At 35.8% G+C, this 57,420-nt stretch overlaps 2 protein-coding genes across 3 annotated transcripts; both read left to right on the top strand.

Annotated features, from left to right (window-relative positions):
• The first annotated feature begins 3,135 nt into the window (after positions 1-3,135).
• On the top strand, positions 3,136-31,839 carry LOC127843686 (uncharacterized). 2 transcript variants are annotated; one of them, XM_052373402.1, is made up of 9 exons: positions 3,136-3,579; positions 4,611-4,674; positions 9,596-9,899; positions 11,306-11,367; positions 17,685-17,737; positions 18,968-19,800; positions 21,568-21,689; positions 25,729-26,141; positions 26,473-31,839. In XM_052373402.1, the coding sequence occupies exons 2-9, from the start codon at positions 4,612-4,614 to the stop codon at positions 26,960-26,962; spliced, it is 2,340 nt and encodes a 779-aa protein (XP_052229362.1). In that variant the 5' UTR covers positions 3,136-3,579; position 4,611; the 3' UTR covers positions 26,963-31,839. The 2 variants fall into 2 exon arrangements, with proteins under 2 accessions (XP_052229362.1, XP_052229364.1); XM_052373404.1 differs by having other exon boundaries at positions 3,144-3,579; positions 9,596-9,884.
• Positions 31,840-36,771: 4,932 nt separating this feature from the next.
• LOC127843687 (uncharacterized) lies at positions 36,772-50,003 on the top strand. Its single transcript, XM_052373405.1, has 3 exons — positions 36,772-36,836; positions 46,076-48,059; positions 48,813-50,003. The coding sequence occupies exon 2, from the start codon at positions 46,099-46,101 to the stop codon at positions 47,347-47,349; it is 1,251 nt and encodes a 416-aa protein (XP_052229365.1). The 5' UTR covers positions 36,772-36,836; positions 46,076-46,098; the 3' UTR covers positions 47,350-48,059; positions 48,813-50,003.
• Positions 50,004-57,420: the final 7,417 nt, after the last annotated feature.

Raw genomic sequence — 57,420 nt, 5'->3', positions numbered from 1 at the left:
ATGCATTAACACATTATAAGATCACAAAATTGGTGTATTTAAGGTTTTCAAAACACCGTCCGTTGATCTTTAAACAAATATAAGTTAGGAAATGTCATAACAAAAAATAAGCACATAATATAATCCCACCATTACTCAATATCCTAACAAATATTGCTCAAAACTCTATTTTACTATACAACATCTGGCATTTTTACCTCTGGATTGTTTACTGCTGCCATTTATTTCCTCTGATATTTTTAATTCTGGCATTTTACCTACATGCGGTTTTGATTAACGTCGTTATATTTTGTTTCATAATACAGGCATATCAAATTTGAACCGCATTTGTTTAAATTGAATAATATCAACTGGGTGAGATGAAAGAATCATACAATTGCAACGGATTTTCAATAAAATGCTACCGAAATTAACGCATTTATGCCTAGCGTCTAGAAAAAGGTCTTGGCAAACAGCGTAGACGCAGATGAGACGCCGCATGATGCGGCGTCTCATCAGTGTCTGCGCTGTTTGCTTAAAGGAATTTCTGTCAGAAGTATTCTAAATATAGAAATTAATACATTCAAGACATCTCTAATTTTGGAAATTAATCGATCCAATTTGGAAGGATGGGAGATTCAACTAGGAGTGTAGGACATTAGCCCTCTGGGACATTAGCCCCTAGGACAAAAGCCCCTAGGACATTAGCCCCTTAGGACATTAGCCCCCTAGGACATTTGCCCCTTAGGACATTAGCCCCTATCTATGTTTACATTCATTTTTTAGGTATTTAATTTCACCTTTTTTTAAATAAATGGAATTAATGGTTGTTTTTTTTTAACAGCAACAACAACACAATATGTTACTTATGTATCTAATTGTAAGGTAATTTTAGACTTCTGGATAATGTCAGATAGCAAAATGTTTGCAAAATAAGTCCAAAGATAAAAATAGTAAAGAAATTGTAAAAATAAAACACTAAAATTTACGTGTGTGGTACAGGCTATACATATTGTTTCTATATACATATGAAATTTAAAAAATGGAATAAAAATGCTTACCTGTAGAAAAGTTTGAACGTTTTAAAACACCTGGGGGCTAATGTCCTACCATGCACTTTTTTAAAGGGGCTTTTGTCCTAGGGGCTTTTGTCCTAGGGGCTCATGTCCTAGGGGCTAATGTCCTAGAGGGCTTATGTCCGTACCCCGTCAACTAGGCATGAATATGTTAAAATATCAAGGGATGCAATGATAGTACAATTATGCCATGCAATTCCCTTATTTATTGAGTCTCTCGGAAGTCTTATTCCCTGTGCGTCTTTCAGAACAACGTATGTGTCGCGAGATGAGAGTAACCCCCATGATAGTGTTAGGTTTATTTGCTATTAATAAGTTCAAGCTAGGGGTTATGTTTACAGTAAGGCTCTCTCTTTAGTTTAATCAGACAACCTCTCACTGCTTTATCTCTTCGAAATAATACAGACACCATATTCTTCAGAAATTCTCAGTTTTTAGGGATTTTAGGGCCAGTTGCTTTTCGACCAGCAATAAGGAAATAACTAAATATTAAGAGTGAAAGTATAAACTGCATATTTTGGAATATTATGAAACTTGTGGTGAAATACAAAATAAAATAGGATCTTAATATTAATAAAGTGTTGTGTTATTAATGAACTCAATGTAGTGATTAAATTGTATACAGTCGTTACAGTTAATCTAATAGAACAAAAGGAAAACCTCGCTACAGTACGTGACCGGAATCTATTTTAACGCTTATTCACAGCATCCAAGTCGGTTAGGATGAACGATACGAGCTTTTAACAGTTAAACACTTTATTTCTATTACTCATTCGACGTTGCATATAAAACAAGAAATATCTTTAAAAAAAGATATACGGCGTTGATTGTGGTCGATGTTTATGAACGATCAAAAGTTATCTCTATGAGATAAAAAGCAGCGGAGGCCTTTTTCTGCGCAGTCCTTAGCTACATCACAAGCAAATCAATTACGGGGTGTTGCGCCAGATTTCGTGGCTTATTTTGCTTTATGTGATATTATTACTCAGATATCTATATTTACAGAATAGAAAAACACAAGAAACATGAAAATAAACGAGTGCATATAGGTCAGCCGGCAATACTCGAATCTTATTTAATTGCATAATTATAGTATAGTGAATTATTGTGCTCATGCTTAATAAACTGGTCTAAATGGATAAATATTTCTAATTAATTTTATCAAAATTTCTCCTTATCATGCAAATGTTGAAAACATATTAAAAATCGATGAATGACATACCACAATAATATCGCCGAATATCTTTATTTAGTATCTTTTTGATCAAAACAGACTTCAAGTGCACAAAGTTTACGAGACGGCGTTTATATAAAGATTTCTGCAACTGACCGCAAACTGACCTTGATACCTTGCGGATTGGAATGCAATGCATTAAAGTTAGGTAACAATTCTGCTGCTGAAACGACGGCTTGTTTACGCCAACTGTACACGACCAAGGCAACAGCTGTGCCTAAAATATTGATATATCGACAAAGCGACTAAACGAACTACTTACTCCATCAGACAAAAATAGCATAGATTCCAATTTTTTCCTTCAATGAAAAGATCGCAACCCCTTCTGCGAACTCCGGTGATGAACTGTATATAAACTCTGACTATCACACAATGACCGCGAATTGACCCGAAACCTCGCGGGTTGAAATGCAATGCAAGTAAGTACTAAATATGAGAATATAGCCTTTAGTATAAACGCTTTTGCGCTGGTAATTCTCTGAAAATAAAAGGTGAACGCACAAACTGTATTTATGTCGAAAATTGATTGTAAAACTGTTCTATCTATTGAGCCTTTTCATAAGAGATAAAATTGTTTCATGCAGTAAAACAGTGTTACAAAGACGCGGATATGTTTCCAATGTTCTGGTGTTATACTCAAATCAGCCAATGGAATAAATGAAGTGTATTCATTCGTACCTAGGCGCGGGAAATTTTATTTGAATATTATTGGACACTTACAAAGGTCAAGTCAGGGTGAAAAGCTGGCTTAATACAGCTTACGCCGAATAATTAAAAAAAATATACAAACAGTAATTTACATCTGGATTGAAAACTAAAGATGGTTATATTTTGTTTATTTGCAATAAACCTATTGTATTTGCATTTAGCGATAAGAGAATGAACGTGCACCTGGACAGCAAGTTGTCTCAATACTTATCGGGAAGGTCGTAAACTTGTTCCGCTTCTTTCATATCTTTCGTATCAGCACATGCTCTGCGGGGACGCGCTTTGATATATGCATCAAATTGTCATTGATGCGTTCTTATCTGATGTAACTATGACCACACATGGAGGAAATGGTTTGCATGCAAGTCAAATGGCGATCAAAGACTTGTTGATTAACACGTGACGTTTAAGTCATCGCAGTACGATGCTGATTTATTTGTTTGATCTTGAATCTTATCTTGAACAATCCTTCGTCGGGTCGAGTAGTTTAGGCTACCTTTACCGTAAACAAGTAAATACAAAAAATATTTAATAAATCAATCAGCCAACTTACAAGGATTTACCGGATTATTTTTTCTCGGGGTAAGATATTTGTTGTTCCTTTCTTAACCCATTCATGCCTAGCGTCTAGAAAAAAAGGCCTTTGCAAACGCGGCGTCTCATCTGGGTCTGCGCTGTTGGCTTAAAGGAATTTCAATAAGAATCTATCTATTCTAAATATAGAAATAAATTGGCTTAAAGGAATTTCTATAAGAATCTATCTATTCTAAATAAAGAAATAAATACACTAGACATCCCTTATTTTGGAAATAAATTGATCCCATTTAGAAGGATGAGAGTCCACTAGGCATATATGGGTTAATCACATACTTTCACAAACACTAATGATAGTTCTTCTTGAATGATCTGAGCTTTTATAAGTACATTATTGCAACTAACACTAACGAATAAACGCGGTTGCTGGAAATAAAGGAATATACAGAAATCTAATATAAATATACAAAAATCTTCAATCAAGTTATAATTGGTACATTAAATTATAATTAATCTTCAAATTGAACACAAATTATGTAATTTTATAAAATATTATAAACCCTCGAAAAGCATCGCGCGCTCTCGTTAGAATAAATACAATTTAAAAAGTTCAATATAACGGTGAATTGATAAACTTTATAAAATTATAAATATGATTGAAAAATAATATGTGTTAGTCATTATTATTTAAAATTCAACAAGCAGTATCCGAAATATTGCCGTTACAGATTATTCATTCCTCAAACCTTGCAATAAATTGAAGTTTCAAGAAGATATAACTGTAACAAAATGCAGTAGAATAAGCGGGACAGACAGTGTTTGAAAATGGTTATTAGTATTTCCGCTAATGAAATAATATATTAATTTGGCAATTAGCAAACGTCTTATCTCGCCGACAAATTAACGCGCATTGTTTTATTGAGTAACACGTGTCTATTAAAGCGGTACTATGATGTAAGCACCGAAAGGGCCGTTTATTATGACTGTTTTTAACAAAAGAGCAAACTGCTGAATTATAGTATGTATATATAAAGATGGTAAATTTCATTTCTGATATTGATTCAATATCGCTCTTTTAGAATGCACGATTTCCCGTGTTCTGTGCGTTCGGATAGTTGCAAGGATTGTTACATATACGGTCGGGTAAGTGGATTTGTGTGTTAAAAAATCAATATTAGTTCTAGTAAACATTTTCTAAAAACATGCGTAACGGATCTTTATTCTATATATTTCGATTACACGATATTTACTAAGTAGCGTTTGTATATATGTGTGTTTGTAGATGTAATGATGAGTTTTGTTCGACTAGATTAGAGACTTTTTAACAAACACTTTGAATATTGGTAATCAACTTAACAAAATTCATAAACTGTTTTAAATATTAAACAAATTTATCAACATGACATTGGATATGTTACAATGTTACAGTATGAATAACTTCTGGTAAGGGTAATTCAGAGCTTTTAATTATCAATTAACTTTATACCGTCCGCATTTTGGCCGTATAAATTTTACAGACTTCACCAAGGATTTGATATTGTAAACAGTACCCTTATTAGGAAAAAGTGAAGAGAATTGATTATGCGATATCGCGTCAAATACTAAAGAAAGTATTTGTATAGACATATGCAATAATTTATATATGTATGTACGGACATGTATACCTGTTGTTGTTTTTTTAAATAAATAACTATACTAATTTTTGAGATAGTACAACTGTAACTTCTATATCGATGCACAATTATTCGCATGTTTTTATATGATTATTGATTACACTGTGTGTGATATATTTTGCTATATATTATCTGTATATAATTGCAATCATGGATAGTGGTCTTATTTGGAAAGATATTGGTAGATTCTGTTGATGTTCTTAATTTCCAGAGACTCGATGAAACTTGGTCATAAAATATATTGACCAGGACCCACTCTGCCGTTCGCCAAATGAGCCACCAAACAATTCCATTTGACTACAAGGTTTTCTACATTATCCATAGAATAATATCCTCAGTAATATGAATTAAGACAGAAATAGGTAAATTTAGCTACAGAAAATTTTAAGCCAGAGGGAGCCCTGATTGACAATATATATGCCAAGGTTAAATATGGAACACGTGGGTCAAACAACTAGATAACCAGATCAAATCTTAGAAAAACTCTATCTGGAGGCCACATTTATGACTCCGTATCGATGAAAATTGGTCGAATTGTATCTTGCAGGGGCTGTTTTTGAAACATGAACAAAATAAAAATGCTTCAACATCGAAAAGCGCATTAAAATGTTGACCCTATTGGGGGTGGGGGGGGGGGGGGTGAGGTGTTAAAAAATTCACTATCAAATATATATTTAACAAAGTATCCAACTCGAAATCACCCGAAAACGGGGTGCATCGTTTTAAACAGCCATTACTTCATCAATTTTGCAGCAATTTTCACGATCTTGGTCTTATTCAACGCAGAAATGAATTTCCTTTCTGGAAATGTATATGTCTTGCAATATTTTTACAAATACTGTGTCAACTTTTAAGAAATATTACGATACACAACTAGTGTGACCCAGTTAACATCGATCAGACCGTATTCATGATTGAAATCTTCACGGAGTAAAGGGCATTTTCCCTGCAAAGTTCACGGACCTCGATACCAAAATTCAATAAATCGTGTGAAAAAACATTCTTACCGTGCTTGCTTTTGCATTATGCATAAAAACTAACTGTCTAGCGCCGTTTGATACCTTTGTTTACATACATTTCAACTAACTGACAGTTTAAACATACGAGTGGTTTCATAGGTCCAATGCGAAGGTGTGTCTTTAATATTTACTACGGTCTGATCATTGTCAAGTAGGTCAATCGCAGGGTTGGCACCAATCGACCGCCCCTGGTTTTAACAGGTGGTTTTTACCGGTTAAAACCGCCCCGGTCAATACTCCTGAATTGGTCATTACTGGTCAATTACTGGTCGATTGAACTTTACCCCCCCAATTTTGATTAATATTCCATGCTTAATTAAACAATATTCATAATATAAATTAAACAGACATGTTGCCAATAATGTCTTAAGCTATTAATACCCATACCTGTCAGGCCTTTTCCGTCCTATGCCATGGGTCCGAATCTCGGCCCCATTCCCAATGCAAATCTGGTTGGGTTTTTTTCCCAATTGAGAAAAAAAATCCCATTTCCAAAAAAAATTAAACCTTTAAATATATAAGTTAACCTGATCCATGTAGAAAATAGAACAATATTGCATAATTAAATTGTCTGTTGCATTGAATGTGTTTTAAAAACAGTAAAATATGTTAAATTGATTATTTAATGCTTTTCTTATTTTGCCCAAAAATCCGGCGTTTCGCGCGATTTTTTTTACCTCAAAAAGGCCAGGCCCTTTCCCCAGAATCAGATAAAAAAACCTGCACTTATCATACATGTTCATAATATTTTGTAAAATTGTAATAATATGATATCAAAATAGACGTTGTTTACCAGTTTACGGCTTCTTTGAAATATAAGAAACACTATTTACATGCGATTGTTTTTCCCAATTGAGCCAGTTTTGCGATTATTTTTTTCCCAAAATGGGTTTTTTCACGACGCGAAATTCCCAAATTTCCAGTGTGGCGTTTTCCCAAAATGGAGCGGAAAAGGCCTGCCTGTTCATGCAATTTGGAGGCCAATCTCTCAAAATTTTGCAAATTAGTCAATGTTGGTCAATTGGTGGTTTCTGGTCGATTGAACTTTTTTTTCAATACTAATGAATGTTCAGATAATTCTGTGCTTGATTTAACAAGATTTACAATATGACACACCAATGAAGTGCATTATCAAAAGTATATTCAATGTTTTTGAGATAAAAAAAGTTTATACACATAATGATATAAACATGTCATCATCATCACATCATACTGGCACTATCAAAATGTGTGTTGTTGAACTGTCACAAATTCACTAGGTAATGTCTGTCAATTATTTATGATTTCTTTAAGTTCTTTTTAAACAAAATAGTGAAATAATATTTTATTTTCCATTGATATAAAAATAAAAATAAAACATAATAAGAAATAAATATTAAAAGAAAAATAATTAAAAGTCTAGAGTAAACCCACAATTTGAAAACATTATTTGTTGGCAAAATCAAGAACTTTGACTGCTTATTCATTTGAAGACCAATTGAACTTTTAAATATGAAAGGAAAAAAAACACTCTTAATACTCTTAAAGGAGACAAGTTAGAAGTAACTATTAAATGTATAGCAAGTTATCTCCTTTTGTTTTAGTGATATGAAATAGCCTAAGGGCAGATTTGCTTCATCAATATCAGAGACATAACACTACATGCATTTTATTACCAATTATTGAATTAAGGCTTAGGGGCCAGATCTATAACCCTAGAAAATACAATAGTTCTGTTTGTTCATCTGCTTATCAAATAGATATATCAATAGATAAGTGAAGTACTATGGTACCTACAATAGTAATAATACTTAACTAACAGATTTGATACATTGAGATAAAGATGTTGCCTTAGTCCTTATGTATTTGAGGCCGTTTCCATAAATCATAAAGAATAAAAAAATTACAGCTTTTAGGATTTTTTTACAATACATTTTTCAAAAAAAAATTACCAATTACAAGATAACGATTGGTTTAATATAGAATAGCTTAAAGTCATTCTTTGTGATGTTTAAATGCTATAATTTTCAATCGACCAGCAATGACCAGTATTGACCGGTTTTAACCAGGTATTGACCGCCGGCCTGGTCAATACTCAATTGACCGTTCAATATGCCAACGTCAAGCGAATTGTGTATCGTGTTATTTCTTAAAATTTGAACCAGCATGTGTAGAAATATAACAACATATATACATTTCCAGAAAGAAAATTCATTTCTGCGTTGAATGAGACCGGGTTTATGAAAATTGCTGCAAAATTGATGAAGTACCTTGTTATATATATATATATATATATATATATATATATATATATATATATATATATATATATATATATATATATATATATATATATATATATATATATATATATATATATATATATATATATATATTTGATAGTGATTTTTTTTCCAGAAAAGTTAATTTTTCGTTAAGATATGATACTTTATCATTCAAAATGATGTTTTCACTAATTAATATCATAGCCACACGCTAACCACCTGTGGTCTTGACAATTTGAAGGCCATGTTTTGATACTGAGTCATGTATGATCAAGAAATAGATCGCCAGGTCAACTCTAAAAAATGGTGCCAGTGAACGCATGGCAGTTCTTAAGGGTCATCATGCATAAACCTATTGCCATGTAGCAGATCTGTGGTCTAGTGGTAACACACTGGCTTCACAATCCAGAGAACGCTGGTTTGATCCCCCGCTGCACCTAACCTACTAACTCGTCTTTCGCATGAGACGTTAAACCGATGTGCAGTGTACTAGGTGCTTTACACCGGGCACTAAAAGACCCAGGGTCACCTCTGGAACGGGGTGTCTCCTGTATCTTGCACTATCCCCCGTAACCAACTAACACGTCTCTCTGGGGGCGATGGCCATATGGGAAACAATCCCGGTGCACTCGATAAAAACAAAACAACAACCTATTGCCAGTTATTTTATTAGCAGAGATAGACACCTCGTGCTTTTATTGGGTTGTTTGTGACCTCTCTGACCAGTGCTGTGTACTCATCCGTGAACTTTTTGCGATTTTTATCAAACAATTGACCAACGGGTGGCATGCAGTGGTAAGTTCTTGGAAACGTCTGACGAGAAGATAAAACCTTTAAAATACCAGTCCTCTCTTGTCTCTGAACAGCACTCCTTCTAAATAGAAGATTTTGGCTTGATTGTTAAGGGACAACGCGTCCACTAGGCTCTGGGCATATGTTTTTCCAGATTTTTAAATATTTAAGCCGGTGATGGGCCACTTTTCAGGAGAAACTTATATTCCCTTTCAAGAAAAAAGATTAGCACTTAAGTAAACGATTAACATGCAAAATATGCATGTTCATTGCATCCAGTTTCATTATGTTATTGCATATGCTTTGCGCCATGCAGGTATTAAATCAAAGAGGAACTATGAAAACCTCGCGTAGGGCTCTGCTGCTCTCGAAGCCGTCACCACTAAGACGAAGTCAATCTGTATCAAGTGCCCAGGGCAGTACATGTATGAGAGATGGGCGTTCTAGCAGCAGTGACAGGGGAGCCATTGTGGAGACCACCCCCATGAAGACAGCCAATGGAGGAACAGTCCAGCAGTCCTCGCAACACACTGGCTACAGAGCACCCAGGATTCTCAAGCTGGAAAAACCTGCTCCACTTTCGGCCAAGAAAACAGAACAAAGGGGTAGGAAAGGCTCAGGTCGGAACATTTGCTTTTCATATTTTCATCCTGGGCAGTTTCAATATTTTCAGCTCGACTATTATATTGAAATATATATAGTAGAGCTATCCTACTCACCCCTGCAGCGGCGTTCCCGTGTGCGTGAGCGTTGGAATGTTAAAGTTTGCGTACCACCTCAAATATTTTTTAAGTCCGTTCACATATTGCTTTCATATTTTGCATACTCTTTTACCAACATGACCCCAATCTATAAACAAGAGCAGACAACTGTATCAAGCATTTTGACAGAATTATGGCCCTTTTTTCACTTAAAATATGTATATTATTCGTAAATTTATGTAAAAGTTTGCGTATCACCTCAAATATTTTCTGTGTCCTTTGACATATTGCTTTCATATTTTGCATACTTCTTGACCAACATGATCCCAATCTATAAACAAGAGCAGACAACTGTTTTAAGGATTTTGGCGGAATTATGGCCATTTATACTTAGATAAATGAACATTTGGTTAAGTTATGTGTTTTGGTCCATTTTATTCCTAAAGTATCATAGCTATTGCTTTTTATACTTGAAAAACTCACTAATTATCGTAAGGGGACTCTACAGGGCAAGTTGCATAACTCTGGTTGGCTTTTTAACGGAATTATGGCCCTTTTTTGTCTTAGTAACTTTTAATATTTTGTTAAATTTTGTGTTAAGATCCACTACTTCTAAAGTATCAAGGCTATTGCTTTCAAACTTCAAATACTTTCTTACTATCATGAGGGTACTGTACCTGGCAAGTTGAATTTGACCTTGACCTTTGAATGACCTTGACTCAAGGTCAAATTAATAAATTTTGCTTAAATTGCAATAACTTCTTTAATTATGATCACAGTTGATTCATACTTTGACAAAACAACACTTACCTGACATACCACAATGGACTCCACCCAAACCATCTACGCCCCACCCCAGAATCCCCCCAAACTTTTCTTATTTTTGAAAGATCAACTTTTAAATGACCACACGCCCACATTATACCCCCCTCTCCATGATGGCTTACGTTATACTGTCAAGCACTCTTAATAGTCGAGCGCGCTGTCCTCTGACAGCTCTTGTTTTATTCAATCCTTGTTTTCAAGACAAACTTGCTAAACAATTTATGTACAATCAGAAATTGGCATTGAAAAAAAAAAAACTTAAGAAATAAGATTTTTTATTGTGTATTGAATACAAATTTTCCTGATGAGAAAGTCTTTGATTAAATTTATTGACAAATAACACAATTTTGCGACATAAAAGATGATTTCAATTGAATTAATTGTACATGGCACACCTGTTATGTTTCATTCATGTACTTGTGGTGCATTAAATTACATCTTCCAATGATTCACAATTTTCACACTCAACAACAATTGATTTAAACTTCTTTGTATTTCAGAAACTGCCAATGCTGTAATTTGTTCATTGGTCAACAGAAAGATGAGGCTAGAGTCCCAGCTGGTAAGTACCTGGTATTTAATGGGATGTCATTCAATGTATTGAAGGACATACTTACGCTTATCTTGACAATTGAAAACTGTTTGAATCTGGGTCATGTGTGTCAAAAAAACTAGTTAAAATCTTTGAAAAGCACTGTAACAACTATTTAGGCCACATTTTATCACTCAGTCGTGATGAAACTTGGTCATAATGTTTATCTTGATATTATCTAAGCCAGGTTCCAATCTGGGTCAGGTTCTTATAAAACATTACATCACCAGGTAAAATCTTAGAAAAAACATTTTATCTCACCAGGTGAAATCTTAGAAAAAACATTTTACCAATCTAGAGACCATATTTTATGAACTGATGAAACATTTAAGAATGCAATAGAGTGTTTAACTGTTTGAAAGACCTTGTTACCATTCTAGTTTTTTTGCTAAATGATCTGTATACAACTCAAAATGTTAATCTTGAAAATCTGGGTCAGGGGTATTCAAAAACAAGGCCACATGGTCAGATCTTAGAAAAAGCCTTGGTATCACTTTAGAATAAACATGAATGACAATATTGATGAAACCTTCCGTAATTACTCTATGTTTTTGGACAATTAAAAATAATTATTTTTTTCGTGTCAGAAAACTAAGATACGAAAAATATTCACACAATACAGGTGTCCAAAAACTGAGTCGAAAATTGAAGTGTCCAAAAATAGCGTCAATTATATCAACAACTACCAGTAATATCACGCGCTTGTAAAATACCATGCCGTTAAGTATAAATTACAGTTGTATATGTTTGCACTGCATTTTAAATAATTTTAAATGCTTAATTTATTTGACAGAAAGTTACTACAAGGTTGTTCTTTGACTTACAAGTTCAAAGATGAGCATGTGATGTACCGATAATCGCTAGTATGAACCTGTAATTAACGCAATAAAAAAAGCAAACTATGAATTCTTTGTTTGTTCATTTCCGATAGTTGTTCCATTGTTCGTAAAACTTGCAAAGGGTGCATCGCACTTTGAAGCGTTTAGTATTTGTCACAGTTATTTTACTGAGAATGGGTAGTACCACTGTGTAAGATAATTGAACTGTTGATTGGCACTACCCCTGGTAATTTCATAACGCTTATGCTATCGGGCGAAACCATTGTTTAATATAGGTTTAGAAGGTTATTTACCCAATAACGCAAATGTAATTGTCTGTTGCCCTCAGGCATGCACCTGCCATGTTTTATGATGTTAATCTGATTGTAAAACCCCATGATCGAAGTGTCATTAGATATCGAAAACACGACCAAAATTTGATAAAATAGCGCTGTAAAATATACTGTCTGAACATTTAGAGACATTAATTATGGACGAAAACTTGTGTGTCCGAAAATTAAGAGTCACAAAAAATAATTATTTGTGCTAAAAAAGGGGTGTCCGAAAACTTAGTGTCCAAAAAAATAGAGTAATTACAGTAGTTAGAATGTTTATCTCAACATTGTCTAGGCTTCATATTTCTTTCATGTGCCTCAAAAAAAAGGTCACCATGTTCATTCACCTTGTCAAATCTAAGAAAAACCTCGTTACCACTCTATAGGCCACATTTATGATTCCATCTTGATAAAACTTGGACAGAATGTTCATTGGTTATACCTAGGCTCCTTTTAATTCTGGGCGATGTTCTTAAAAAAACTTCGATCAATAGCACAAAACTTAGAAAAACTTGTTACCACTCTGAAAGATCCATTATGACTCAATCTTTATTACAATTGTTAAGAGTTTCTTTTTTGGCAATATGAAGGACATGTTTGAATCTGTGTCAGGTGTTTTCATATACGAACTCAGATGAGCGTTTAAGAGCAGTCAATTGGCTCTCTTGTTTATAAACAGCGATTTTTTTTTCCAATTGGGAACAGTACCGATACCAGCCCAATGGGGAAATGTGTGTGCAAAAACCATGAAATTGGGAAAATTTGAGTCCTTGAGTGTTTACATGTATATTGGGAAATTGGTGTATTTGATTTTTTGTTCCCAAATACTTAAAAATTGATAATTAAATGATGTCAAGTTGTCAATATTATATTTACTTAGGTTCAAGCCATAGAGCTGCATTTATAAACTAACTAAATGTTGCATTTTATTTATTTATTTTTTAGCTCACCTGTCACAAAGTGACATGGTGAGCTTATGTGACCGTGTGATGTCAGGCGTCGTGCGTGCGTCCTTGCGTGGGTCCGTCAACACTTTGTTTGTGTAGACAGTAAAGGTCACAGTTTTCATCCAATCTTTATGAAATTTGGTCAGAATGTTTATCTTGATGAAATCTGGGTTGGGATTGTATTTGGGTCATCTAGGGTCATAAACTAGGCCACTAGGCCAAATAGTAGAAAAACCTTGTGTAGACAATAGAGGTCACAGTTTTCATCCAATCTTTATGAAATTCGGTCAGAATGTTTATCTTGATGAAATCTGGTTGTGCAATGTATTTGGGTCATCTGGGGTCAAAAACTACCGGTAGGTCACTAGGTCAAATAATAGAAAAACCTTGTGTAGACAATAGAGGCCCCAGTTTGCTTCCAATCTTCATGAAATTTGGTCAGAATGTTTATCTTGATAAAATCGGGGTGTGGATTGTATTTGGGTAACAGAGCTCCAGATAAGGGCCGTACAGCCGTAAATACGGCTTTTTCGTTATGGTTTACGCATTTATTTTTATAAACTGGATGTACAATTACGACTTTAATTTTCCTTTTACGCATTTACAATAACAATCTGGCCGTACCGAAACGTCCGCGTCAGCGCAGCGTGATTTGTCGGTCTATAACCTAACGGCGCTTTTCGTTAATTCAAATTACCGAAAAGTTGTAGACTGGGTTCTGGTATTATTGTCTATTCTGTCGTGAGATTTTCGATTACTCATAAACCCATCAAAAACAATATGTTTGCGCGCATGGGAAGGCTGGCTAAACCCAAAAGCGGTTAAAAAACACACACTTTTTTGTCATATAATGGCTACATACAGTCATCTAACCATCCTGACATTCAATCTGTAAACCCAGAAAAAGACATTGTAGCACCGATATTAAATGATTTGATTGCATCCGTGGCTAAAAACGTAAGAAAACACAACAGGAAACAGATCCAAACAAAAACTGTGGAAGATTGGAAAACTAAATATGATTTGATAGTTAACTGCTAAAGCAATTATCTTTTTGAGATGAGACAGTGACATAAGTATTCATTTATTTAGCTTACTAGTTGGCTGATATTTTTATGTCCCCCACTATAGTAGTGGGGGACATATTGTTTTTGCCCTGTCTGTTGGTCTGTTGGTTGGTCTGTTGGTTGGTTGGTTGGTTTGGGCCAACTTTAACATTTGCAATAACTTTTGCAATATTGAAGATAGCAACTTGATATTTGGCATGCATATGTATCTCATGGAGCTGCACATTTTGAGTGGTGAAAGGTCAAGGTCATCCTTCAAGGTCAAAGGTCAAATATATGGGTCTAAATCGCTCATTTAATGTACACTTTTGCAGTATTTCAATATTCAAGATAGCAACTTGATATTTGGCATGCATGTGTATCTCATGGAGCTGCACATTTTGAGTGGTGAAAGGTCAAGGTCATCCTTCAAGGTCAAAGGTCAAATATATGGGTCAAAATCGCTCATTTAATGTACACTTTTGCAGTATTTCAATATTCAAGATAGCAACTTGATATTTGGCATGCATGTGTATCTCATGGAGCTGCACATTTTGAGTGGTGAAAGGTCAAGGTCAAGGTCACCCTTCAAGGTCAGATGTCAAATATATATGGCCAAAATCGCTCATTTTATGAGTACTTTTGCAATATTAAAGATAGCGACTTGATATTTGACATGCATGTGCATCTCATGGAGCTGCACATTTTGAGTGGTGAAAGGTCAAGGTCATCCTTCAAGGTCAGAGGTCAAATATATGTGGCCCAATTCGCTAATTTTCTGAATACTTTTGCAATATTGAAGATAGCAACTTGATATTTGGCATGCATGTGTATCTCATGGAGCTGCACATTTTTAGTGGTGAAAGGTCAAGGTTATCCTTCAAGGTCAAATATATGGGTCAAAATTGCTCATGTAATTTCACTTCTGCAATATTGAAGCTAGCAATTTTATATTTGAAATGCATGTGTATCTCATGGAGCTGCACATTTTGAGTGGTGAAGGGTCAAAGTCAAGGTCATCCTACAAGGTCAAGGTCATCCTACAAGGTCAAACGTCATATAGGGGGACATTGTGTTTCACAAACGCATCTTGTTTGTCAATAAAATAAAATAAAGTCATGAGTTTTAATGATCCTAATTCAGAAATGGAAAACCTTATAAAGTAATTGTTTAAGAAGCTAAATATATTTATTATAATTGCTGCAAATGTTTCTGTAAAGTGACCAGTTATACACCCTTCAATATCCAAGAACACGGGTAGTACAGTACTACCTCTATTTGGGATATGGTAGTACAGGTACTAATTGATTTTCAGCGTTACTCCTTTTCTTTCTGTCAGTGGCAGTACCGTTACTAATTTCACAAATCCTTATCTAGAGCTCTGGGTAATCTGGGTTCTAAAACTAGATCACTAGGTCCAATAATAGAAAAACCTTGTGTAGACAAAAGAGGTCACAGTTTTCATCCAATCTTCGTGAAATTTGGTCAGAATGTTAATCTTGATGAAATCTGGGTTGGGATTGTATTTGGGTCATCTGAGGTCAAGAACTAGGTCACTAGGTCAAATAATAGAAAAACCTTGTGTAGACAATAGAGGTCACAGTTTTCATCCAATCTTTATGAATTTTGGACAGAATGTTTATCTTGATGAAATCTGGGTTGAGATTGTATTTGGGTCATCTGGGGTCAAGAACTAGGTCACTAGGTCAAATAATAGAAAAACCTTGTGTAGACTATAGAGGTCACAGTTTTCATCAGAGCTTAATGAAATTTGGTCAGAATGTTTGTCTTGTTAAAATCTGGGCTGGGATTGAATTTGGGTCATCTAGGGTCAAAAACTAGGTCTCTAGGTCAAAGTTATAAAAAAAACTTGTGTAGACAGTAGAGGTCACAGTTTTCATCCAAACTTAATAAAATTTGGCCAGAATGTTAATCTTGATGAAATCTGGGTTGGGATTGTATTTGGGTCATCTGGGGTAAAATACTAGGTCATTATTTCAAATCAAAGATAAACCTTGTGTAGACAATCGAGGTCATAGTTTTCATCTGATCTTAATGAGATATAGTCAGAATGTTTATCCTGATAATATCTGATTTTGGATCGTATATGGGTCATCTGGGGTCAAAAATAAGGTCACCAGGCCAATTCTAGTAAAACCTTGTGTAGATGAAATAGGTCACAGTTTTCATCACCTCAGAATGAAATTTTGTCAGAATGTTTATCTTAATTAAATCTGGCTTGGGATTGTATATGGGTCTGATAGAAAATTTGATTCTTGATTATTTAGAAGTTGATGTAGCAAGGTTAGTCAGGTGAGCGATTCAGGTCAGGACCATCATGGCCCTCTTGCCTTTAGAAACCTTCTATTGGGAATTTTTTTTACAGCAATGGAGAAAGTTGTAGTTTTTTGCTTATTGGGAAAGTGCCGTTTTCGGATACTTTGTAAAGAAGGAAAAAATCGCTGTATAATATACATGTATTTGCTGAATAGATGGTTTAATGTAAGGTCTTTAGTGAAATAGCAAATTAAGTAACTTAAAATTTGCAGAGTTTACCAACTAATGATTTTCACAAATGACGTTACCCTGCCCCCTTTTCAAGCATGCTTCTGCAACTTAACATGTTTTCAGTCTGGCTTATTTACTTAGACTATATTTTATGGCTATCATGGCATCATGCCTAGGACTAAGATCAAGGACACATAACTCATGTGGATAATTGGTCTTGCACAGTTAAAGATTGCAAGCCTTTTGATTCACATTTCATAATATTTATTTTAAAAACAATACTGATAAGGGATTGGAAATACAGAATGCAATCTTATTTTGTTAATGGAATGTTTATATTTCCCTTGCAAAGAATATCACTATTTAAATGTTTAACCCTTTCCCCCAAAAGAATGAAAGTATAGATGGCTTTTGCAACCAGCATAAAACCACAACAGCCTGCGATTAACTTGCAGTCTGTCAGGTTTTATGCTGTTTGTTGCTCATCAGTATCTACAAATGAGTAAAAATAGGTATCTAAGTGGTAAAAGGTTCAAGGCTTGAAGCTATATGTGTAAGCACTGTATTGTAAGCTCTACTCATGCTGTGATAACGATGTATGGTGGTCCAGTTATGTTCTTTTATATATTGTAGAGCTGTGACTCAGGTCTTGGAGACACTTCAGTTTGCATGGCCAGGTCAGACAGGTAAGCTCTCAATGCACCTGCAGTTATATAAAACACTGTACAATCATTATTATTTGTTGTGCATGAATTTTTGTTAATATAAAAATATAAAACCAGAGCAATGAAATTTACAGATTCCTATTTTTTATATATCAGACATCCACTAATTTATTTGTCCACAAAAAGGTGATTTTTGAAGGTTCATGCAGGGAAGATAAATTATTTTACACTTATTTATTTCTTTGAAATTAAATTGTTAAGAATGAGAAAGATGTCCTAGCTTCTGATTATTATCCCCGTCGAAATGAAATTTCGGAAGGGGATATAGTAATAGTCTCTGTCTGGATGTAAGAAACTCTGTCCAGAGCATAACTCCAAATATATTGAATGGATTTACTTTAAACTTAGAATATAAACAAATGGAAACGAGAAGTGCAGTGACCAAGAAACATCACTCTATCTACCTTAGTTTTTAAATTATCTCTCTTTATATAATTTCAAAGTTAATTTTTGGCAGGAGCATAACTCTAAATCTACTGAAGGGATTTACTTGAAACTTGAAATATAAACAGATGGCAAGTAGAAGTGCAGTGACTAAGAACCATAACTCTATCTACCTTAGTTTTTGAATTATCTCACTTTATTTAATTTCATAGTAAATTTGTATCCGTTTTGAATCGATGAGTTTAAGGAAAAATACTGTGATCAAGAACAGTGACTGTTTCTTGTCTTCTTTTTTGATTACCTCCTTTTCTTTTATATCCATATATTTTATTCTCTACAGCATAACTGCAACACTATATAACTAATTGATCCTTGAAATATAAATAGATGACAAAGGTGCCATGTTTTACAATTATTATCCTACTCTCTAAAACAAATTTTCGCATACAAGCAAACACCTTTCGGCGGTGATGGCCATGTGAACATGGCTCTTGTTATGTAAATATTTCCAAAAATTGTGTTGAAAATATGAGCCAAGTTCTTGGAAACCTGTTCCTAATGAATGTGCGTATTTTGTTTTCTCCAAAATTACCCTGTGCAGTCTGCACAAGCTTATCAATGACCACACTCCCTGTTTTGAAGGAGTTGTTTGTGTAAGGAAGTATTTCATAAAAGAAAATCCAGTGTAGGCGGAAAGTGTGGTCGCTGATGAGCCTGTGCAGGCTACACTTTACACATTCATTAAGCCCAGTTTTCCCATGACTTGACTCAAACAATGTGGTTGAAATTTTGCTTGGGGGCTTGCAGTGTATCAGACATGCCAGTGTACTGTGGAGAAGTGAAGACTCGGTCCATGTCTGTGGATGAAGGCCTGCATGAAGACTTGCACCTCCCAGACTCACAGCGCTGGGCAAACCACAACAACAACGGCAATGACATAGATCATGGGATCCTTGATAGGTACCTAGCTGCCATACCTGCCAGGGAAAGAAGCCCAAGTCCCTGTGAGTCCATCTCTGAGGTAGAGACAACGCCCACTAACAAGGTCAATATCTGGGACCTTGTGAAAAATGGCCAAAGAAGACAGATGAAGAGTTTGGCTACAGACTTTGATCCAGCAGCGTATCGAGACAGGGATAGTGTTTCTGTCGATGAGAGTACGTCTGATAGTGTCAGTACTAAGACCACTGAGGACCAGAGTGAGCAGGCGTATGACTTGGAAGACATGGATGACCTCACAGACGCCTTTAATAAAGTGACCCTGACCCCTCAAGCCTCAAAGGAGAATTCTTATAGCAGTTTAGACGAAAATTTTGGTGGAGATTGTTCCAACAACTATCCTTGTAACATTGATGAAATAGAAGCTGAACTTGATTTTGAAGTTGAAGAAATAACTACACAAGGCAATGATGAATCTTTGAATGGAATAACCACAACTAACAATAAAGTTGTCAGGAAAAGTGAGCTTGAGAATAGTTCTCCGCATGGTCATGTTGTTGTATTGCGGCAACCATTGGGCCCAGGTAGTAGTAAGGATGAGATACGAAGGATTGAAGACAACACGACGGGTGGGAAAAGGTCTGCGAAATTCCGGAGAAGAATGTTCAAATTCTACATAATGTGCAATTCAGAGGAACCAAGTAAGTTGCATACACTTATGTAGGTTTAATATATTAGGTTTTCTCTGGGTAAACTGGGTTTAATCCATGTCAAGTCTTCTCTCAGATAAGGCACTGCAGTCTGCCCAGGGGTAAAGTGTGTGCAGGGATTCATCTTATCAAGGACCATATAGTGATTTCAATTGAAGCAGAATCCTGCATTTTGATGCAAGCAAATTGCAATTTTCTCAGTTTTGACTCCTGCAAAAAATTAGCCTTGCATCATTTTGTTACATTTGTTTTCCACAATCCATCTTGAAAAAAGGACCAGAAATGATCATTTATGGAAATAATAAAGCTTTTTTGAATTAAATTGTATACAGTCCGAACAGTAATTCAAATAGAACATTGGAAAAGCTCGCTAATCACTACATTGAGTTCATTAATAACACAACACTTTATTAATATTTTAGATCGGATTTTATTTTTATTTCAACACAAGTTTCATATTATTCCAAATAAGCTGTTTCTATTAGTACACTTAATATTTAGTTATTTTAATATTGCTAGTCTTAATTCAACTATAATTCCACAGTTAAAGGTTTCCGATGTTACTTCTTAAATGCCTAAATTCCAACTAAACATTTTGTCCATAATCACAAAGCAGACATACACTTATCAACATTAACAACATAAAACAGCCCGAAAATGTCAACTCTCTCACAAATGAGCATATTTAATATAGAACGAACAAACCCTCTCTCTCGAACAATATCAGGTATCAGATCCAGCATCCACACCCAAGGTATAATTAATCGCAGTTCGCGACAGTACTTAAGTTCAGGTTAAAAAGCTTCAACAGGACACATTCAAAGTTGCATCATTGTGTGGCGTTTTGCATGCACTATGAAATGGTAGGTGATGATATTTATCATTTTCAACCCAGATTTAATATAATCGTAGATTCATATAAAGTATGCAATAGCAATACAATTAGAGGATACAATTTGACTTTGAAGTGATCATTTAGCCTAGTCCTGTGAATAACTGTGATGTAACATTACAAAGCTGCTGCTACAGGAGTGTCCATATCTGTGTAAAAACATGCAGGTTGATCAGCCTAATGAATTCCCTTCCTACTTGGTCTAAATCTAACCTACAGATTTCTGTAACTCTGTTAAAATCAGCTGTGATTTACCCTTGCTAGTCAGTGTTTTGTTTTGTTTAAAATCGGGTCCAGTATTCGGCCCCATTCTAAATGGAAATAGAAAATATATTTTTCCTTAATGAGACCCAAAATTCCCAATAGTTTTCCAAAAAAAAAATCTTTTTATTTTAGGATTTCAATTTTGTTCATCTCCCATCCAGCCATATAAGTTAAACCTTAGAAAAAAAAAATACTAAAACACATCTATTCTCAAACACTTCTGTTCTCAATTTAAAGCATTTTTTAGCAAAACAGCAACAATACTAATTTCCCAATTTTTGTCACACATTTTCCCAATTCAAAGGGACCCGGCCCCATTCCCAATATGGTGGGGGAAAAAAACTGCTAGTACATGGAATAGTTTTTGCAAACAAGAATTATTTAAACAAGCCATCTACATTACTTAAACGGATAAACCCAGTCCACATGAAGGTCTGTTTGTCGTTATAAATGAATAGGTTTACAAGTTCATTGCACTTATATACCTGGAAAATTGTTGAATAGGGCAAAAATACAACTGTTTTAAAGCAACAAATATCTATTGGTATTTGGTTTTGGCAGTTTGACTTGTGTCTGACATTTCACCAATGTTTTCGTTCCAGAACCATGGATCTGGTACAAACCAGAGTCATTGTTGAGACTTGCAGACAGCAAGTTGTCACGACAACCACCGGTAGACTGGGTCTCCAAAGTGAATTCATATCCAGACATTTGCTTGCAACAGGTATTGTATAGTTAAGAAATTATCGTTTAACCTATCTAAAGTTGTCACTTAGCACAGGAGTGAAGTGTACCACAATGTTTTTATGCCCCCTGGATTGAAAGATCGGGAGTATTTTGTTTTGGGCCTGTCTGTCTGTCATTTATTCATTCATTCATTGTGTGTGTCCCAAAACTTTAAAAAAAAAAATTTAACCTTCGTTAAAGTTTGGTCATAACTTTTTATGCCCCCGGACCGAAAGATCGGGGGTATATTGTTTTTGGCCTGTCTGTCATTGTATGTGAGTGTCCCAAAACTTTAACCTTCTTCATAACTTTTGCAATATTGAACAAAGCAACTTGATATTTGGCATGCATGTTTATCTCTTAGAGCTGCACATTTTGAGTGGTGAAAGGTCAAGGTCATCCTTCAAGGTCAAAGGTAAAAAAATGTCCCAAAACTTTTAACCAAAACTTTGACCTTCTTCATAACTTTTGCAATGTTGAACATAGCAACTTGATATTTGGCATGCATGTGTATCTCATGGAGCTGCACATTTTGAGTGGTGAAAAGTCAAGGTCATCCTTCAAGGTCAACGGTCAACAACAAAAAAAGACATTCAAAGCAGCGCATTAGGGGGCATTGTGTTTCTGACAAACACATCTCTTGTTGAAAATTGAAGATTGATATTTGGCATGCATGTGTATCTCATAAAGCTGCACATTTTGAGTGGTGAAAGGTCAAGGTTATTTTCAAGGTCAAAAGTCAAAAAATACAATCCAAGGGAAGTTATAAGCTTTAAAAGGGAGATAATTTCATTTTGTAAACCTGTCAAATGATCATTTAAATTTTATTTCAAAGCGGCGCAATAGGAGACATTGTGTTTCTGACAAACACATCTCTTGTTTACCAATCAACTTGTAGGTGTTACTCCTCATAGGGTTGAACTTTATTATGAAGGCTATATTCTGCAGATCTAGCTAATATTCTCAGTTGACTTTGGACATTAATAAATTGACAGAAGATTTTGATATCTGTGCTCTTAAATAATTTGCTCTTTTTGTTTTAATCCATTTGGTAAAACTGGGCTTACTGCAGTCTGCCCAGGTTCTCTGGGACAACACCTTACCCAAATCAACCTAGTTTTCTCTTGATCTTACTTTCACTTTTTGCATTCATAAACTGAATAAATTTGACTTAATTCCATCCAACTTTCCCACATCTGTGATACAACTGAAATCAATTCAAGTTAATCGTCAAATAACATACATTGCTAAAGGCTGCAGAAATTATGTAACGCTATACTTGAAACTGTTTATGCCCCCATTAGGGTGGCATATACAGTCAGTCAACCAGTTTAGAATAACCCAACAAAAAACGTTAATTCTTTTGAACATAATTTCTTTCGGGATCTAGAGTCAATGTGAGAAGATGTAAAAATAAAGGGTAAAATTTACTTTGTATGATAACAGGTTAGGCCAGATGGCATATGCAGTTTTTTGTAAAAAAAATAGCCAATTAAAGTTCAACCTTTGGAAAATTATTAAAAATCATTCAACTTGCATAATCAGTACTTCAAAACATTGTCATGGCATTTGTTTTCAATCAGCAAAAAGTTTATTTGAAAATAATAAAGCCTTCTATATTTATATGCACGTTTCAAATCATAACTCATTCAATCAGTTCCGGTTAACTTTTTGCTGCATTTATCCCCCCTGTAAGCATAATACAAATGCTTTTTTGCTAAAGCTGTGTTAATTTATTCCTTTACTTGTACCTTATGTGTACCGTAGACACTAATATCATTTTGTTATTATTGGGGCATTATGGAAAATTTAATACAAATTAATTGGAACTGCTGATTATCGGGAATTGGTTGACAAACTGTAGCAGTCACACTAGTCAGTTTCAGAGTTGTTTCCTAAACACTTTCAGATATTTACTTTATTTTAGGTACGTGATTTTTATGTCCCCCACTATAGTAGTGGGGGACATATTGTTTTTGCCCTGTCTGTTGGTTGGTTGGTTGGTCTGTTGGTTGGTCTGCTTGCCCCAACTTTAACATTTTGCAATAACTTTTGCTATATTGAATATAGCAACTTGATATTTGGCATGCATGTGTATCTCATGGAGCTGCACATTTTGAGTGGTTAAAGGTCAAGGTCATCCTTCAAGGTCAGAGGTCAAATATATGTGGCCAAAATCGCTCATTTTATGATTACTTTTGCAATATTGAAAATAGCAACTTGATATTTGGCATGCATGTGTATCTCATGGAGCTGCACATTTTGAGTGGTGAAAGGTCAAGGTCATCCTTCAAGGTCAGAGGTCAAATATATGTGGCCCATTAGCTTATTTTATGAATACTTTTGCAATATTGAAGATAGCAACTTGATATTTGGCATGCATGTGTATCTCATGGAGCTGCACATTTTGAGTGGTGAAAGGTCAAGGTCATCCTTCAAGGTCAGAGGTCAAATATATGTGGCCCAAATTGCTTATTTTATGAATACTTTTGCAATATTGAAAATAGCAACTTGATATTTGGAATGCATGTGTATCTCATGGAGCTGCACATTTTGAGTGGTGAAAGGTCAAGGTCATCCTTCAAGGTCAAATATATGGGTCCAAATTGCTCATGTAATGTCACTTCTGCAATATTGAAGCTAGCAATTTTATATTTGAAATGCATGTGTATCTCATGGAGCTGCACATTTTGAGTGGTGAAAGGTCAAGGTCATCCTTCAAGGTCAAATATATGGGTCCAAATTGCTCATGTTATGTCACTTCTGCAATATTGAAGCTAGCAATTTTATATTTGACATGCATGTGTATCTTATGGAGCTGCACATTTTGAGTGGTGAAGGGTCAATGTCAAGGTCATCCTTCAAGGTCAAATGTCATATAGGGGAACATTGTGTTTCACAAACACATATTGTTTTGGAGTAACTTTTAGATACTGACCTTATTTTTATTGTGTGAGTCTACGTACATGACTTTCAGGTTAGGCTTGAGTTTTGTTTTGAGGCATTGATTTTTTTTTTACAAATGTATAGACATTGGACATAAAGGGACCTTTTCTTAGATTCTGGCAGATATTGAAGGTTGGCATTAAATGCGTGATATTGATAAATGTAAACATGTTATCTAAACAGCTCTAGTAAAAAGCAAGAGTAAAGAAAGAAAAAAAAGTAACCCTCAACTGGACTTGAACCACTAACCCCTTGAGTAAGAGTCTAACACTTAGACCACTGGGCCATCTGTGCTCATAGAATGAGTGACGTTATTATCCCCGCCATAGGCGAAGGGATATTGTTTTGGCGCTGTCCGTCGGTCTTTCCGTCCGTCCTGCACTTTTATGTCCGGAGCCATATCTTGGAAGTGCTTTGGCAGATTACATTGAAACTTGGTATGAGTATATATATGGATAAGAGGATGATGCACGCCAAATGGCTTTGTACACCATCTGTTAATAACGGAGTTATGGCCCTTTGTATCTTGAAAAAATGCTTTTTTGAGTGCCAAACACTTTTGTGTCCAGAAGCATATTGGCGGGGGATATCAATTCAATGAATTTGCTTGTTTATACTTTATCCTTGTAATAAAACAACAACAACAAGTCTCTTCAAATTATTCAATCGTTTGGCACTGCAACCCTTTATAATTTTCAGGTTTTTAAATCGTCAAAAGATGCTTTTAATGGATATTTTAGAGCATGGTAATTGTACAGTTATACTGTTTCCTCACAAATATCATAACTACAAATAAAATTTGTGAATGTGAAACAATTTTTTATACATAATTTTGTCAATTTACCAATATGTGAAAAGGTCCCTTTATTAATTTTCTATAAAATTGCAGCTTAAAAGTGCAATAGGGGGCATCGTGTTTTACAAACACAGCTCTTGTTTTTTTCTTCCTTCACTGAAATAATTCAACGTTTTGTTTTTGTGTCTAAAAAAATATCATTTTTTTAATTCAAAAATAATTTATTGAATTAAATCCAGAAATGTTGACTTATTTATAATTGAATCACATTGCTCATTTGTCTAAACTTTTTCAGGTTTCTTTATTCTTCGATTATGAATGCTACCTAGCCCTACGGCACCATCCCCGTTCAAACTATGTGCATGGCATAAAAGACAATCCTACAAGTTGGCTTGGTGCCAGTAATGATACTGGGCGTAAATCGCCCTCGGAAATTGGTTTCAGACACAATCAAACAGGGCTTGCTGGTGGCGGAAGTAATTTCTGGGGCGGAGAATTCAACAGTAGAAAAAGAAGAGATGAGTTGAATGAAAGGCAGGATGCAGGAAGTTGGAGTGGAAAGCATGGACAGGGACAGTGGTTTGGAGAAAGGCATGTCATTAGTGCTGCTGCTGGATGGAATAAAGGGCCAGGTGTTGAAGGAAATAAATGGCAGGCTGAGCAAGATATGGTGTTGGGTTGTAAAGAAGAATGGATTCTTCAGAGGGGGTAAGTTGAGAGGAATCTTTTTCGTTTTTCTCCGTGTTAAGTTTAAAAAAGTACTTTCAAGACAGCATCCATAGAGTTGATTGTCTTGTTATGGTGGAAAAAAGGTTTCCTGATTAAAATTCAAGGGTAAGTTTTGTTTTGGAATGTCTTTAATTCTTGTATTATCATTTTATGTCTAGTAAAATACATGTACATGAAGACTTAACACATGTTGTTTTGGAACAGCAATTTTAATTTCTTTTAATTTGTTTAAGAACAAGATTTTGTCAATAAGGTAGGAGAAAACAATTTGATTGTTTTTTTAACCCATGATGTTTTTTATCTTTTTTAGGGATTTTGTGGAGAACACTGCATGTAGTGAGATAAACTCTAATTCGAACTGTGAGCCGAATCTGGACCAGAAATGTGACGTGAGCGTGCGTGGAGGTGTGGTCAGTCTGATCCAGCCCCTTGTCACTGGCAAGCCTCCAGTCAGGGGGAGGGGCAGGGGGCGTAATCTCAGTCAGGGCAGCACAGCAGCTGTTGGGTATAAGGCCACAGATGGACCAGTCTGTACAGGGAATCCAAATGACAATTCCTTCGCTCCGATTGGAAGGGGCTTGAGACGTTCCACCTCTGTGCCTCTGGATATAGCGGCACTTGGAGACTGTAGACCGAGCATTGGGAGAGGTCGGGCCAGGCGTCCGAGTGGGGAGGTCGTGGCAGCGCTTGGGAGACAGTTGTCAGGACCTCAGCAGTTAAATGCTGTAAATGCTGGATGGAATGAGGACTTTGACTTTGTTTTAAATAAAGATCTCTTGCCTGAAAAGTGCAATTGGTAGAGATTGTTGCTGATATTGTTGTTCTCTTGTCCGAAAAGTGCAATTGGTAGACATTGTCATTGATCTGTGGCCTAGAAAGTGCAATGTTATTTTGTAATTGCCAAATGATCACTAGTCAAACTTTTCTATGACTCCAAAATGAAAGTCATAAATGTTGCTATCCAATAACTTTTGATGGGATTCTGTTAACCATAATAAATTGATGAAAACACTTAACTATTTTTGCAGGCTATGTTTTTAGTGGGTTTTATTATAAAAAAAAGTGTAATTATATCATAACAATATCAGAACTATTTAAATTATTGTTGTTTTTAATTTGTTTCCAAACATTTATTTTTGTTGTTTCATTTTAAAAGGAAACCAAATAGTTCATTATGACTAAAACAAGTATTTTAGGAACCATTTTAAATGCCAAATAGTGCATTGTGTACATAAAAGAAAATGTAAATACAGGAAAAATGCAAAAAAAAAAAAAGTACAGTTTTATTTATTTTTTGGGTGACCGTGATATGCTCAAGATGAGGTATTGTGATCAGTCAAATGTTGTGTGTTGTGGATTGTCTCAACTTTAACCTGGTGGCCACAGTTTTGGCTCAAGCTTCTTGAAACTTGGTCAGGATGTTTTTCTTGTCTAAAAATAAGCCATGTTGGAACTTGGAATAGATGGGGTAAAAATTTAGGTTAATGGTCAAATCTTATAACATCCTTCATAAGAAACCACACTGATAAAACTTTTTCAGAATCTTGACAATATTTAGCCAAGGGAATTTTGAAAGTGGGCTCAGAAACAAGCTCTCAAGATCAAATCATAGAAACATCTTCACACTGGAGGCCTTAGTTAAGTCTTCAGACTCAATATGATGGAACTTAATCTGAATGTTTATCTTTAACTCTTTCAGTGCTGGAACCGAATTTTGAAGGCCTTTGCAAACAGTTTGGATCCAGATGAGACGTCTCATCAGGATCCAAACTGTTTGCTATTCTGATAGTATTCTTTGAAAAAAATCGAAGAAAATGCTAATTTTAGAAATTCAGCAGACAACATTTTAGCAGACGACAAATTTCCCAGAATGCAAAGGGTTAACTTATCTGGGCGCAGTTTGAATCTGGGTCACATGAAGAACCTGGTGAACTACGAGGTCGCTAGATAAATGTGTTGTGTTCTGAGAAAACTGGGCATAATGCATGTGCGTAAAGTGTCGTCCCAGATTAGCCTGTGCAGTACGCACAGGCTAATCATGGACGACACTTTCCGCTTAAACTAGATTTTTGGTAAAAAGGGATTCCTTTAAACGAAAAATACTATTAAAGCGGAAAGTATTACGCACAAGCATTAAGCCCAGTTTTCTCTAAACGCGACTCAAATAATTTAAAGTTGAACTCAGGTTAGCGCTGAGAGCTTTATGGAAAACTTGGCCATCTTGTTGAAATTGACATACAGCATTATCATCCGAGATTCTTGCTTTAGCATGTGAAGGTTATTTGTGCAGTACATTGTGCTGAAAATGCCAATATTCCATTATTCTTACTTGTGTAATGCAAACTTTATGATTATGCAGTCCTGAGCCTTCTGTTATTGTTAATAACTCAGGGTTCCCAGCTAACCTGGAAATCCGGGAAAACCTGGAAAAAGACTTTCACTTTTTCAATTCAGGGAATTAGGGAAAAGCTCCTGAAATCAGGGAAAAACCAGGGAATTGTGTTTGGTCAGACTTTCCTGACTTGTGTCAAGAAGTCCATACAATTAAAACAGCAAATCGATTCCTCTGCATAACTATGGTAGCTTTGTAGTATACATGTAGCTTAGTTATGTCTGCTACTGCTGTTTATTGAGGGTGTCTAAAACAAAAAATAGGTCGAAATTATGATACTGGAATTTTTATTTTCCATCAGGGAAAAATCGGGGAATTTTGTTCATACAAAAAGCTGGGAACCCTGTGTTAAACTTTAAATTATGTTTTATGGGGAATATAATGTATTTTACTTGTTGCTTTCAATAGTCACTGTATGAAAATGTGCTGTTTACCATGTGCTGATTACTTTGTATCTTTACTTTGACTGTTGACAGGGAAAGTGTGCCCATTACCCTTTGATAACCGTGCAAGAAACAAACAGAAGTCATCTTCCAATGTTTAAAGAGTTCTCTAATGCAATACATGTATTTGACTATTATGACAGAGAGGCTTTACCACTAATTAACTGAATTAACTATGTATAATCCTTTAAACATAAAGGTTTTCACATTAAATTTTTTTTAAAGAATTATTGTTTTTATTTCAAGTTTGCAGTCGAGTGCAAATACAGGTTTATCATGCTTAAAAATAGAAAAAATATATACTTTAGAGCTTATTCCTAACTAATCGTTATAGCACAACAATTGTATTTATTTATATACGGATTTCCTGAGAAATTATTGGGAAAACAATGCTTTTTTAATGAGAAATTCAGCACGGTTATTTAATGTCTGCTGTATCAGCCCTGTGTCACATTGAAAGAAAGTCCATACTTTCACATGTTCTTGTTCTGTTGTGGTGCATACTTAATTCATTATTTATGTAAAAGTACATGTATTAAAACTTGATTAAAATAAGTTCTCAAAATCCTTCTTGAAATAACCAGTTTTGTTTTCATATTTTTTACAAAAATGGTTACTGTGATCAATAATAGCTTTGTTAAAACAAGTTCTGTTTAAACTAAGAGCAAGTTTTCTTTTGAATGGAATGGAATTTTGTGTTGGTTTATACCTTGTAAACTTTATTCCCCTTTTTGACGCAGTACTCTGATTAGTGCTTATGTATACATATCTATATTCATGTTATAAAGAACTCTATAATTAGCTGATTTGAACTATGCAAGTAATTGTGGTTCAGTGGTTCAATTAATATGGGTATGAAGGCATGTCATGGGGCCTGCATCCACAAGGGCACATAATTCAGTAAACTTGTCTGCATCACCTTTCCTGACAGAAACTTGCTATTGACTAGTGCCCTTGTACAACACTTACCCACATCATGTAGCCCCGTTCTCCCAAAACAAGGCTGAACTATCAGACAACATTCTTGACAACTTTACTAATAAGTGAAAACAGGTTATTTATCATTTTGTATATTTATTTATTTTCTGATTGGAATATTAAAAAAAATAATTTCAATATCTCTGTTATGAGTTTTTTTAGCATTTTTTAGCTCATCTATTTTTTGAAAAAAAATTATGAGCTATTGTCATCACCTTGGCGTCGGCGTTGGCGTCCGGTTAAGTTTTGCGTTTAGGTCCAATTTTCTCAGAAAGTATCAATGCCATTGCATTCAAACTTGGTACACTTACTTACTATCATGAGGGGACTTGGCAGGCAAAGTAAGATAACTCTGGCATGCATTTTGACTGAATTATGTGCCCTTTTTATACTTAGAAAATTGAAAATTTTGGTTAAGTTTTGCGTTTAGGTCCACTTTTTTCAGAAAGTATCAATGCTATTGCATTCAAACTTGGTACACTTACTTACTATCATGAGGGGATTGGGCAGGCAAAGTTAGATAACTCTGGCGTGCATTTTGACAGAATTATGTGCCCTTTTTATACTTAGAAAATTGAAAATTTTGGTTAAGTTTTGTGTTTAGGTCCATTTTATTCCTTAAGTATCAAAGCTATTGCTTTCATACTTGCAACACTTACTAACTATCATAAGGGGACTGTGCAGGCAAAGTAATGTAACTCTGACTGGCATTTTGACAGAATTATGTGCCCTTTTTATACTTAGAAAATTGAAAATTTGGTTATGTTTTGTGTTTAGGTCCACTTTAATCCTACAGTATCAAAGCTATTGCTTTCATACTTGCAACACTTACTAACTATCGTAAGGGGACTGTGCAGGCAAAGTTATGTAACTCTGACTGGCATTTGGACTGAATTATGGGCCCTTTATACTTAGAAAATTGAAAGTTTGCTTAAGTTTTGTGTTTTGGTCCACTTTACCCCTAAAGTATCATAGATATTGCTTTCATACTTGGAACACTCGCAAACTATCATAAGGGTACAGTAAAAGGACAAGTTGCATAACTCTGGATGTCATTTTTACGGAATTATGGCCCTTTTTTGACTTAGTAACTTTGAATATATGGTTAAATTTTGTGTTTCGATCCACTTTACTTCTTAAGTATCAAGGCTATTGTTTTCAAACTTCAAATACTTTCATGCTATGACATGAGGTTACTGTACCTGGCAAGTTGAATTTTACCTTGACCTTTGAATGACCTTGACTCTCAAGGTCAAATTATTAAATTTTGCTAAAATTGCCATAACTTCTTTATTTATGATTAGATTTGATTGATATTTTGACAAAACTACTCTTACCTGACATACCACAATAGACTCCACCCAAACCATCGCCCGTGCCCCCCCCCCCCTTCCCCCCCCCCCTTCACCTTTAAAAAGAAAATAGATGAGCGGTCTGCACCCGCAAGGCGGTGCTCTTGTTTAAAGAAACATATCACAGTCATCCAGTTGTAGTGGTATTAATTAGTGCAGGTGCATTAGTGCTGTTGAACTAAAATAGTGCTGGTATGCTGTTTACTAGCAAATTACATACAAAATGTGAAAAATTGTAGTCTAACAAGTTACTTACTGAGTTTTATATGCTGTGTACGAACATGTTACATACTAAGTACACTTAATAAGATAGTTTTAAAACATTTTGGAACAGTGTTGTAAAGTATTAAAATCATATTTTGTTAAATTTTTTACATGATAAATGTACAATCTCCTAGCATTTTATAATTAACCACACGATGTGTTCAAAATATGTCTGTCTTGACATTAATCTAGCTGAGTATTAATTTTGTTCTTTACACAACTGTTAATAAATAAACATGCGAAAATAAGCTATTTGCGGTGTCTTTGTTTACGCTCCTTATCTGCATGCATGAATATGTTTAAAAAATGGTCGTAACGACAGCCAAGCCAGCTCTAAAAAAGTCTTAGTTAAAATTATCAAAATACTGTTAACATAATTTATTTATAATATACAATTAGAATAGAAATCCTACAGAAATTAATTGTTTGCCACAAATTATAATTGATATTTAATATAGCATCCTGTATTTATGTTAACACACTGGTATGTTTAATTTGCTTATGCTACGTTCCCACTTTCGCGATTGGCACCATAAAACTGGTCTTCATCGGAAACGAATTGTGATGAACCAGTGCTTTCCACTTGCCAGCGCGCTTGAATTTTGAAATGAGCTTTGGAGGGGATATAGTAATTGGTCCCGTCCATCTGTCCGTCTTTCGGTCCGAAACTTTATCCAGAGCATAACTCCAAATCTACTGAAGGATTTACTGGAAACTTGAAATATAAACAGATGGCAACTAAGAGAAGTGCAGTGACCAAGAACCATAACTCTATCTACCTTAATTTTTTAATTATCTCATATAATATTTCAAAGTAAATTTTTGACCGGAGCATAACTCTAAATCTACTGAAGGGATTTACTTGAAACTTGAAATAAAAACAGATGACAAGTAGTAGAAGTGCAATGACTAAGAACCATAACTCTATCTAACTTTGTTTTTAATTATCTCCCTTTATTTAATTTCAAAGTAAATTTTTGTCTGGAGCATAACTCTATATCTGAAGGGATTTACTTGAAACTTATAATATATTAACAGATGGCAAGTAGGAGAAAGGCAGTGACTAAGAACCATAACTATCTACCTTAGTTTTTGAATTATCTCCCTTTATTTAATTTCAAAGTGAATTTTTGTCCGGAGCAAAACTCCAAATCAACTGAAGGGATTTAATTGAAACTTGAAATATAAACAGATGGCAAGTAGGAGAAGTGCAGTGACTAAGAACCATAACGCTTTCTACCTTAGTTGTTTAATTATCTCCCTTTATTTAATTTCAAAGTAAACTTTTGTCCGGAGCATAACTCTAAATCTACTGAAGGGATTTACTTGAAATATAAACAGATGGCAAGTAGGAGAAGTGCAGTGAACTTGAACCATAACTCTTTCCGTCGTAGTATTTGAATTTTCTTAATTTTATTATTTTTATTTTATTTATTTATAATTTTAAATTAGCTTTAATTTCATTGTAAGTATTTTAGCTTTTCAATTTTTAATATCTCCCTTAAATCGTATTTAAAATAATATTTTAATTTGAACACTGAAGTATTCACTGTAAAATAAATAGATGAGTTTAAGGAAAAATACAGTGATCAAGAACAGTAACTGTTTATAATCTTCTTTTTTAATTACCTCCCTTTCTTTCATTTCCATATATTTTATTCTCTACAGCATACCTCCAACACTATATAACTAATTGATGCTTTAAATATAAAAAGATGACACAGGTGCCATGTTTTACAAATGTTATTCTGCTCTCTAAAACAAATGTCAAACAAACAAACACATTTCGGCGGGGATTTGGCACTACTGTGACAAGCTCTTGTTAGAAATTGCAATTAGTCATTATTTAGATCAAAGCAATTTCGACTTCGCCGAATATTTTGAGAGCCGATTTACAATCTTGTGTCTCTTTACCAAACGTAAAGCCGCCGCGTTTACGTCAGGGACGCAAAGTTTATGCGAAAGACACTACGCACTTGCATTACGCCCCGTTTCCAAGGTATGCAGCTGGATTTTCGGCACACAGAACAGTCATGAAGGCTTCATACTGATTGTAGACGGAAGAGCCAGTACCCTTGTTTTCCATCTCATTTGCGATCGATAAAATAATTATACGATTGCCATTCAGCTCAACCACTGCACTTGCATTTTTGGACGAGCCTAGTTTAAGCAAATTAATTGCAAGCACAATTGTTGTTCGGCAATGTGTTATGCTACGTAGACCTTAAAACGACTAGATATACTTAATTGGCCATGCCGGCGGGGAGTTTTTGAACAGAAGTGTTGTGTTTTCATTTAAATGACAGGTCAATGCCTGTCAGTCTTGTGATAGTATTGATTACGACATTTTCGAAATATTCCGTAATGTGCCGTGATGTAACGTGTTAAAACACGAATTTGAGAAGCCTGACTACTCTGTTCTTAACGCACTGTACGAAAATCCTCCTGTTCAGACAAAGCCGTTAAACAAGATATTCCACCTCTAGATAATACGCGTTGAAACTACCTTAGAGACCCTAAATGACTCCGAGTCAAACGAATAAGTACCTAAGTTCTATGTGTCTATGAGAACCTAGTTTCTCATGAAAAACCTAGTTTCTCATGAGAACCTAGGTTCTCAAGCTTAAACTAAGGATTTCAATGAGAACCTAGGTTCTCATAAAAACCTAGGTTCTCATGAGAAACCTGGTTTCTTGGGATTTCATAAACCTAGTTTCTCATGAGAACCTAGGTTCTCATGAGAAACCTAGTTTCTTGGGATTATGCGTCGTACCGCATGCCATAATTAACCTCCAGTTGTCACCTATTACTTGGTAAAAGCTGGCGGCATATGTGTTAAATTATAAGAAATATGCGTGAAACCGTGAATGTTACTCCCCAAGAACATTTTTTGAACAATGTTCAGACAATGCTCAGTAATATTATACGAAACTTGTAGGAAACTTCTTGAGGAATGAAATTAGTAAAGTAATCGGTCGACATCGGTCTGAGAAGGTTCTCAGAGAACCTAGGTTTTTAGAGAACCTAGGTTTTCAGAGAACCTAGGTTCTCAGAGAACCTAGGTTTTCAAAGAACATAGGTTCTCATGAGAACATATGTTCTATGAGAACCTTGGTTCTTATAATGAGAACCTAGGTTATCATGAGAATCTATGTTCTCTGAAAACATAGGTTCTCAGAGAATCTATGGTTCCAAAATATAAACCACGGATATGGCAAGCAGTTCGACGCATAATCCCAAGAAACTAATTTTTCATGAGAACCTAGGTTCTCATGAGAACCAAGGTTTTCAATTGAGAACCTAGTTTCTCATGAGAACACCTAGGTTCTCATTTGAAAACTTGGGTTCTTGAAGCCATGTGCAATCTTCAAGCGAGAACCTAGGTTCTCATTCTGAGAACCTAGGTTCTTATTCTGAGAACCTAGGTTTTCATGAGAAACCTAGTTTCTTGGGATTATGCGTCGAACCGCTTGCCATACCAGTGCAAGTGAAAAAGGGCGGTAAGATAGGTTAAAATCACCTAATAGCGACATACATATGGGCGTCTGCACATAGGGGCAAATGGGGTCAGCTGACCCCCATGGAAAATCGATGAGCGAAAAAGTAGTTGAATATGGAAAAATCTATACATGTACCATTATTATTCCTGAATTGAACAATTTGGGTCAGAATGACCCCTGGTTAGTTTCACACCAACATCAACTCACATTTACATGTAAACAAGTCATGAATGCGGTTATTGCACAATTTACTAACTCTCAAACAATTGTTTTAAACATGCTTCATTTGCGCGGAGAAGTCAATTTATTAACAATATATATTTTTTAGTCCCTAAATAGGAAGTGAAGGCGATGTGGGCCTCTGCCGAATTTCTCGATGATTTTTTAAATAAAAATATTCCTGTCAGTGTTGATCTGATTACTGTGAACCTCATCATACATAATCCTGAGAGCCTGTCGTCGGACATGGTGGATCTTAGCCATGTCTTGACTCGTCTCAGCGTGCTAAATGAACGTTTAACCGTACAAGTGGTGGGGGCAGGGTTAATAAAATGATCATCACCAAACGCACGACAGGAAACAAATCCGTTTTTTTACCAAGTCAACAAAATCTTACTCATTTTGTTTGATGGATTCCTGTTGTTCGATTGAAATTTTGATGTGGTTCGGGTGGAGTTGATATAACATGAACGCAGGCATATTAGATTATGAAAATCGGCTTCCTAGAGACTGGATCAGCGAGTCCATGTACGAAATATAAATCGTGCGTCGATAGTATTCTTCACTGGTTCCACCAACATTTGCTCGGTGTACTTGACGGCAACATGATTGCCGTGGTATTGTCATTGTAACACCAATGTTTTCGGCTGTTGTTAATGCCGGACCGAATATATCCTCCGCAAACATCGAATCCGCATTTTCAAGATGATCGGTGAACATCGATGTTAGATTATCAACGTGTTTTTTTGACACCGGTTATGTCTAATTGAACCGCCTGAAGTGCTTGCGTAACGGGCTCTAAAATGGACAAATATTTGGCTATTAGGTGGAGCGTTATCACAAATGTCGCCGTTTCACTTGCCGTCCATAGCTGATGTGCAGTCTATCGTTCGTTCGTATTCTGTTCGTTTTGCGCTATATATTTTAACTGACGGCGTATTTCGATGAAATGGTTAGCAAAGATTCGTATGCTTTTTTACTTAGCAGTCCACATTGTTTCGCTTTACAATGGTGTGTTCGGAACTAGCCGTCTTTTCTTAGGGCTCTCTCTGAAATTCTTAAGTTTTGCTTTCACAGTCCCTATGTGCGTCTTAGATTCTATATGAGAAAAGCCACTATGATTAAAGGAGAGAAAAATATGTATAACCTACTCCAATTCAGTCAATTTATCAATTCCAAATCCTAACTCGTAACCTTCCAGATATACTTCATGATGCACCATTATCTGGCCTTATTCTAAAAAAATTCTACGCCTACGGCCCAGGAAAATTCCCCCCCCCCACCCAGGAAAATTCATGCGGACGCCCATGACTACCCGTTTACTTCCTTACCAATTACTAATAGTCAGTACCGTAATCTGACCATATAGTTATTCAGTAAGTTTAAAAAACGTTATTTACACTCTAAGACTCACCGATCATCATTACGTGATCAATACAGGATCTGCAGACAAGAGTTCTGTGACGATTAAAGTTTTCGGCTTTTACTTAGACTCGGGTTTTCAGTGGCAAAATTTAAAGCCAAGTGTAAGTGTCCAACTTTAAGGAATTTTAAAGTGATTTATATGCAGTAGAACAAACAATAAAACACGGCAAATAATAATCCTCGTTTCATAGAACAAAACTTGCTGACATATTGTTGTTACATGTTAATTTGTGTAAAATGAATATGACATACAATTCGGACATTTATTTTCGGATGCCCAGTATTTAAGAGTTGACATTGGTTTTATTGTCAATCAATTCTCAAATATTTATTAAATAATTAATTTATATTCAAAACGGAGCAAGTTATTTATTGTAGATAAGTTTATCTCTGTTCTTAAAAATTAAACAAAATTTATCCTCAAAAATATATTGAATGCCCTCCTATGAGTATGATATCTTTTGTTGAAATACTAATTATGTAAGGTACGTTGAAGTGACCAGATTGGGCTTTTCTTTATTGGGAGTTTGCATGTTGTTAATCTCATCTCGACTAATGTGTCACTTTTGCTGATGATGTTGCCTAAAAACTTAGTTGCAATAATTCAACTCTCAGGTTTATAGCCCAATGGGCTGCTGAGAGTTGCAATGCACTCTCTCTTGTCCATGGGTGCAAAATGTTATTAACAATGCAAGGGTTAAGGAACACTGAAACTGCAAGAACTTATTAAAGTTTACCTGTCTAAACCACAAACCCATCCAAATGGTACCATTAAAGCAAGAAATAATTGTTTTTTATCGACTAAGTTTTTCTTTCGTACACTGTATCCGCCATATTGGAAATTCGACCCAATATTGGCTAGGTTGCAGTACACCAATATTTTGCACGTCAGGTTATGTGTTGGAGCCTATAAAGTCGATAGCGATGTGGTATTCGATACAGAATACACTGATTCAAATTTAAACATAAACATGTCAGCGAGAAAAGTGTGTTGAAACATCGTCGTGTTTTTATATGTTGCATGCAAAGGATAACATCTGTAGGTTGCCATTTAGGTAAATTCAACATGTTTCTGAAGTTTATTCATTATTTTCCTCAATTTGTCTCGAACACCATCTGTTTAGTTATGCGCACGAAATCTGTGCGCAGATTTGCTCTTGTCTTTATGAACGAGTGAATATGGACTCCCAGAGCTGCCATAGCAAAAATTATCAAAGGCTCTGGGAGTCCGTTTATATGGACTACCTAAAAACTCAGCAGTTGTTGAATTTACAAAAGTAAAGTGCTAAATATGGGACAATTCCTTGCATCCTCAACTTTAAATAGCCATTTTTCAATAAATCCTGAATAATAATAAACATGATTTTTCTAACATACATGGTAATACCTCCTTTGCATACACCAAAATATATTTATATTCAAAAATGCCTTTAAACAATTATAGAACTGGATTTACTTACCCTTCCGAAATTCATCGAAATCTATCAGCAACTTTTCCTAGCACATCAAACTTTTCACAGCATATCTGGTTTTTCGGGTGTGTATAACACATAATCTGGATCAGGTGCGTCTAAAAATTATCTCACCAGACTTAATCTTAGAAATGCCTTGTTAATATTCATAATTCTAGAGGCCACAATTCTGATTCTTTGTTGATGAATGTGGGATGATGCTTTGTTGATGAATGTGGGATGATATTCTATACAATCCATAGCCGCAATATATCTACATACTCTTAAAGTTTTAGAACTGTAATGCGACATTTTGAGTTTGTGTTCTTCAAATATTTCGTATTGCTATGGTATCCTGCATTCAAAATCAAAGTTTAAGAAACGTTTACCGTATATTTAAGGATTCTCAGACATTCAAAGTTGCCAAACCTCAAAATTTCCCCCATTTTCTTCAGAACCATTTACCGATTAATACTGAATTCATTTTTATTAGCGAGGCTGTTTTCGGAGAAACCCCGAGCTTTTGTCATAGCCAGCTAGCCTGCCGTCCGCCGTAGGTGTCGTGCTAAAACTTTAACATTGGCTCTAAAATCAAAGTGCTTCCACCTACAACTTTGAAACTTCATATGTAGATGCACCTTGATGAGTTCTACACGACTCACCCATTTTTGGGTCACTAGGTCAAAGTTCAAGGTAACTGTGACCTCTAATATCAAACTTTAACATAGGCTCTAAAATCAAAAGTGCTTCCACCTACAATTTTGAAACTTCATATAGTTGCACCTTGATGAGTTCTACATGCCACAACCATTTTTGGGTCACAAGGTCAAAGGTCAAGGTCACTGGGACCTCTAATATAAAACTTTAACAAAAACCTTAACATTGCCTCTAAAATTAAAGTGCTTCCACCTACAACTTTGAAACTTCATATGTAGATGCACCTTGATGAGTTCTACACGCCACACCCATTTTGGGTCAAAGGTCAAGGTCACTGTGACCTATAAAAAAAAAATCTGACAATCTTCGCAGCCGAGCGTGGCACCCGTTATGCGGTGCTCTTGTTAACCAAAATATTGATAAAGCTTGATTAATTTGGTATGTATTTATACATAAATTCCTTATATTGGAACTATGGGAGCAAATGAGGTGTAACAAGTAAAATATTTAGGATGTAAGCACACCGGTGTTTTTATCTCCCCTCAGAAAAGTCATTTAACAAAATGTTTCTCAAAAATAAAGGCATAATGGTTCCGCAAATTTTGAGCATACAAATTGCCTCTGATGTATCATTGAACAAAACAATAGAAACACTTTTTAGTTTTTCCGCACTAAGTTTAACCCTTTCCGTGCGGGAACCGGATTTTGAAGGCCTTTGCAAACAGTTAAGATCCTGATGAGACGCCACAGAACGTGGCGTCTCATCAGGATCCAAACTGTTTGCTATTCTGATAGTATTCTTTGAAAAAAAAAATTGAAGAAAATGCTAATTTTAAAAATTCAGCAGACGACATTTTAGCAGACGACAAATTTCCCAGCATGCAAAGGGTTAAGTTCCAGCATCACTTGCAAAGATAACCACGTTTTTCACAAATAAATATGCCATAACTATGCTGCAATTTAGGATATTACCGGTAGAGGTTTCATTAATTTATGAAACATAGCTCATGAATATACAACTGTCATAAACTGCCAGGGCCCTTGCTACACGTTGGGTGATTGGGGCCGGGGCCCTTAGAGGGGGGAATTTCACGTTGTTTTGGGTGTAAAAGGGGAATTTTAGAAGATCTTTTCACCAACCATTCAACACTTAAAAATGCTATATTTTAATGTAATTTACATAAATATACATTTAATCAAAGGTTGATAGCACGATACCAGCTGGCAACATAGGTATACAAGTAATTAAAAAAAAAATTGGAGGGGGGAATTTTAAGCTGAAATAGGGGAAAAAAGTATACTATTTTAAGGGGGAATGGGGCCGAATTTCGGCTCTAAAAACGGCAAAACGAAGGCCCTGACTGCTTACTAGTATAAATTACATGCAGTATATCATTTGTAAGCAAAATAAATCGGGCCCAAAATAGTTCACATTTATCAGTTTATATAACTTGTGTACCCATTGGTATTGCATCAGGGAATGTAGTTCGATTGGTAAATGTATGTTTAAATATATTAAAATAATGGAAAGTTCAAATCATTTAATATCGTAACACACAATTTTTAAATGGTAACTACAAAGGAATTACTAAAAATTTGATTAACACACATTTTGTATAATTTATTTCGGTAAATATTGGACCAAGTATTTCCTTACGTCTTTCTGTATGTCTGCTATACTGCACAGCTAAGATAATACCAGTTTCATAGTACAATTTAATACGTTTTGGGGTCAAGGCAGAACATTTTCTATTGCTCAGTTTAGTTGTTTTAAACATATGCGAAAACTCCAGTTTTTCATTCAGACCTATTGGCGAGATTTTTTTACAATTCATAGTCTGTTGATAAATGTCAATTTATGTAACAACCTGCAGGCTGTCAAGCGGTCATACTTTTTCCTACTATTTCCTACTTTTTCATCAGGATCCTACTTTTTCCTATTTTTTTACCAAATCTTCCTACTATTCCTACTTTTTCATTTTCAATGGAGAATTTATTTTTTTTAAGAGTTTATTTAGTAAACTTGCAGGATGAATGAATCTATGGCATGACTGTATCCCTGTTAATGTGCATTCATCTAGATGAGACCTGACAACCCATGCTGACTGTCTGCTAGCACCTCTTCAGGAGCATAAATATTTATTTCTTATGTAACTTTTAAAATTATTGACAAGTTTTTTTTTGAAGTAACAATAGTGCCTTGTTTACTTCCTTAGCATTTGTACACTGCAGACTTCACTACCTTACACAGTTCCCAGTGATGCAAGAGCTGAGGGAACCCATTGTTTATTCCAGTTTTATTTTGTTTCCATTGACAACAATTTGACCAAACCTTATGCATGCTTACATGATATTGCTGTTTGGAATGTAGAGATATAGAGATACATGTATTGTATGAGTGGTTATGTAATATGGAATTTATTACACAAGTTATTGGAAAAAAGTTAAAACTGATGCTTTGCCGAGTTTTCATCATTTACAAATATAATGTAATAAATTCTGTATTACATGACAACGGATATGATGTTCTATTGATATCATAGGTACATCATGTTTAGTAATTAAAGATAAATGCACAGAGCCTAAATGCCCTGATACATTTTTATGCTCCCGGTAGGGTGGCATATTGCAGTTGTACTGTCAGTCCGTTCGTCTGTCTGTCTGTGTGTGTGTGTCCGTCCGAAAACTTTAATATGGGCCATAACTTTTGCAATATTGAAGATAGCAACTTGATATTTGGCATGCATGTGTATCTCATGAAGCTGCACATTTTGAGTGGTGAAAGGTGAAGGTCATCCTTCAAGGTCAAAAGTTAAAAAATGCAATCCAAGGGAAGTAATAAGCTTTAAAAGGGAGATAATTTCTAAACCTGCCAAATGATATATTGAAATTTTATTTCAAAGCTGCGCAATAGTGGGCATTGTGTTTCGGACAAACACAATTCTTGTCTAATGATGCCATAGCTAGTGAGGTAACTTCAAGGTGTTAAAGCGAAGTATTAAAATTATTAAACGGCATTATTACACTCCCGCAAAGTCATCAATAATGTAAAAGCCATTATTTGAAAGTGGAATAAACAATGTAGTGCAACTGTTTCATTGCCCAATCAATGCTGTCATAAAAGATGTCAGGTGATAAGGTCCTATCTCCAGTTGCATAATCTGCTCTGCAATGACCAGTCATTTTGAATGTAACTTAAGTCATTATAACTGCACCCTATTGTCAATTTAAAGGTTTCACAATGTAGCTGTAGCAGAGCATTTACACTGCTTTATATACTAGTATTAATCTTGTACAACAAGTTGGTGTATCACTAAATAAATTTGGTCTTCTGCTTAAGGATATAACATGCACAATATAATTACCATTTTTATATCCATACACAGAAGACCTCTAACCACTTATTTGATGATACACCAAAATGAACAGCATCTAATTACATGTATACTTCTTTATCAGGGTAGCTTTGCTTGAAACTTAATTATCATAGATACACTATAAGTGCTAAAATTCCTAGTGGGAAAACAAAGTTTAACCCTTCATGGATGGAGAAGTTGGACAACAGTGGAAAAACACTGGGATCATGGTGCAAGAGAGATACCGGTAATGAGTTTGCAAGATATTGTACTGTCTGAATGAAGTCCATCTTGTAGTAATTCTGGTGCTAATCAACTTATAAGTCATGCAGATGGATAAAAACACAAGGAAAACATGAAATACATGCATGATAATTCACAAAAGCGTTTGTTTGGAAGTGCCCAAAAGCCAAGCAGCTCTCAGGGTTGTGGGGATAAATCTATCTGTATGCAAGTACATCCATCACACAAGGAACAGGTACAAAAGGCTGAAATCTTCTGGGCCCTTAAGGTAGCTTCAAGTGGGTATCCATACAGAACATGTGATGGCACTCCTGCTCTGTTTCAAGCTATGTTTCCTGGACCTGTGTCTAAAAAATAAGTATTATGTATTCCTACTTTTGAGGGAAAAGTTCCTACTTTTTCCTACTTTTTTCCTACTTTTCTTGCAAAAGTAGTTCCTATTTTTTCCTACTTTTTGAAAAAAGGTCACTTGACAGCCTGAACCTGGGTTGGACAGCTATGCCGTGAAAAATTCCACACCAGTTGCAGTTGCTATGGTTACAAGACAGGGGTTTTTCAGCACTGTCTGCGCCTCCGGAAATCAAAATTCCCAATTTCCGAAAAAAAATAAAAAAATTGTTTTTTATTTTTTATGCCCCCCTTCGAAGAAGAGGGGGTATATTGCTTTGCACATGTCAGTCAGTCTGTCGGTCGGTCCGTCCACCAGGTGGTTTCGGGATGATAACTCAAGAACGCTTGGGCCTAGGATCATGAAACTTCATAGGTACATTGATCATGACTCGCAGATAACCCCTATTTATTTTGAGGTCACTAGGTCAAAGGTCAAGGTCACGATGACCCGAAATAGTAAAATGGTTTCCGGACGATAACTCAAGAACGCTTAGGCGTAGGATCATGAAACTTAATAGGTAGATTGATCATGACTCGCAGATGACCCCTAATGATTTTCAGCTCACTAGGTCAAAGGTCAAAGTCACAGTGAGCAGAAATAGTAAAATGGTTTCCGGATGATAACTCAAGAACGCTTAGGCCTAGGATCATGAAACTTGATAGGTAGATTGATCATGACTCGCAGATGACCCCTATTGATTTTCAGGTCACTAGGTCAAAGGTCAAGGTCACAGTGACCCGAAATAGTAAAATGGTTTCCGGATGATAACCCAAGAACGCTTATGCCTAGGATCATGAAACTTCGTAGGTAGATTGATAATGGCTGGCAGATGACCCTTTTTGATTTTCAGGTCACTTAGGTCAAAGGTCAAGGTCACGTAGACCCGAAATAGTAAAATGGTTTCCGGATGATAACTCAAGAACGCTTATGCCTAGGATCATGAAACTTCATAGGTACATTGATAATGACTCGCAGATGACCCCTATTCATTTTCAGGTCACTAGGTCAAAGGTCAATGTCACGGTGACCCAAAATAGTAAAATGGTTTCCGGATGATAACTCAAGAACGCTTATGCCTAGGATCATGAAACTTGATAGGTAGATTGATCATGACTTGCAGTTGACCTCTATTGATTTTCAGGTCACTATATCAAACGTCAAGGTCACAGTGACCTGAAATAGTAAAATGGTTTCCGGATGATAACTCAAGAACGCTAATGGCTACGATAATGAAACTTCATAGGTACATTGATCATGACTCGCAGATGACCCCTATTGATTTTGAGGTTACTAGGTCAAAGGTCAAGGTCATGGTGACCCAAAATAGTAAAATGGTTTCTGGATGATAACTCAAGAACGCTTATGGCTAGGATCATGAAACTTAATAGGTACATTGATCATGACTGGAAGATGACCCCTATTGATTTTCAGGTCACTACGTCAAAGGTCATGGTCACAGTGACAACAAACATATTCACACAATGGCTGTCACTACAACGGAGAGCCCATATGGGGGGCATGCATGTTTTACAAACAGCCCTTGTTTTAGAAACAAGTGTCTAATGACTAATGATTATTAACCAGGTTTTCCGAAGGAAAAAACTGGTTATTAGATTGGCGATTGCGGGCGGGCTGGCTGGCGGGCTGGCTGGAGGGCGGGCGGGCGGAACAAGCTTGTCCGGGCCATAACTTTGTCGTTCATTGTGAGATTTTAAAATCATTTGGCACATTTGTTAACCATCGTTAGACGGTGTGTCGGGCGAAAATATTACGTCAATATCTCCAAGGTTAAGGTCACACTTTGAGTTCAAAGGTAAAAAATAGCCATAAATGAGCTTGTCTGGGCTATAACTATGTCATTCATTATGAGATTTAAAAATCATTTGGCACATTTGTTCACCATCATGGGACAGTGTGTCGCACGAAAGAATCACGTCAATATCTCCAATGTCAAGGTCGCCACGACTAAAAATAGATTTATTTTTAAAAACAAACTTACAAAGGGGGTTAATTTTGTTTGTTCATTTCAAAAGTTCAGTTTGAGTTGTCTCTCTTTATCAGATTTTTTTTCACAATAAAAACCTGGTTTTGTGACAATTTTGTCCCTTGTTAGTTATTAGATTATTAATGTCCAGCTGATGTGTATCATACCAACAAGCACTGCTGTGGTTGAGCGAGGATTCAGCACCATGAACCTGCTGTGCTCCCCATTAAGCAGCACATTCACACAAACCAAACTTACTCATCTGATGCTTGCCTGCATTGAAGGGTAGATCTGAATGACAAAACATTGGAGGAGCTGTGTGATGCTTTCAAAAACAGAAAGCAGTGGAAAAAAAGCTGTAACTTGTGTGACTAGCCAGTGTTTGTTCTGGTATAAAATATCTGCTACTGTATAAGCCTATAAGTTTTTGACTGTACAGTTATCTCAGAGTGTAACTGTAACTGAAAAACAAAATTGCAGTACTTGAATAAACGTTGATCATGCCCAATATTGAAAGAAGACAAAATAACAAATAAAAACAAATTTATTTGTTAAACCACTGACATATTTAAGCATGATAAATTCACAATGTTTTCCCAAAATGAGCCGTTTCATCGAAGCAAACATTCCCAAAATGGACAATTTTGTCGATAAAAAAATCCCAATTTGGTCAGACTCCTTTTCCCAAAATAGGCAGAAAAATTCCTGCAAGAATATTGACGGTAGTGATGATCAGTAAATACCATATTAAGCACATTTGCTTGTATATCTATCCTAATGTGTTTGGTTCAAGGTCATACTAACATTCAGTAATTTTGCTTGTACCATGTATATTTATTGTTTAAATTAAATTGTATAGGCTTCAGCTCTCTTTTTACCGGAAAAAGGCACTTTCCCAATTAGGAAAACACTGCAAATTTCCCAATTGCTGTCAATAAAATCTCAATTAAAGGTTTCCAAAAAAAAACTAATGTTTTTTATATAAACAAAATGCATCATTTAGTAAGTTTCCCTATGCAGCCCTATGGCTTGAACCTAAGTAAATATAATATTGACAACTTGACAACACTTTTTCATCCATTTTAAAGTATTTGGGAGCAAAAAAATCAAATACACCAATTTCCATATATGAAGACTTCACGGCGCGAATTTGCGCTTATTTTTCCCAATTGGGCTGGTGCCGGTACTTTTACCAAGTGGGCAAAAAAATTGATGGGCTTATTTGACGTCAGTCTAATTTTGCGCAACACTGTTTCAGGATGTTACAGTAGACGAGAAAACATGGATTTGAAGTTGAATGAATATCATCAGTGTACGTGTAACACTGATAAAAATAATGTCACCACTGGCAATACGACTGAATACACTCAGTACAATGTTGATGACTTAATCAAAATAAACGAAACTAGAGAATTATTTTATCCTATAAGCCCTACGCGGTCACCTAACAAAGAATTCAATTTGAGTCATTGCAATAGAAATTATAGTCCTATATCAGTTGAAGGGAAAATAGTAGAATGGTTTAATATTGATAATAATTTTACAGCCACCAATGAGTCAGATAATGCTTGTACAGATGAAAGTCAAGACAAACCAGGGTACAGAGACTTAACTTGCTGGAATGGGATTGAAATCACTGATGGTGATAATGTTCCTTCTGCAGAACCAGACAATAGTATTGTGAGTGTTGTAGATGAGAATCGAATGACAGTTGATGAAAACATGAACATCATTTATAATCAGCATGTTGATATAAATGTTTGTTGTAGATTTGACATTATTGGTGCTTGTGAGCAGAATAAAGGTTTGTATAATTCAGCGTGTATCGCAAACGAAACCATAAAGAGTAGTTTTGTTGGTAATGACATTAGTTCAGTAAAAATTTGGCATGAATTGGAAGCAGCTTCTGGAAGAGTGTCAATTAATGATTGTAATATAGAGAGTATCACAGCAGACAGAGAAAGTGAAGATATCCCAAAGGTTTTCAAGCAAGGCCAAACATTTGCTGACTCTAATGGTCATATTTACATGTATAATTTAAGAACTGATGGAAATTGGGAACTGATAAAGCTTGCGTTTCCTTGTGGTAAAGAGAAATACAACAAATCACTCTCAAAAACTAGTGGTGGAAAAGCTATAAAGCGCGTGAAACCAGAAAACACTACACAGTCTTTAAGTGTTTACAGGAAGCCAACCTACCCAGAAACATTGCTAGTAGAGTTGAAAGAAGATCGTCTCCATAGGCAAAATACATTGTATCAGATGCAAGATGGCGTGTTTGGGGATAATCCTCATGTTGTAAGAGTTTTAAAAGATGGAATAGTTTTGGACGTTACTCAATTGTACAAGTGTTATATGCCAGTGAAAACATGTTCGGCGAAAACCACGCAGAAATCTAATGTAAAGCTTGACAACGCGAATAAATCAAATGATTTGTCATCGAAAACAAAGCTGAAGAAAAAGAAGACGCATGCCTCAAAAGCCTTAAAAAGCAGTCGTAAAACAAAGTCATATAGGAAGCAAAATCGTTGATCGTAATAATATGAGAACTTTGGATGGAGTAAAATTATATAGAAGTATAATATCAAGTTATATTCTTCTTTGTCATTTTTATACTTTCACAGTCAAGTGTTCCATGCTCATGTTTGATTATGATGTTACATGAAATCTCGAATAATTATTACATGTTTGGACATGAAAAAGAATTATTTAGCATTTATGTCAAGGAATGATTTACTTATTTGTTGTTACGTGGTAAAATAATTAATCGTGATGTGACAGCTATTTACAGCAAAGATTTTTAAAAAAATCCGCACAATTTAAATTGATAGAACTTGAACATTCAGAAATACCTATTTTGATATGCTCAATTTCTTATTACATTACATGTACATACATTTATCTGTGTATGCTTGCTATTTTAACTGCCATCTGAAGTGAAGTTAGACATTATAGAAGTAATTTTTACTAAATGTTTAGCTTCTAACTTCTGCTAATTTCAAGCTATTTTTGACATAGTCTTGGCAAGCTCATGAGCATAATTATGAGTTTACACAAACGATTTTTCATTTGAATCTGGTGTTTGTTTGTTATTTGTTTGCGATCATTAACTTTTATTTTAGCCGAATTTGTTTGTCTTAGAAGATGTGTTTTTACCGTGCTTCAGATGATATCTATATAACATACACTTGCTTGTATTTTCCTTAAATGTGTCCGCCAAGTGGGAGGCATTTTATTTTTATGTCCCCCACTATAGTAGTGGGGGACATATTGTTTTTGCCCTGCCTGTTGGTTGGTCTGTCTGTCTGTTTGCGCCAACTTTAACATTTGCAATAACTTTTGCAATATTGAAGATAGCAACTTGATATTTGGCATGCATATGTATCTCATCGAGCTGCACATTTTGAGTGGTGAAAGCTCAAGGTCAAGGTCATCCTTCAAGGTCAAAGGTCAAATATATGGGTCAAAATCGCTAATTTAATGTACACTTTTGCAGTATTTCAATATTCAAGATAGCAACTTGATATTTGGCATGCATGTGCATCTCATTGAGCTGCACATTTTGAGTGGTGAAAGGATGAGTACTTTTGCAATATTGAACATAGCAACTTGATATTTTGAGTGGTGAAAGGTCAAGGTCATTCTTCAAGGTCAGAGGTCAAATATATGTGGCCCAAATCACTTATTTTATGAATACTTTTGCAATATTGAAGATAGCAACTTGATATTTTGCATGCATGTGTATCTCATGGAGCTGCACATTTTGAGTGGTGAAAGGTCAAGGTCAAGGTCATCCTTCAAGGTCAAATATATGGGTCAAAATTGCTCATGTAATGCCACTTCTGCAATATTGAAGCTAGCAATTTTATATTTGAAATGCATGTGTATCTCATGGAGCTGCACATTTTGAGTGGTGAAGGGTCAAGGTCAAGGTCATCCTACAAGGTCAAACGTCATATAGGGGGACATTGTGTTTCACAAACGCATCTTGTTAGAATTGCATTTGTCTGTCCGTCTTGTCCGTCGAAAGATCCTGAAGATTGTGTTGTCAACTCCTCTTTAAACATTGTGTTTATCTCTCTAAATGTGGCTCAGTTGAATGACCTAAATGTGCAAATGATCGTAAAGAAATGAAGTATTGCTGGGACGAGATTTTGCTGAATTACAGCCCTTTGTCTGTTTTACCACTATGCCATTGTCACTTTTGAATATAAAATCCCAAATTTCGTGTGTTATAGTTCTCTTAAATAAATTGGTGGATTGCGCTCGCTCAAACTTTCACAGTTTAATGACATTATTGGTGTCGATCGACGTATGGCTACCATGGCATATATAATCCCAAATGTTGGCGTTTTAAACTCCTCTAGCTATTGGGTGGATCTCGCTCAAACTCGCCCATAGTTGAATAACCTTAATGTGCAGATGCCCTAAAAGTAATGAATTTTTCAAGAGACGAGTTTTGGCATAACAATGTCCCTTTGTCTGTTTTTGTCTGTATGATATACATGTACTCATGTAATCCTACAATTGTGTGTTTTCAGCTCCTCTAACTGGCTTTTGTTGCTCAAACTTTCACAGCTCACTCTCCTGAATGTATAGATGAACATTAAGAAAAGCACTTTTACTGCAACCACAGCCATCGGTTTTGTTGTCCACTTTAGACTTTATAGAATATTTAGAATATATGTTTGTGTCCAAACATTTTTGTGTCGGAGCATCAGTGTCTGTGACACCTTTCTTTAGTGTTTTCGGTTTAAAAGTTACTGTGCTGTATACCATTGACATGCAAGTATTGTTCTTGTAATTTTGTTAGACAGTCGGTGTTTCTATGTTTTAGTCTTTTATTTTAGTTTTAAATAACATGTACTTCTTGTTAAGACAACTATGCGGATACTATAACATGTACTTCTTGTTAAGACAACTATGCGGATACTATAACATGTACTTCTTGTTAAGACAACTATGCGGATACTATAACATGTACTTCTTGTTAAGACAACTATGCGGTTACTATAACATGTACTTCTTGTTAAGACAACTATGCGGATACTTATTTTACTTGATTTGTTTTATTGCATTCATCAATATTTAAGTTTTATTTGTTTAAGTTTTGGACAAAGATTTTTCGTAGTTCAATGTAAGCATTTTAAGGAAAATAAACCAAACAAAAAGTTTTTTAAAACATACAGTTGGTCATTCCTTGTATTTATTCACCGTCTTCTGTATCATGATGTTGAAACTAAATGTTGTACAAACTCGCAGCGCAAAGTAGCTTGTCCTAACCATTGTTCGACAATGCCGCGTTCATAACTTATCGCCAAAATTGACTTGTTTATTAGCGCACGATATGCACACTATTTGTTTCGAGAACAACTGGTTAATATCGAGCCTGAGGAGAAACGTTACCAGTTTCTTTATCTGACAAACACATGCCTGCAAGGCAAAAACACTCTGCAAATTTTTCTATTGTATATGTTAATCTGCTCAATTTTTAGCTCGACTATTATATATGAAATATATATAGTGGAGCTATCCTACTCACCCCGGCCATGAGCGTCTGCGTTAGCGTTAGCGTGCAAATGTTAAAGTTTTCGTACTACCCCAAATATTTTCTTTGTCCCTTGACATATTGCTTTCATATTTTGCATACTTGTTTACCAACATGAACCAACCTATAAACAAGAGCAGACAACTCTATCAAGCATTTTGTCATAATTATTGCCCCTTTTCTACCTTAAATATGCATATTATTGATAAATCTATGTTAAAGTTTGCATACTACCCCAAATATTTCCTATTTCCTTTGACATATTGCTTTTATATGTTGCATACTTGTTTACCAACATGACCCCAACCTATAAACAAGGGCAGACCACTGTATCAAGCATTTTGACATAATTATGGCCCCTTTAACACTTAGATAATTGAACATTTTGCTTAAATTGCCATAACTTCTTTATTTACGATCACAATACCACACCCCACATAATACCCCCCTCTCACCCCCCCTTACCCCCCCATCCCCTCTCACCCCCCCCCCCCCTTACCCCCCCCCCCCCCCCCCAGATTTATTTTTTTTATCTTGTTTTTATTTTTGAAAGATCGTCTAATAAATTATTGAATATGAACAATTTCCCGATGATGGCTTACGTTATACTGTCAAGCACTCGAATAGTCGAGCGCGCTGTCCTCTGACAGCTCGTTATAAATATATATAAATAAATATAAAAAATTTTGGATGCACGTCATTTCCTTATATGGCTATAGTAAAACCTTGTTAACACTCTAGAGGCCACATTTATTTTCCGATCTTCATGAAACTTGCTCAGAAGATTTGTCCCACTGATATCTTTGATGAGTTCAAAAATGGTAACCTTTGCTTGAAAAACATGGCTGCCAAGTAGTTACAATAGTTACAGAGATTTATCGCATCGTCTGTGGAGGTTTCTGTTGAAACTGAAAGAAGATAGAGAAAGAGCGAGGTTCCTGGACTGCGCGCGTATTTCAATAAGCGAACGGGGTGACAGTGATGTAATTATGGGTAATGATGCACTTCCGTTGCACCGTTGGTTGAGAAAATGGCGAGTGGCTTACCTTGTCAACATCTATGTACATAGTCGAACTATTTTTTTAAGAAGACGTTTTGTCGGAAGATTGATTTAGTATGTGTATGCATTATAATAAACGATGGGCAACTACAAAAAATAGAAATAAAAAATAATAAATAAACATTGCCCTCGAACACCTTAATATTGTCATGTTAACTATGACACGGTTTAGCAGATCTTTTTCAGAGGGGGTAATCACGTGATAGTCAAGATGGCAATGCTGAAGCAGGTATTTTTCGCCGTTTTATACCCTTTATTACTTGTATTTTTTTATTCCGCTTACTTTCCAGCCATATCGACAAGAAAGTTACTGGCGTTTATTTCATAGTAATATTCGCTATAATAATATATCTCGACTCGCTGCGAAATTTCTTAGCGTGATGACCTAATTAGGTCTCCACTAAGAAAATTTGCGGGGAGTAAAATCGAGATATAAAGCGAATTTAAATACTAAATTAGCGCTAATCACCTGTTTACTGATATGGCTGGAAAGTGAGCGTCATTTAACAAATAAACAAAGTAATAAATGGTATAACACGGCGAAAAATAACTGTCTCGGCATGGAGGTCGCCATCTTGACTATCACGTGATTACCCCCTCTGTTTTATTCAAATTTAGACGGTTCATCTAGAGGATACTGGAATTCAAGCAATTTTCTTGAAACATGTAGAGATGTTTGTGTTTCTAAGAACATATGTCATTCTTTGTCGACATGCGCTGAAGGATTTTGAATTATATTAGCACAAACGCAGACCAATGAAAGACGATGTTTCCCAAGCATGAATCACATAATGATGCGAAATTTATGGTCAATGACATCTGATAACAACAAACGCACGGGATATGTTTTGATGGGTTGGTTTTTTCTTAAAAACGTATAGATTATACAAGAAAACATGGTATACTGAAAAACATATTTTTATAAAAACATAAGAAAAATCTTGTTTTTGTTTCAACAGTTCGTTCATTGTAATTGGGTCAATTAACGTAACAATGATAACACACTAATTGTCAACTCCCGAGTCAAGCGAAGCTGTAGTGGCACTGTTTAATCAGAGAGCTTTACAAGCCAATTACCGGTATGTACATTATCGTTATGGTATTTTTTTTTATTCTAGTGGACACTTTCGAGGTTTGAAACAAAAGTATGCTTCACACGAACTTTCTCGTTACTCAGCCGCTTTAGTATAAATACAAGTGACAAAATATTACGTGTGTGCATAGCAAAAATATACAAAATTAAAACGCGAGTTAATAAAACTAAACACAAACGTCAAGTTTTTTCACCGATGTCAAATGGAAAATCATTCAGTAAGGTGTGGATCACTTGTTGAAAGAGAAGGGTCGTGTATTTCATGGTGTTAATTTATTTACTTAAAGGGGCCTTTCACGTTTTGATAAATTGACAAAAATAAAAAATAAAGTGTTTTAGATTCGAAAATTTTCGTTGTAGTTATGATATTTGTGAGGAAATAGTAATACTGAACATGTATCATGCTCTAAAATATCAATTATATGCATCTGTTGACGATTTAAAAACCTGAAAATTATGTACAATAATGTAGCGTTGAAACGCGAAACGATTTAATAGTTTAGAGAAATCTGTTGTTGTCGTTAAATGTCCTACGAAGATTGCTGATATAAATTATAAAAATTCATCACTCATTGCATGAGCACAGATGGCCGAGTGGTCTATGCGATTGAATTTGACTCCAGGGGTCAGTGGTTTGAGCCCAGGTGAGGGTTACTTATTTTCTTTCTTTAATTTCATTCTTGTTTTTTTCTGGAGCTTTTTAGATTCAATGTTTAAATTTATCAATATAAAGCATTTAATGACAAACTTCAATACATGCCAAAATCTGTGAAAAGGTCCCTTTAATTAAATCGGTTGAGACCTGTTGGAGTAGTTCGCGGTGCTCCACACTCGTATCCGGACAAACCGAACGTCCTACCGTTAGAGTGACCCCAGCAACTACCTCTATTCGAGGGTATAATTATGCTTGTCAATTTAATCGTCAGCAATAAGGAGTATATATCGAGAATCGATGGATGCAAGTTATTTTAACTCTGAAAAAGTCTATTTGAAACTGTTTTCCTGTTTAGGTAAATGACATTTTTAAACGAATGTACCGGTAAGTTAAGTAAGAAATCATACCGTTACCGAAATTTTGTTCAGGTTCACAAATGTTAATTGAAGTTACTTAAGTCTAGGTTAACGTATTTGAAAAAAACACACATATTTCACTGGGCACGTACCAGCAAGTATAAATAAATTCTCTTATCCCGACATAATGTTGACTAAAACAGGATTCCTTTGAAAGGGACGAACAATCTGTTCAGACATTAAACATACACGCTAGTACAAAACTATTTACGTCTCTTCTTTGATTACCATCATTACGTTAAATGTCTACAGTTTAGCCTAATACTAGTAGTATTTCTTCTTGACGGGTACCAGCGGAAGACCCATGCTGGGAGCGCCGGATTCCCGAATTCCGATCATTGACATCTTCGCTGGGCTAAACGGCAGGTAGGCAGGAGAGGCGACGTAACCCGGAAGTGGCGTCGCAGCGTACATTGAGTGGGCAGCGCCTTTGGGAAGAAGTGCATAGTGTGAGTAGGGATATGGGGCGCTAAGCGGGAACGTCTTCCGGCGGCGGTGGTGATGCTAATGATGATGAGTAGGAGGACGATGATTATTGGATTATTATTAGTAGTACTTTTATTATAACTAGAGTGGCACTGATGCTTAGGGTGAATGTTGTCGATAATGTTCTTGATGACATTATGGTAATGTTGAAGGTTCTTTGTTACTGTTGCTTATGTAAGTCTCTTTAGCGAATTTCAGACATTTACAGTTACAACGAAAACCAAGACTTATATAATTATGAACAAAATTTACAGTTCAGACTGTTAACACAACGTATTTAAAAGGAGCTATGAACTGAGCTGAACGTACTTGACTGCAGCTCGTACGGCCATTTTAGAGGTGAGAACATGGCGTCATACTGAGAGTGCCCGAGCATAGAGGACGCCGATGGCACGGGGAACGAGGCTGGTCCGAAACCGAATGGACCTGCGAACAAAGTTCAATTCATATTAGCAATTAAACCATGACATAAGTACGATTGTGAGAAAAAGCCAAAACAAAGATATATGTTTCCAGTTATCCGACAGAACCTAATTTTGTTATGCCCACCCTAAACTTGTTTTTGCTTGACATGTGGATTTTTCGATAATATGTGCTACAGTCGCTTATTTCCGGCAAATTTACCCTTGTATCTAAAGAAAGGTATGCTTCAAAGAGATTGGGAAGATTTCTAAAATTTATATATTATAATGGAAATAATGTTTATATTGCAAATGTTTTTTTTAAGCACACACACAGTTTGGCAGACATACCGATCCTATTTTTGAGAAATTAACGGAGTCAAAAATTTTGTGTTTGCCTAGTTAGAGTCCTGTCCCGTTCTTACCAACGCAAAGATCATAATCAGTTCGTTTTAAATCGAAATGTACAAAGAAGGTAAAGGTCACCTGATTCTCCCATGACTCTGAGGGCCTCCTCGTGGGTCATGTCGCGGTGGCGCGGGTCCGACGTGGGGACGATGCTGATTGGGTGCTTGATAGGCCAGTCGTGGAATTCGCTGGCCACGCGCCCAGAGAAGCCTACCCGGACGTTGTCGAAACCGGAACCGGTGTAGCTGTTCTGGCCCTGAGGAAGGATTGAAGCTGATTTGATTTATTTGTTATTAACTATCTGGGATTTAATCTTTGGGTGTTACATTACCGGTAATAACCAATAAGTATTAAAATGCATAATTGCTCAAATATGTTTACAAAGATCGATAAAACACGATCAAACAGGCAGCGCTAAATAAAGAAATGATTGTCAAAACTAAGATACATTTCTCTTGAGCGCCGCATCTTTAAAATCATATATTGAATACTTTTTATAAGGGACTAATCTGCGTTTCGTTCGTTTTAAGATACACTTTCCAGCTATTTACTTTTTATTTGAATGTAACTCGTTTGTGTGCGGTATTGTGTTCTGTGTGTGTTGAGGGTGGGAGATTGATATGCTGGTCATCAACGAAAATCACCAGCACTGAGAGATGGGGTGCCCGTGTACAAACCGCTAAACTAACCTGGAGGCCAATACACATGCGCTCACTGAATACCAGGGCCCAGTAATTCTCTCTATTTTCGCTAAACTCATGAGATGGGATTTTAGTATCCACTCCGCTGAGTATTGAGTACCCGGTATGTACAGTATGTCAGGCCACGAACAATGTCAATACTGAGCAATAAGAATATACTTATATTCCTCCACAAACAGGCTTAGTCGGACACAACACTCACAACTTTTGTGACACCAGTTTGAGCATTGTGGTCAAAATCATCTAAAAAAAAGAGAAAACAGCTCAAAGTTGAGTCAGAATATGAATTCAATATGTTCATGAAAAAAGGCCTAGCTCGATCACCTACCGGCGCGATGTCGCAGGAGCTCTTATCCTTTGAGATGCACATCTGTTTTATGGGGTCGCAATACAGGAACTCTGATCCACAGTCCGGACACTGCGGGAGCGTCTCATACTTGTAGAATTTCTTGATGAAAATGTGCGATAGCGCATCTACGTTGCGCAGGTGTTCGTAGCCGTACATCCGGTCGAAGGCGGTGTGCCCCACGCGACCTCTGATGGCGCTCAAGTGGTCTGGAGGGTAGTCGGTCTCGGGATCGATTCCGCAACTGAGGAATAACGTATGATCATTCATGGTATGCTCAGTTACCCGGTACATATTTTTTACATTTATATGTATTAACAATAGGCCATCAAAAACACAACAACAACAACCATGCTAGTAACACATACAGACTGGGTAGTGTCCGTAGCACACGGATGCCCCAACATTCCTCTCTTGTCTCAAAACTCAATCAATTTGTAAACACAAAATACCCAGTTGGGCCAGTTCAAAGGTATGTTTATAAAGTTATATATTTCTAGCAGCAGAAATTTTGTAGTTAAGCGAAACAAAAAAGTGAGATCACAGCAACCAAAAACGAAAGCGTTATATCGATCATTGCACGTGGATTCACGTATGCTTCACGTAGTGATGGTGTGAGAGTTCACAATGTATGCTTCCCGTCCAAACCATGTTTTCTTATCAACCCATTTATGCCTAGCGTATAGAATAAAGGCATTGGCAAAAAGCGTAGACCCAGATGAGACGCCGCATGATGCGACGTCTCATCAGGGTCTGCGCTGTTTGCCCCTAAGAAATCTCTGTAAGAAATACTAGTATTCTAAATATAGAAATAAATATACTAGACATCCCTTATTTTGGAAGTAAATTGATTCAATTTAGAAAGATGGGAGAGTCCACTAGGCATTAATGGGTTAGTACTGATCTTTCATTTAGAACTGGTTTTGTCCATAAACGTACTCCAACTGTTGAATAATTAAAATATAAGGTAATGGAATGACAACGGTTAACCATTTTAAACTCAACTAGTTAATAATTGGTCTGAAAATAAACTCAACTAGTTAATAATTGGTCTGAAAATAAGGCGGCATTCATTGGTAATGTTGATGGTGGTATTGTTATGTTGAGAATTGAATTTTATAAAACGGATGATTTTTGTTATACGAAATCATTTCAGACCCATTTTAACCCATCTATTACTAGCATCTGGATTTTATTACGGGGATTAACATAATTCATTTTGATATAGTCTTCAAACGAATATAAATATGCTCATGTGTGTGCTATGCGAAGCTTTTAACGTTAACGACACGAGGCTACTGGACGCAGCGGTCACGTTGGAATAAAAGCGTAAACTTTATACGTGCGAAGCGTAAATTGTATTTGACAGGTGCCGTCAGGTGTACACAGGCGACGCATTGCGATTAATTAATGACAGATTTATCTACTAAACGGACAACGTGAAACGTTTAATTGCAGCGCGGAAACGCTGAATGAAGGATCGTGGCGG

This window comes from Dreissena polymorpha, chromosome 9 (assembly GCF_020536995.1).
Source record: "Dreissena polymorpha isolate Duluth1 chromosome 9, UMN_Dpol_1.0, whole genome shotgun sequence".
In the NCBI taxonomy this organism is placed as follows: domain Eukaryota; kingdom Metazoa; phylum Mollusca; class Bivalvia; order Myida; family Dreissenidae; genus Dreissena; species Dreissena polymorpha.
Note: the sequence above shows the minus strand (reverse complement) of the source record. Positions and strands in the feature narration are given on the sequence as shown.

Bases quoted from the DNA above. Each gene is read 5' to 3' on its own strand.
- LOC127843686 (XM_052373402.1), top strand. From the start codon at position 4,612: ATGCACGATTTCCCGTGTTCTGTGCGTTCGGATAGTTGCAAGGATTGT. The intron at 17,738-18,967 runs GTAAGCTCTCAA...GGGGGCTTGCAG, and splicing joins TGCATGGCCAGGTCAGACAG to TGTATCAGACATGCCAGTGT. The intron at 26,142-26,472 runs GTAAGTTGAGAG...TATCTTTTTTAG, and splicing joins GAATGGATTCTTCAGAGGGG to GGATTTTGTGGAGAACACTG.
- LOC127843687 (XM_052373405.1), top strand. From the start codon at position 46,099: ATGGATTTGAAGTTGAATGAATATCATCAGTGTACGTGTAACACTGAT.